General features: G+C 46.0%; 2 protein-coding genes across 2 annotated transcripts; both read left to right on the top strand.

Annotated features, from left to right (window-relative positions):
- The first annotated feature begins 13996 nt into the window (after positions 1-13996).
- On the top strand, positions 13997-40391 carry SEPHS1 (selenophosphate synthetase 1). The gene is made up of 9 exons (XM_082479685.1): positions 13997-14025; positions 17146-17408; positions 20568-20671; positions 26539-26646; positions 27510-27664; positions 28486-28576; positions 31846-31945; positions 33572-33784; positions 39142-40391. The coding sequence occupies exons 2-9, from the start codon at positions 17216-17218 to the stop codon at positions 39354-39356; spliced, it is 1179 nt and encodes a 392-aa protein (XP_082335811.1). The 5' UTR covers positions 13997-14025; positions 17146-17215; the 3' UTR covers positions 39357-40391.
- An 8737-nt stretch (positions 40392-49128) lies between these two features.
- PHYH (phytanoyl-CoA 2-hydroxylase) lies at positions 49129-63213 on the top strand. The gene is made up of 9 exons (XM_082490486.1): positions 49129-49365; positions 53232-53287; positions 53862-53972; positions 54091-54256; positions 54938-55019; positions 56760-56941; positions 57697-57846; positions 59220-59351; positions 61951-63213. The coding sequence occupies exons 1-9, from the start codon at positions 49273-49275 to the stop codon at positions 62002-62004; spliced, it is 1026 nt and encodes a 341-aa protein (XP_082346612.1). The 5' UTR covers positions 49129-49272; the 3' UTR covers positions 62005-63213.
- Positions 63214-70456: the final 7243 nt, after the last annotated feature.

The raw sequence follows: 70456 nt of genomic DNA, 5'->3' as shown, positions 1-70456 counted from the left end.
AAGAGCCATTACAGGTTGGAGGACCATGGTGGCCTGTGGCTCCTACTGTAGCCTGGCTGTGGGGCCATCTGGGAGTGGAAACCACCACCGTGGATGAGGATGTCCCACGGTCATGTTCATCACCAGCACAGCCGGAAGAAATGTCATCTTCAGGTGATGCCTGGACAGGTCAGAGTAGATGGAAAAGGCCAACCCACAAAGCTCTGCAATCCACTGATGCTCAGGTGGCTTCTAGGATCTTCCCTGGCCCGAGGTGGTTCAGCAAACCATCGTATGGACAGCACGTGCACACTGAGAGATGGTCCTGCACTCTGCCAAGTGAAATCAGTTCGGGAGACTTCCAAAAAAACTCATTGGCAGCAGTGCTCCCACCCCACAGCATCCCTGCTTTGCTTTTGCCCCATGGAGGCACCAGGCGAACGCGAGTGTGGGCTGGAGTGGGACAAGGGGGACATTTGCGTGTCAGGATGCTGTGAGCCCGTGCCAGCTCCCTGATGAGTCGCTGTGAAGTTAGCATGGAGGGATCTGGACTGGAACCAGCTTGTGGCTATTGCTGTTACCGCGGCTTAGAGAAAGCAAAGATTAATGTAATCATTTAATCCCGAGAGATTTCAGGATTCACTGACTGTATCTCATGTCTCCATTCATTGCGGCACAGGGGACGTGTGTAAACTGCTCTGCTCTTAGCTGGACCTCCACACCTTTATTTCCCTTCCCCTGAGCTCCCGCACGTGCACTCAGACCCTGTCTCTCCCCGCTGCCACACCTCTGCCTCCTGCCCCTGTGGCACAACAGTGGTAGATCCTGCCCACAGCATCCAACCCACTTTTTGGCTGGTGATACCATCCACCCTCGGTTTTCTTGACTTTTTATTTCTGGTGATGGCTTGGTCCCCAAAGCCCGCCATCCTCCAGCTCCCTGGAGCGCACGTTGCCTTGCCTGATGCTGGCAGCACCAGTGGGGTATCTGCCTCCTACCTCTTCACCCCCCTTGCCCTCACGAGGCTGATGTCATGGGGAGAGCCAAGGGCCAGACTGGACTGGATGCCCTGCAGGGAATGGGGTTTGCCTTGGGGTTAGAAACACCCTTTTCTTGCATAAAGTTTACCTGGACATCCAGGTGCTGCCGTTCCCCAGGAAGGGGAGCCTGGACACAGCAGTGGGTGTGCTGCATCCCATGGAGATGGCGTTTTGGGTGCTGCTGCAAGACCTCCTCCATTTCCTGGCTCCTCTGCCCATGAGGGCATCACCTTCCCGGCTTTATCACCTGGAGACCATTAAGTGTGCCAAACCCCAGGGCGTGAACATATGTTTTGCATTTAACATTGATCACAGCAATGAGCTCCCCCATGGTTCCTTCGCTGCCCTTCACTGAGCGTGATGGATCATCCCCCATCTCATTTAATGTCCCCTTGGGTAAGCCTTAGAGCTGCAGACTCCTGCCTCAGCCTCAGCCACAGGTCACCCACACGCAGGGTTCCGGCACCCATCCCAGTGGAGTGGCATCCCCTGGGGTCTCCATCCAGCCCCATGGCCATGGCCAGGCAGCAAGGACCACTTCCTTCCCCAGGCTGTCTCACCTCTCACTTGATTTTTATGTCCAACTCCTGCTCTGCGGCGACGTTCTCCCTTGCCCCGTCCCACGCCGCAACAGGAGGGGATGTCCATTTGGGGTGGGGGGGAAAAGCCCAGGCTGAAGCTGTGCCCGCAGGTGCAATGTACCTGCCGGAAGGATGATGGACACCTTCTGCTTACCCTGTCCATGACACCCCTGTCCTCTGGAGGAGCTGATGGTAGGAGCAGGAGGTGCTGCAGACCTGGGGAAGATACAGACACAGACCTCTTTCCAGGCTGATGGCTTTCTGTGCAAGCCAGCACTCACCTTAATGAATAGAGGTGGATGGTTTCTCCAGAAGAAAACCTCTTATAGCTGGAGGTTACTTTCAGAGAGTTTCTGGTAATTCCACTTGTTGCTGTTCAGGTGGGAAGCTCAGGTTCACAGCCAGGGTCCGAGTCAAACCATTGGACTTGTTTTCACTCCAGGTAGAAAATCAAAACGCTCAACTGGGGGAATGTGAGGGCTCGAGCTGGGGAGAGATTTCACTTTGAGGAGGATGTAGGAGAAGTCTCAGCCTGCAGCTTTGCTACTCAGCAGTGCCAAGTTACCTCCAGCCCTGGGGGAGATGGACCTGCTTGGGGAAGATGGAGACCTGCTCCCTCATTGACTGCAGGGGCACCGACCTCTCTCCTGTACACCCAATGCTGGGCTCAGCCTTACCATTCACAACTTTTCGCATGGTGGGCACATCTTTTTCGCGAGCAGAAATGCCATCAACTGCACTAGCACAGCCAGAGCCGGGGCATGGAACCACAGAAGGGTTTGGGTCGGAAGGGACCTTTCAAAGATCATCTGTTCCAACCTCCCTACCATGGGCAGGGACACCTCCCACTAGACCAGATTGCTCAAAGCCTCATCCAACCTAGCCTTGAACACTTCCAGGGATGAGGCAGACACAACGTCTCAGGGCAGCCTGTTCCTGTGTCTCACCATTTCTTCCTTATGTCCCAATCTAAACCTACCCTCTTTCAGTTTAATACTGTTGCCCCTTCTCCTGTCTCTACAGCCCCCATTTAAAAACCTCTCTACATCTTCCTTGTAAGACCACATTATATATTGAAATGCCTCAATAAGTTGCCCCCTGAAGCTTTCTCTTCTCCATGTTGAACAACCCCAACTCTCTCAGCCTACCCGCATAGCAGAGGTGCTCCAGCCCTCTGATCATCTTCATGGCTCTCCTCTGGACTCGCTCCAACAGGTCCATGTCTTTCCTGGGCTGAAGACTCCAGAGCTGGACACAGGACGCCAGGTGGGGTCTCACCAGAATGGAGTAGAGGGGCAGAATCACTTCTCTCATCCTGCTGGCCATGCTGCTTGTGATGCAGCCCAGGATACAATCGGTTTTCTGGGCTGCAAGTGCACATTGCCAGCTCATGTCCTACTTTTCATCCACCAGCATTCCCAAGTCCTTCTCGGCCAGCCTGCTTTCAGTCTCTTTGTCCCTCAGTCTGCATTGGTACTGGGGATTGCCCCAACCCAGGTGCAGGACCTTGCACTTGGCCTTGTTGAACCTCATGAGGTTGGCGTGGGCCCACTCCTCAAGCCTGTTAAGGTCCCTCTGGATGGCATCCCTCCCCTCCAGCAAATCAACTGCACCTCGCAGCTTGGTGTCATCTGCAAACTTGCTGAAGGTGTGCTAGAAAACACTGTCTATGTCACTGATGAAGATATTAAACAGTACTGGTCCCAGTATGAACCCTTAAGGGACTCCACTCATTACTGGTTTCCGCTTGGACATTGAAATGTTGACTGCAATTCTTTGGACGCTGCCATCCAGCCAAGTCCTTATCCATCTAACAGTCCCGATCCTCTCCGTGCCTCTCCAATTTAGAGGCGGGAGTGTTGGGGGGAACTGTATCAAAAGCCTTCTAGAAGTCATGAACCCCATCTCTGCAGTTTGTAGGTCATACAGGATCTAATACTGTTTGAAGAGCAATCATGTAGTGGCCTGTCTTGCCAAGGGTCTTAGCCCTGTCGCAGAGTCAAAGGTGCTCCTATCTCCTACAAAACCCTCCATGTTGGGTCTGGGGGTGCTGTTGGGCTGACCTCTTCTCCTGACCCCACAAATCAGGTGTTGGCAGAGGTGCATAGGTGGTCGGTGCAGCAATGCACCCAGCTGCCATCTGCCCAAGAGGCTCAGATCCAGGAAAACCCAACTTTGCACCCATAGCCAGGATTCAGAAGCTCCATCTCCGGGCATGCAAACCACCCATGTTTCATGCCATAAGTTTTGCTCCATGAAACCAGGAGGCAGGACACTGCCAGGCCGACCTTGAACAACTCTCACATCTTCTCTGTCCTCCTCCATCCCTGTCTCCGCAGGGGATGAAGATGAACCCATTCAGCCTGTGCGCAAACTACTTCGCGTTCGTCTGACTCAAACTTCTCTGCAAGTGCGAAGGTTAATGCGCCGGCAGCGTGGTGCCCTTCCAGAGGTGGTTTGCTGGCAAACCCCAGATCTTTTCCTCCAGAAACAAATTGCTCTTCAACTATTGCCATCTTGTGGCGTCTGTGACCCGTTACTTGTTCCTTTTATCTGCTAATGGTGTTGGTGAGAATCAGCAATGTACACAGGCAATTTTAAAATGAAATGTAAATGAATCAGAAATGCCTGCGGAGGAGCCATTAGCATAAATCCAATCAAAGGGCTTTGTTTAACTTGTTAAAAATGACTAAATATTTAGCGAGTGTGGGTGGGCGAGGTGATTCTTGCTCACACTTGGGAAGTTTTAGAAGCAAAACTAACGCTGATATCTTAAATGGCTGAGCTTAAAAGCTATTTTCTACCCCGAACTCTGCCTCGTCTGTCTATAACTCGCTGAAATATCATTGCCTGTTCAAGGAGATCACCTCTAAAATATTATTTTTGCTTCTAATAGCAGTCAACTCACTCAACAGGGATATTTAGAGTCCATGTTTTGCACATTGTGGGGGTCTCCTGGCAGTGGGGAGTCCCTTGGAGCAAACCCTGCCTGTCCCAGCCATGTCAATGGTCCCCCCAGGTGGGATGCTGGAGGTGCAATGCAAGTGGCACCACCAGCTGTGCAGGACCATCCCAACCTGCCTGTGCTATGTACCACCAAGATCACCTTGGGCATGATAGACTAGATATAAGGAAGATATTTTTTATGGTAAGGGTGGTGAAACACTGGAACAGGTTGCCCAAAGAGTTGGTAGATGCCCCATCACTGGAAACATTCAAGGTCAGGTTGGATGGGGCTTTGAGCAACCTGATCTAGTTGAAGATGTCACTGCCCATGGCAGCAGGGTTGGACTAGATGAGTTCTCTTCCAACCCAAACTATTCTATGATTCTATGAGCAAGAGTGCTTCCAGTGCCTGTGGTCTTTGTCCAAACTGGGAAGACTGGGTTGGGTTCATTGCTCTGTCCCTGGCGGTATCTACTGCATGTCAGGAGGTGCACTTGAGGCTGACGTTTGGTAGCAGTTTAAGTGACATAAGCAGACCTGCCAGCAGCCCATTGCATTTCTCTGCTCCAGTCCATCCACCCCATGTCCACCCCTCACCCTCTGATGTTCACATCAGCTTTTGCAGACCCACCAGGATTAAACCTACCAAAAAAAAAAAAAAAACCCCACCCATTTTTTGGAGCCCTCATCTATTCTCTGACCCATTAGTTACACCGCAGACATATGGATAGTGATAAGAATATTAGTCACAGCAAGGTTTGGCTCTACAGCTTGGATTAAATCAAATAACTGAGTTAAAAACAACACTCAGACTTGGCTCTACAGTGACTCCCTGGACTCTGCAGGCATCACTCGAGCAAGTGGCAGAGGGGGCTCAGGGCAACACTTTGCATTTGGGAAGAGCCGCTCTTCCCCGCTGGTTCGCTCTCTGGCACGGAGTTGCAACGGCGTGGGTGTTAATTGCATTTCTGGAAATCAAAGCAGACGTTGCTGGGGTTGATCGGTGGCTTTTGTTTCCCTGCTTTCCCCCAAACGCTGCCCATCCGCACCTGGAGCCCACCAGTACGTGGGCTTTGCTTTCCCATCTGCACAGGGAACATACTTCACCCGGAGGGACTTCTCTCCCCAAGGACCTCCAAGCTGCCCCAAGCATTCACCCCTTACCACAGGCTTATCCCACCACCCGAGTGTGATGGATTCTGCCATGGAGAGTTTACTTAATGTCAATCCTGGGCACAAATCCTGGGAAAATACACTCGGAATTGGGTGCAGCAGGGGAAGGGCAGTGGGATGCAGGGGATGGGAAAGAAATGGAGAAAAGGGAAGATTGAAAAGCATGATGATTGCTCTCCCTGTGTGCTTTGGTGGGTTTTTTCTTTTAAATGCTGGAAAAAAAGTGCTTTAGGAGGATGCATACCACCACGTTACAGCATTTCCCCCCACCGCCGGACATGCCTGGTGAGCACAGGGCTGCATTTGGGGGTGCAGAGGCTGCGGGGAGCCCCGACACCTCCATCCACCCCCACATCCCAGCACGGTGGGAGGTCCAGCCCCACCAGAGGGGTCTCACCTCCTGGCAGCTCCACCAACCGTCCCTGTGAAACAGCCTTTGTGTGTGTCTCTCTCTTTGCATGTAAATCAGGTGTTTTCCAGGAGCTTCTTGGGGCAGTCGCTCCCTGCAGGCTTGGCTCAGCTTCCCCTCAGCCAGATGGACTGGGTGCAGGAGAGATGTTTAGGTTCCTCCTCTGCTGTGAGACTGTTATGTCAACATGCTCACATCGAGCCCCTTGAGGAGAGCAAACCACCAAACCACTGCTTAGGGGTTTGGGTTTGGTTTATTTTCGCTTTGCCAAAGGGAAAAATACACCGTTGCACAGTGGCAATCCCTGCGGAGACGAGCGATTGCATCAAGCACACGTGGCCTCTTCCAGGGCTCCTTGTCCACAGCCCTGGGATCACTTTGCTGACGTTACACCTATTTCCCATTGGAGGAATTGGGTGTATGAACTGCTTTTCCCCATTTGCTCGAGTTTTGGCTGCCCGGTTGGCACGACCCCAGGCTGGGATTCAGCTCTGCTTCGTCAGCCAACAATCCAGGCGTGTTTAATGGATACCAATTAGATGCTAATCTAATGGATATCGCTGGGGCAGAAGAAGGAGCAGAGGGCTGTGTGTCACCCCACGGAGGGGAAGGAAAGCTGGGGACAGCGGCAGACACACCACCACCCTGGTTTCCAGCAGGCAAAGCAGGCAGTGTCCGTGCGGTTGTTCTGCCCCTTGCGGTTGTTCTGCCCCTTGCAACAGCCGCCTGTTTGCCTCGGGAGCTGCTCACTTCTTTGCTCATGCCTCCAACCAGCCTCAGTTCAGCATCAACGAGCGTCTGACGCCTCAAAAACAGGAGCACCCAAAGCAAGACGGAGTCCAAGCTGAGACCATTCAGCCTGTCGGTGGCAGAGGCGAGGAGAGCCTCCCACATCCATCTTGACGGGAATTATGCAAACTCCTCTACATGAGCCCCGGTCTCTCTGCATCAGTCCTGCTGGGAGGTTTAAGAGGTTTTTTACACTGAGAGTAGATTTAGATTGGACATAAGGAAGAAATTTTTCATGCTGAGAGTGGTGGGACACAGGAACAGGTTGCCCAGAGGAGCTGTGGATGCCCCATCACTGGAAGTGTTCAAGGTCAGGTTGAACAGGGCTTTGAGAAACCTGGTCTAGTGGAAGGTATCCCTGCACATGGCAGTGGGGTTGAACTAGATGAACTTTAAAGGTCCCTTCCAACCCAAACCAGTCTGTGATTCTATGATTATGTGGTTTAAACAGCACATCTGCCTTCTGCTGTTCTCCAGCATCAGGACAGCATTTCCCCCATGGGTTCACCTAAACTCCCACCCATCAGTACCACCCCACACCCCCAGCAACTGGGTAGGGCTGGCAGCAGTGGGAGGCAGAAAAATCCTGGATGGAGAGTAAGTAAGAAGACTCCTTGCCAAAGAAATTGTCTGAAGCAGGTCGTTCCAGCTCAGAGGAACTCAATTTGTATTCCCAAACGACGTGCTGGGAGCTGCTCACAGCTCTATAAACAAGCACGATGCAGGCAAGGCAGATGTTTTGGCAAGTGCCAGCAGCTGGAATAGGATCGCTGGCTCAGCTCGGCTGCACCCATCGCTCCAGACGGTAATTCGGGAAGTCAGTGTTCAAGGCTCATCCCAAGGGAGCACATATCGGGTGGCTGCAGGTCTGGCAGGATCACACAGCCCTTTCTGAAAGAAAGCGGGGTAGCAGCGCACGAAGCCGAGCGGCAGGCGAAGCTCCTGGATTATTTATAGGCTCAAGCCTTGGAAAGGACTTCAGTGCAGAAAAGCACATGGTGTACAGGCTGTGCAAGTGGCCGAAGCAGCCCTGTAATGGTGGTAACGGGGTCGTGCCGGTGCCATCCACATTGCAGGAGCGGCTGTCCCCAGGGAACGTCCGTCCTCAGGGAAAGTCCCTCGCAAAACTTTTTTGGTATGGGGGGAACAGCAAATTTTTGGGGATGCCTAGGCTCAGCGTGGTGAAATGTGGCTTTGGGAAATGAAGCCCTACAAAGGGTGAAGGACACAAGGAGCGGGCAATGCCAGGCACGAGGCTTGTCCACTGAAGCAGATGTCATCAGCACGGGTGAACTTTTGGGGGGGAAGTGGCCCATGCATAGGCTGGGCAGCAGCACTGCAGGGAGTGTGGCAGAGGCTGAGGCACCCCCCCAGCCCCGTGCGCTTGTTTTATTTTCCATGTGGCAACCAAATTGCCAGGAACGAGGAGCAGCTCTGCAGTGGCTTCTCCCCCAACCTGGCAGAAGTAGGGGTGGGGGCGATGAAATGTTTCCCAGGTGTGACAAGGCGAGGATGTCAAACGGGTCGAAACAGCAAAGGCAGGGGTGGGAATACCAAATCTAACACAATTTTAGAGATGTGGGTAAGGCCAAGGGGGATTTGGCAGAAGCCACCCCTAATGCTGCAAGCAGCTCTTGCAAGAGGTCATGGGCAAGCACACAGGTACACCTCAGCCGCAAAGCGCCACCTTCCCAAATTGCCCATAAGGCTTTCCAGAGCCAGACACATTTCCACCCAAATTGCAACTCAGTCTACCTGACCCGGGGAGAGCCCTCCCTGCCCCAGCCCAGGGCTGATGACCATTTGTAGGAGCTATGTAGATGCCCGGGCAAATGAATAGGTAGAAACTGGGAGGTGGTCTTTCCCTTGAGGCTTTTGGGGTGGCTGAGTGCAGGAGCAAGGTATAAAATGCTGCAAAAGTGGGGAGGGAGAGAAGGGCGTTGCAAGGGTGCCTCTTTATAGGAAGGGTTAGAGCAGCTTTAAAGCACAATGGCGTTTAACTGCTGGTGCAAAAGCAGCCAGCGGACCCTGGCACAAAGCAGGAGGTGAACGAGCACCGAAACACCATTAGCAACATTCATGTATGCGCCGCCCTCCCCATCTTGCACCAGCAACCGTTTGAAAATGGGGTCCAGGTGAGACTAGTCAGACCCCATTGATTGTTTGTAGGCAGCATCACCCTGTTTGACCGGTACACGGTGCAGGTTAGTTAGGGGCCGGTGCTGGAGCAGCACCCAGGTCTGCAGAGCCCTGGTTGGGTCCCTGCCCGTGGGTGCTCCCTCCAAGGTAGATGCTCTCCTGGGTGCAGGGGGACTCAGCGCAGCCTGAGCCCACCGGGGCTGGGGAGAGGGCAGAGGGGCAAAGGGAACACCGGATAAATACAGCCTGCAAAAATGCAGAGGAAACTGCACTTCCTTAAACTGCTGTAAAACACGATGGAAACATTTAATAAAAGCTGCTAGGCGGGTACCATTTATTTGGCTTTTGATAAAATCTCACGTCAGACACTATTAAAGCACCTTATCAAAGGTTAAAGGGGCAAAGTCCCCGTTTGGCGACAAAACAAAGAGAGAGAACATCTGCTCCTCGAAGCAGAGAGGAGCAAACACCGAGGCACAGCAGAGGCCACTACTGGCATCATTATTATTTAATACCACTTGTGTATTAATGAGACGCAGCAAGAAGAGAAAAACGAGGCAAGGAAAACCAACGATAGCACAAACTTACTTTGCTTTGTCAAAACAGAGAGGTGGGGGAAAAGCTATGCTGCGAGATGTGTTTTTACAACATGAGAAATTTAATTATCACACCAAAGTTAAAGTTTTCTTATCAAAAAACCACAACAATTGCATTTCCGACTAGGATATTGTCTAACACATAAGGTCCTAAGTCTGTAGATGTTAAGTAGATGCATACGTTTAAGCATATGACCAGCCCCACATGCCAGTAGAAGTAGTTTCAGTGCATTAAACCTAGTATTCAGCACAAGCGGGGCCGAACCAGCTGGTCCCATTTTACCAGACACTTCACTGTGAAGTCTGCAATGAGAAAAAAAAAAAAAAAAAATCACTTTCGCTGTCATTTCTTACCCTGGTTTTAATCAACAATATTTTCTCATGCTCTTGTGATGCCACAGTTTCTTGGTTACAAACATTGCAGGGGGAGGCTGCATTGTTTTATTTAAAAAAAAAAAAAGTTTCTGCTGACATTTAAGAAACAACAGAGAGAGTTCAAACGCTGATCATTTTGTAAACGCCAAAGATGCAGAACCAAGTCAGAAGCCTACACGGATCAGAAATATTGCTTAGATTTAGCCTGGATGTATAAGCAACAAAGCACTTTGGCCAAAGAAACTGAGCTGCTAATAATCCATGCCCTGAGTCATCCTGGGAAAAAAGACTGAGGAAACGCAGGCCCTGCACCTGCAAATGTTAAGGACATGTCACATCCTCGTGTCGGCACAGGAGGCAGCTGGCTTTGATGTGACTGAGCAATCGGGCAGCACCCAGGGGCCACAGCACGGCAGGCTCTGTCTTCTTTTCTTTTTCCTTTTTGCACTTCCTAAGGCGTGCAGAGCAGACTGTTCTCATGGCATTGAACCAAATTGCTCCAGATCATGGAATTTCTGCTGGAGATTTTGTACGCAGACAGCAAAAAAGCCTTTGGGGGAAAAAAAAAAAAAAGCCATTTGATCATTTTTAACTCTAGAAACCCATTATTTAACTCTATGAAAATGTTACATGAAGCAGGTGGTCCCAGCAGTGCAGGATCTCCTCAGGGCTGCTGGATTCATCACTGCTCTTTTAGGCTTTTGCTTACAATCATGCACCAAAAGGACATTCCGCTGGATGCATGGGATTCCCGTTCCGATACCACACGACCTCCAGCAGCTCTTTCAACCGTGGTGCCCCAGCAGAAGTATGGGGTATGTGTGTGCTGGGTGCAGCAACAGCGACCTGAAGCTGCAGCGGAGATGTAGCTTGCTGCTCCCTCTTGGCTTGTTTTGCTGGCAAAGCTGCTTTCCCACCCGCTGCTCGCCTGGGCAAAGACTCACCCCAGCACAGGCAGGAGGGACCCGCGCACATGTCCACTGGGACATGTGCAGATCCACTTGAGGATGCTCCACCATCGCCCATGCCAAAAAGCGTGCTTTTAATTAATCAGTGCAGACAATTATGCACAGTGCCTACCTCTGTACCTTGGTCCTGTTTAGTTTCAGCACTAGAGGGTCACATCTGCACTGGTACTAATGGGCTGCAGGGATACCTCTGCATGTGTTTCCCTTTCTGGAGACCCTTTCCCACATCTCTGTCTTCAGATGTGACCATTCCACCCCCAGAAACCAGGAAAAGGGGCAGGGGCAGCCCTGGCATAGCACCCGCCAGGCAGGTACTGTCCCTCCCAGTCCTGCACATAAGGCAGGGCTCAGGGCAGTGTCACCAGACGTCATCACCTTGGCAGGAATTTCCATCTATTCCGGTTTTGTTTTGGTCATGTTACCACTTAGAAATCTCAATTTATTTATATTTTTTTCCCTGCATTAAAGAAATAACTGTATAGCCCTCATGGGTGTGGGGAATAAAAGACAAAAATGCGATTCAGTTCCCTCACCCATCGAAAGAATTGGGAAAGGAAAAAGAACAAGTCAGGGCTTAAAAATGAGCAGTGATCATTTTTTCTTTTATCTCATAGTTCTCCTTGTTTCATGATTATTTTTTTTTTTAGATGAAGTGCGCGTAATAGAGGAGATGGCTAAAAGCTGGAGAAATTTTAGATCTGAGCACCTGATTATCACCTCTCAAGACACTTTTTTTTTTTTTTTAATTTTCAGATTGAAATCATCTATCAAGGAGCACACAGACATGATACAAAGCCAATGCTCAGCAAATCAGCTTGGATCAATGGCAATCAGAAGATCCTGAGATCTTCTGCACCCTCTCCCTCTGAGAGGAGGGAGGAAGATGAGTTCAAACTCCAGGTCAGACTGCAGACACAGCATCCTCGATTCATTTCTTCTGTCAAAACCATCGGTCAAAGGCGTCACGGCTGCTCACAGAGAAACAACTCTGTGTCAAGCTTGAAATGCTTTACGAGAGCAACATGGAGGAGCCTGAAAATCAGTTAATTATACAAATAATATTAGTGACTTCCTAAAGATGCTCGGGACCGGGAGCTCCTGTGCACCTCTGGTCCTCTGCACCACAGACCAGGGACACTACTTTTGCTCGGAGATAAAAAGAGCAATTAAAATCCAGCAAGAAAAGCAACATTCTAATTTATTCTCTTTCTGCTCGTTTTTAGGCATGACTTTTTCAGACGGTTGCACAAAAGGCAGTCTTTGAATTAACAGGCAATTACTTAATTAGGTACTTAATTGCAAATTACAAGAAATGAAGTGCCTTTTTTATCTTTTTGGCAATGTAAAACTGGGCCCTATGCTATCTGTAACACCTAAATCCCCTCCTTTCTGGGGAAAACTTGTCTTGCATGCAAAGCAAGACAAGTTGTAAGTGAGAAACATTTGACTTTCAGCTTTAATTGGCTGGGAAAAGGGGATTTAGAAGCACGCAAACCATTTTCAGGTAGAAAAGAAAACTGAGAAGATGCTGGAAATCAGACTTGTTAAAGATATGCCAGATTCCAGTGATTTATATATTAAATGTATAAGAAAAAATGGGATGCTTTGCAAATCAGTGATGGAAAAGGGTTGACTTGGGTAAATACTCTCAGAAAAGAGTATTTGTCTGGATGCTTACAGCCCAGAAAGCCAACTGCATCCTAGGCTGCATCACACACAGCACGGCCAGCAGGGTGAGGGAGGGGATTCTGCCCCTCTACTCTGGTGAGACCCCACCTGCAGTACTGTGTTCAATTCTGGGGCCCTCAACATAAGGACCTGTTGGAGCGGGTCCAGAAGGCCACAAAGATGACCAGAGGGCTGGAGCACCTCTGCTGTGAGGACAGGGTGAGAGAGTTGGGGTTGTTCAGCCTGGAGAAGGGTCCATGGAGATCTTACAGCCCCTTCCAGTACCTGAAGGGGCTCCAGGAAAGCTGGGGAGGAACTCTTTACCAGGGAGTGTAGTGACAGGATGAGGGGTAATGATTTTAAACTGAAAGAAGGTAGATTTAGATTAGGTATTAGGAAGAAATTCTTTACTCTGAGGGTGGTGAGGCACTGGCACGGGTTGCCCGGAGAAGCTGTTGCTGCCCCATCCCTGGAGGTGTTCAAGGCCAGGCTGGATGGGGGTTTGAGCAACCTGGTCTGGAGGTGTCTCTGCCCATGGCAGGGGGTGTTGGAACGAGATGGTCTTTAAGGTCTCTTCCAACTCTAACCATTCTATGATTCTAAGAAGGGATGTCCTGGCTGTATGGGTACTTAAACATGGCACAGCTTTCCACAGCTGTGCTGAACTCATCACCACCTGCTTCAAAACAAGACTACATCTTTTTTGAAGCGTGCTCTAACCCAGACTTTGGGTAAAAAAGGTCACCAGCTGACGCACCCAGCCAGGTTGTGGCACTCCTGCTGTGGTAACTGCTGCCCTCCATGGCCCGAACACGGACAGAGACCCTTGAGATGACACCTGAGGGCTCCTGAGCTCCACGGGGCCACGGGCTTGGCTCCGCATCCAGAAAAAAAAAATTAACGTCGGCCGAATTTTGTCCATTGTCAAGTCCAGTTTTGGACATCGTTAAGCCCACCGGGCCTCCTCGGTTTCTTTCGTGCCCACCTTTTGTGCGCAACACGGTTCAAACGTGACTTTTTTTGTCTAGTTTCTGGGCATAAATTCAGCCCGGCTGGAGGACCCGGAGCAGGGTCTCCTCAGTACCGGCTAGATTTACCTCACGAAACGCTCCCAAACACAGCATTTTTGGTTATTCAAGGACAATTACCTCACAAAAATGAATTTCACAGCGGCCGCCGAGGGGGAGGGGAGTCGCGGGAAAGGGGTGTGTGTGGTGGTGGGGGGGAGGTTTAACCCCCCCGTGCCCGGCGGCGGCATTTCTATTCAGGCGGCGCTGAGGGAGCCCGTCGCGCCCGGTGCATTGTGGGACTGGGCTGGGAGTCCCGTTCGCGGGAGGAGGCGGAGGGCGAGGAGGCGAGCCGGTAAGAGGGAGACCTGAGGAGGGAGGGAGGGAAGGAGGGGGGGGGGGGGGTGCAAGGCGGGGAGATTTAAAGGGGAATTCGCCTCCGCCGTTACGCCGGGCCGGGCGCGGGGGGCGGCGCGGTACCGCCGGGGCGAGGGCTGCCCGCCTGGCCCCTGGGCCCCGCCGCCCTCCCTCAGCCCGGCCCCGGGGGAAGGGCGGGGGAAGAAGGGAGGGAGGGGTGGTGGTGGCGGCGGCGGCGGTTGAGGTGGGGTGTGTGTGTGCGCGCCTCACCGCGCCGCCGCTTTAAAAAAACCCGGCGCCGGCAATGGACGGGTTAAATTTTTCGCCCGCCGACATTTCCCCCCCCGCCGCCGCGCCGCCGCCGCTCCGTGAGGGGAAGGCGAATGGGGGGGGGGGGGGGGGGGGGGGGAGCGGCGCGCGCCCAACGTTCCACCGCCCCCCCGGCGCGCGCGCGCGGGCGCCCTGCCCCCGCCAGCAAGGGGTTAACCCCGCCCCGGCTGACATCTTACCTGTGCGCGCACGTGCGCCGCGGACCCGCGTGGGTGTGGGGTGGGTTGGGGTGTGTGTAGGGGTGTCGCTTACCCGTGTCTAAGCCCACTCTCCCCCACCGTGGGGTTCGCCCCCCCCCCGCGGGGTGAGGAAAGGGGGCTGCTGCCGCCGCGGCCTCCCCGGCTCCTCTGCGCCCAGCCAGCCAGCCCGGGCTGCGCTTCCTTCTCCTCTCCCGCCGCCGCCTCCTCCTCCTCCTCCTCTCCGGCCGCACAAAGAGCGGTGGCGAAGGCCCTGGCTTGCCTTTAAAGGCAGCGGCTGGAAATTTAAGGTGTCCCAGAGCCATGTCTCTCCGCAGCGCTCCTCGCCGCTCTCCGTGGAGAAGTGGTCGCTGCCGTCCCTCGCCCCGTAGGTCCCGGGCGGTTGGGCGGCCGGTGGCCGCTCTCGGGTTTGTTTTGGGTAGGTACCGGGCTCTCCTCCTTCCTCGCTGTCCCCTTTGGCTCCTGTGCTCTCCTCTCTCTGCTCTTTAGGGAGGCAAGGGTTAAACTTGAGTTTTTAATATTTATTATGCCGTTCTTTTAAAGTAAGAAACATCTGGGTTACGAGGTGCTTTCTTCTGCTGGGGAGGGATGCTGACCGCGCGGGCTGCCAGCGGTCACAAGACACTCGGGTCTTGCGAGGAAGGTTGCGCCCGTGGCAGTCTGCGGAGTACAGGCTTGCATGCAGCTGTGTTGAGATCTTCACTAAAAAGTTATTGTGTTCTTGCGCTGCATGTTTTCCATTAAATAAAACGGTCTTGCTTGTTTCGGTATTTGTTTCCGAACCGGGAAACGTAATTTACTTTGTCTTTACAGTCCTCAGGGCTGCAAAAAGTTCCCGGTAGGCTGTGGCCTCTGAATCCTTTCCTATATAAGTAGGTAGGGGGTGCTAAGCATATTGCAATTACTAGTTAGATGAAGCATAACGTTTCCCTCGTGGGACAAGCTCCTTTTTATAAATATCTGGAATTAATTAGAACGAAGTGTTAAAAAAGAACGAAGAAAAAAAAAATTATCTCCCTCCTCGAAAAGCTTTTGTCTCCCCTTTCTGTTGACAGGTTGTTTTCCAGACGCTATCTCTTTTCTTTCTTCTTTTTTTTTTTCTTTTTTTTTTATTGCAAGTGCTTAGTGTCTTGCATTAGAAGACTACAGCTACGAACTGAATTCATTGCTCATCCAAGACACGTTCTTGTAACTAGAGTTTGGATTACTGCCCGAGCCTGGGCTTTGGAAGATTTGTTTTAAATAAGTGCCACGCCTCCCAGAGAAGGAGGGAAAGCACCGTAAAGGGGAGTTGGGCTCCACATCAGAAGTTCTCGGGGAGCTTAAAACTTCAATTCCTACAAAGTATAGTCAATAAATAAGTAGACTTAATGGTTTATGGAACAGACATGCTGTATAATAAGTGCTGTATAAGGGAAATCAGTTGCACAGTCTGTAGATTTCTGTCTTACATTTAGTGCTGTCGAACTTAGCGAGTACCAGTCACTTGCATTCGTTTTTTTGCTTTTCAGCCTAACCTCCTAACAACGTGACCATCAGAATCAGATTTTCTCAGCGATGCTGCTGAACTCTCTTCTTCCTGTTGTTAGACAGGATCCTTGATTTCTAAGAAACTACCGCAGACAGGTCTTTTTTAGTAATTCCTGAAAACTTCTCTGAGAAACATGAATTGCATTTTATCACAGCCGTTCCTGTTTAGAAGTCAGTGTCTCAGTTAGGCCTCTTATTAGTTTTGGAGTGTGGTGTATGTGAGTCAGAGTGGAAAAACGTTCTAAAATTAGACTTGCATTGTTAAGAATTTTATTAAATGAGTTGCATCAGTGTCTTTTTACATTACAATTTTAATGGGCAATTCTCTGTATTCTCAGTATCGTTAGTTGACTAAAAGGGCTCAAGAGGCAAGAAACTCTTCAACATTTTTATGTCTGCGAACATACTAAAAGGTAAACTGGAGTGTTTGTAGGTAAACCATTCTGATTAAATACAGCCTCTTTATTCTTCTGTTACCTGTACTAACAGAACACCGGGCTTCTGTTTTCCCCTAAGGAGAACAGGTGTATTATGGAGTTTCAGTTTCTTACATCAGAACTGAAGCAGAGCCATTATTTGAAAAGCATCTTATTTTTGAGATTAATATGTTAATGGCTAAAATTATGACTCCGCACTGAGCTGAGTATAAACAGATGTCTCTGCTGAGCATGTTGCAGGATCGGGGCCCAAGTTGCCTTTTGGAAATTGGCCTCAGTGCTCTGGGAACTATTATTTCTTTCACTACTTCTGTGTTAAATGAGGTCGGTAAGTGTGTTAGATTCTTTTTTTAATGAAAAACTTATGCTGCATATCTGGAAAAGAAAATTGTTCTCTGATTTGCCAGGCATAGTTATAGTTTTAAATGTTGGAAAGTAGGAAGAGAAGTCATTCCTTTGTAGTCTTAGAGAAATGAGTTGTGTGAGATATGCCCACCTGTCTTAACAAGTGAATGATGTTGAGTGCTTTTCTCTTTCTTTTTAACTTGCTCTGTGTGGAAAACCTGTTGTCTTGTAGGTCGTCGGTATTTCTAATATTCCCAATTATTATTTTTTTTTAATTAGACTGATTGGCAGAGATTCTTGATACCGTTGCTCTGGGGTGGGAAAGGCCAGCAGTCTGTGCGAGAGAACCATGTCTGTTCGGGAGTCGTTTAACCCAGAAAGTTATGAACTGGACGAGAGCTTCCGTTTGACTCGATTTGCTGAACTGAAAGGCACGGGCTGCAAAGTGCCTCAGGATGTCTTACAGAAACTGCTTGAATCTCTACAAGAAAACCATTTTCAGGAAGATGAACAATTCCTGGGGGCGGTTATGCCCAGGTTGGGTAAGTAGTTGCTCCTCTAGACAATGTGTGATCCTTCTGTTTGGTCTGCATGGTGACGCCATCTCATTTGTGGTCTGTTTAATTAGCTTGAAAATGGTATGTTGTATAATGCATGCACAGCATCCAGAAATCTGAAGTATGAATCTCGTTTTGTCATTTATTGTCATCTGGGATATCAGAATATTATTTTAATTATTTAACATCCTGCAGTGCACGCAACTACAAAGAAAAAACAGTCAGGAATAGCCATCGTGATAGGCACGTGCTTAGGTGTTAGTCTCTTTCTCCCTTCTACCATTAGGTGCTTTGTAAAGTGAAGTTGTATCAATTAATTTCTGGAGTTTTATACTAGTATATTGCTTTTTGCAATTAATGCAATGAATTTTATGCCATTAGATGATTCGCAGGTGCAGTTCCCCTCTCCTTCCCCTCTCCCCTGCTACTCGGTCAGAGACAGAGAGCAAGAGAAAACTTTCTCGCTTCAGCTGAGGCTGGGAGCCGATTTTTTCACAGTTGTCATTTTTTTTATTTCAGTCCTTTCGTTGTTCCCCACTTAACTTTTTTGCTCACCTGTAGAAGCTGCCTGGGAAAGGCTGTTTTTCCAAGACCTCTGTTTTTGCCAGCTTCACTTTTTCTTTGATATTTGCACAATGATGCAAGCAGTAAGGGAAAACAACCTGCACAAGCCACCTACATGGAGAACAGGGTGAACGTAGGTGTTTTGATACCAGCTACTGTACCTAATGTTCATATAGATAAATTAATGTAGATAATGTGTTTAATGACACTTTTAATTCTGTTTGTCTGTTTACTCAGCCCTGCATATTCAATCTCTACTTTGTAGTGCAGAATGATCATTTTTTTTCTCCTCAATTTAAGGAGTATCAATGTAGCATTTATTCTGAAGCTATTTAATTATCAATTTAGTGTCCAATAACCTTATTTAAAATTATTTTAACATTGTTAATTGTCTATTAGCAGACGAACAGGTTGCAACCCGTTATTCTGGAAGAGATTGAATTCAGTGAGAGATTAGTAAGGAGCCCGAGTTCTTGCTTAAACAATGGCGATCTTTGTACAAAATATCTAAGCAGCAATTGTGTATGGAGCTGGGGTGGCACTATAATTTAATATTCCCTAATGAAGGACACTTCCAGCTTCTTTTATCTCCAAATCGCTATTTGTGTGGGTTTTTTTCTAAATTAAGTTATTCACAACAGCATTTCAATGGGGCAAATTTCTAAAATCAGTAATAGTTTGTTTTAGATTTAATTATCTAGCTGTTGTTTTTTTTCTCTTACAAACTTACAGGCTCTAAACAGTAATGGAACTGCTAATAGATTTTTTTCTTCTCCAGCTATATGAAAAGGTAAAAAGTAGACTAATGCCATCAATATGTAGGTGTGATGTTGTGTAACAGGAAATCAGTTAGTAATAGAAGGTGGAGAGTTCAGGTCTCTTTAAAAATACACTTTTGTGGTGAGTATCCCTTTAACAAATGTGTCTTCGGGTAAGTTTGATGTTATTTGCTTCTGATCCCTTGTGCTTGAAAGGGGTAGACAGGTAAATTTACAGCCTGTGCATATGCACCATGCTTTTTGGGGTGCAGTCAAGAGGAAAATTGCTAATAGCAGATTCGACCTCGCTCCTTTTCCATCCTGCAAGTGGTGTTACCGAGAGCAATCTTAAATATGGCTGTGAGTAAGAAACTGCAAGTTTGGTATTAATTCTCAGAGTTGTTCTGGACTGTTTTCAGTCACCTCACTGAACAGATTCACTTATTTAGTCAGTTTTTTGGTGGAACAGAAAGGTAGCCTCAGAAGGACCATGGTGGCCCTTTGGCCTGTCTGTTAAGCAGCACTTCCGCTGAAGTTGTGGAAAACTCCACAAGTGAAATCAGTCTTGCAGGATTATGGCATGAATAGGTGAACTGAGGGCAGACAGGTTCTATACATGAGCCATTTCCCTATAACCGCTTATATACAGTTCCTTGGAGACACTGGACATCATGCTTGGTAGCTTCTGCGGAGGATGAGCAACCCTAAATTGCTGCTCATGAGCTTTTGTCAGTAAGACCTTCTCTTCTGAGGCAAGATCCTCTCCACCAATATACCTACTGCCTGGCAGACATGCTCTGTGTCCTCAGTAGGACCCCAGATGAGAGCAGCTCGCTCCACCCCTGTACAGGACACTGCCAAATACTGGCTTGTAGCTCTTGCTAGGTAGTGTGTTTCATTAATATATGGGGAAAAGTTACTGCGTGGCATCTGCTCCCTGAAAACTAGTTGTTTCAAGACTTCTGCCCTGTGAGTTATGCAGAGTAATTCTTGGCAGCTTGCTGCCAGCCCAGGAAAGAGGTGAGCTACCTGCCACTGCCACAAGGCCCAAGGATATCCACAGGGAGCGCAGCTCAGCTAGCATGTTGTGATTTGTCGCCTGCCGCTTTTGTGCAGGCTCTTGCATTGCAGCAAATGTCTGGAAGTTTTAATATCGCATACTCTGTTTGAAATACCCCAGTCAGAGAGCAGGCTGCACTTGGTGTTGTGGTTTTCTCAAAGGAGTTTCCCTGTCTAGCAGGTTGTCTTTCTGCCTTTCAGCCTCTCAGAAGTAAGGTGAGGTTAACACAGTTGCAGAAGCTCCAAGTGGGTGAATCATCTTTCACCAGGGGCCTAGGCTGTGACTTGTGGCATTCTTTTTGTTCCTCCTGAAGTGAGGAAATGCCCTTTATGAGAGGCTACGTCCTTTTAAAACTGTTATTATGTTTTTGTTGAGATGGGAGTGACAGGAAAACCTATTTGCTTTCGACAATATCAATTCACGTAGTTTCTCTTAACTTCAAATGTACATACGTACAAGCACAGATGTTCTTAAAAGCAATGCACTATTACTATGCTGCACCAAACTGTAGAACATTGTAGTTTAGTTCTTGCTTTCAGCTGTTTACGCTTCTGTTCTGTTCCAGTCAGGAGTTCTCATTCTTTGCTTGGTTTTCCTCTTATTTGTGCTACATGCTTTCTCTAAGGAAGGAATTTGCCGTGTCTGTTTAGGCAGTATTGTGAGTTGTATTTCACAGACGTGTTTTGTAAGTTCTCTTAAAAAGAGCAACAGATTATTAAGGGCAAAGTTACTCACATCACTGATGGATTTCTGTCTTTGCAGGAATTGGGATGGACACTTGTGTTATTCCATTAAGACATGGAGGTTTGTCGTTGGTCCAGACGACAGATTATATTTATCCTATTGTGGATGATCCTTATATGATGGTAAGTTGGCTAAACTTAATTGTTAGTTATGTTGCTGATTGGAATTGTGCTTCTCACTTACCATCCGATGGCATTTTGACTATTTCTTCTAGATGTCCAGTGCTAATTGTTTGATTAACTGCATTTAGAGTCTTTCCTAAATATACATGAAGAGGGAAAGGCATAGTTTCATTCTGTAATCTTTTCCATGTCGGCCAGGAATACTGCAGTGCTGCTTTCTATAGGTGAAAGTTGGGAGAACTGCCACCTTTTATTCAAATTTCCCTCCCTCTGTTGTTCTGTGGGATTTGGCTTGAAAAGCCCAAAAGGGGGGGAAAAAGAGCTGTCTGTGAAGCAGCAGATGGTAAACTCTGCTTATGAGCAGAACCATGTTGTAATTGGCCTTTTTGAGGTTCTGAAATAACCAGGTAACATGTTAGAACTGGAAATGCCTAAATGACAGTAGTTGGCAATAGCACCTGCCAACTTCAGAGTGCGTTGTGAACACCAGTTTTCCCGATGCCTGTAGATGAATAAGTTGAAATGACCTGTTGGAAATTTTGTGTGCTTTGACTTAGGTTCCTTCTTTGTCCTTATTTCATTTGGTCCTTCAAATGAACTTTAAAAAAGGACTTAATAAAGCTTTAAGGAATTCTGCTGGAGGTGTTAATTAAATGAAAGTTAAGAAATGTTAGAATTCATGTTTCCTGTGATTTGAATGTGACTCCTTCGCTTTAAGGCATGCTTTTACTGCTGTTTATATGATTGCATGCTGCTGTCATGATTTAACCTCAGCTGGCAGCTAGAACCACGCAGCTGCTTGCTCACTCCCCCCAGTTTGGGTGGGGGAGAGAATCAGAAGAGTAAAAGAAAAGTAGTTCATGGCTTGAGATAAAGACAGTTTAATAGGTAGAGCAAAAGCCACACACACAAGCAAAGCAAGAGACTTCTTTACTGCTTCCCATGGGCGGGCAGGTGTTCAGCCACCTCCAGGAAAGCAGGGCTCCATCACACGTAACAGTTACTTGGGAAGACAAACGCCATTACTCTGAATTTCCCCCCTTTCCTTCTTCTTCCCCCCGCTTTGTATACTGAGCGTGATGTCACATGATATGGAATATCCCTTTGGTCAGTTGGGGTCAGCTGTCCTGGCTGTGTCCCTTCCCAACTTCTTGTGCACCCCCAGCCTGCTCGCTGGTGGGGCGGTGTGAGGAGCAGAAAAGGCCTTGAGTGCCTCACAACAACCAAAAACACCAACGTTCTATCAAAAGTGTTTCTCGTTGCAAATCCAAAACATAGCGCTATATCAGCTGCTAGTAAAAAAAGTTCTTTATCCCAACTGAAACCACAGCAGTTGTTTGTTCTGCGAGACCTGTCGGGTAGGTTGTGGACACACAGTTTGAGATTGGGACCGACTCATTCTCTCTTAGCATGCTTGACCAGGTGTTGTGCATGTATGCAAGCATAGCTCCTTTAATTTCTGCTCCAGAAGAGCTCTCTTTCTGCAGGCTGAGCAGCCAAGATCTCAGGCTGGCCTCTGGAGTACAGAGTTGTTGAGCTCTCCTAAAAAATCTGTTTCAGGTGGCTTGCTTTAATGTCATGTGGGAACTCATCAAGGACAAGGATGTTTTTAAAAAAAAAAAAACAAAAAAAAAAAAACAAACAAACCCCCAAACATATATCTATGTTGGACAGCTGTGTTCAACTTCATCAGCTGAGAAACTTTTCTCACCTTGTAAGAAAAATGCATGAGGGACAGCGTGAGAAGGCTGTGGTGAAGGAGGAGGGTTGTTTTGTTTGGAGATACAAAGGGTTTGAGATGCTGCAGGAGTGGATAGATGAGCCTGTGCCCAGATGAGGTTTGAGATAGTGTGGTAGGAGTAGAATGTAAATTTGGCCTTAGTCCAACTTTAGTGGTTGCATCATAGTTACAGTCTATACTGTGATCCACATGCACCAGCAACTGTAACTTTGGTGTTTTGCAACCCTGAAGTCTTTCACTTTTCTTTCCTAATGAATGCCACTTCCTAATCTGTTTGCAGGTGTGTATTTCTTCTTAACAGCTAACTGAGAACAGGGTGTCTGTCAGAAGCCTTCTTGCTGATACCAGCAGCAGTGATCCAGCAGGGTTGGAGCTGCTGGATCTTCTACTTGGCCCTTACTCTCTTAGGGACTAGGGTACTTGGGGGCAATTGAGATTGCTGGTCCACACAAGAAAATGGCATCAGTTGGAGGACAGCCAAATACAGTTTGCCGGGGGGTTTATGGAGGGTTGGTAAGAACAGAGGAATGGTGAGACTCAGGAGTTTTGAATTGGTGTGCAGGCTGCACAAAGGGGTGTGCCCTGAACTCCTCTGTTCAAGACAGACTGCTGCTGCCCTGCTTCTCCATCTGCTTCTTTCCCTGTTTTTAGTCTAGATGCCCTGACCCATGTCTGTTTGTTACCACTCTCTGTTTTCATTATCACTCACATGCAGTCCACGCTCTGTGTCTTGCTCTTCTGTTCTTGTCTCCGTACCTAGTCAATTCTAGTCTGTTTTGGGGGGGGGTGTTCCCTAATTTAGAGTTTCTTCCTTTCTCTGTACAGTGTCTACCTGCACCTCCCTATTTCATCTTTCTTCCTAGCTGGGGGGAGAGGAAGCAAGGGAGGAAAGCCAGAAATGCAAAGGGACTCCAAGCTGGGTGCAGTGACAGAAGGGATTAGAAAATGGCTGAGGAAGGCAAAACTGCACATGGACTCAGCTGAACTTCAGATTTCTGCTTCAGAAAACATCTTTCACTCTGTCACTACCTAATTGAAAATGAAGTTTTGCGGTTATACACAGAAACCCTCTTCCTTCTTTTCCTTTTGCCCCTCCTCTTTGGCTTTGTTCTTGAAAACATTCAATCCGTGTTGTGTGAAGTATGCCTAGGATGTACACCTGTAAAATCTTTATCCAGCACAAGACTTTTCAGCTTAAACGGTTTGATATTGGAAAAGTTACAAGCAATTGAAAATAAGTTTCATAATAAGTATCAAGCCACTGGTAATAGGACTGGTACTGGCCTTCTTTGTGGCACTTTGGAGATGCCTTTTTGAGTACAGGAGCTGGAAACTGACTGGTTTGAGAATTGACTTCCTTCCCTCTCCATTCAAGGGACCTTTTTGGTGCTCTTTTAAGAAGAATCTTCACTCAAGACTGGGGATAGGTGTCTGATACTTCATCCCTTGCCCTTATAAATAGCTCCTAGTATTGCATATAGATTATTGTGTTTCAGTGAGACTAAGTAAATGGTCAGGTAGCATGCGGGACCCAGCTAGGCTGAACTCTGTGAATCCTGTTGTGTTTATCAGTGTCCACAAGTCATCTGTTCTTCCCTCTGCTACTTGAGGCTTGCACTCCCTGAATTTGTTTCCATAGTGGTTTTGCCAGTTGGCAAAAGCAGTGTTAGGCTGATCTCTGACTATTAGAATAGAGAGTTGTTGTCAGTGTGGTTTAAAAACTTATCCGTCATTCCTAAGAGAGCATAAACCAGCAGTTTGCTTGGTAAATACTGAAGATAGTAGAGAATGGTTTGATAATCCCCTTCCAGAAAAGGAAAATTGCAGACTTTAGTGTTCTTAAACACCTAGAAACTGAACAGCCAATATTCACCAAACCGTATAGTACACAACTCGCTCTTAATAATTTCAAGACTTAAATTTTTAAAACATATTCTGGTTCCAAATATAAGGGATTCCCCTGGTGCCACTGGAGGCTCTTGAATTTATGAAAAATGGGATTATATTTAACTGTGATTTGGAGGTGTTACTCTACTTGCCGATGACATGAAGTAACTGCCTGATAATATCATTTTTGCACAAATCGTGGATGTGTGATTGGACTGTAAGATTTTGGAAACAGTGGAAATGTGTCTAGATTTCTTCCGCTTTCCCCCTCCTCCCCACAATTTGTCTTCCAGCTAAAGCATCTTTCTGTAGTCCAAATTGTGCCAAATCACAGAATCACAGAATCACAGAATTATCAGAGTTGGAAGGGACCTCTAGAGATCATCTAGTCCAACTCTCGTGTTAAAGCAGGATTGCCTAGAGCACATTACTCAGGACTGCATCCAGGCGGGTCTTGAAAATCTCCAGGGAAGGGGACTCCACAACCTCCCTGGGCAGCCTGTTCCAGTGCTCTGTCACCCTCACCGTAAAGAACTGTTTCCGTGTATTTGAACGGAACTTCCTGTGTTCTAACTTGTGCCCATTGCCCCTCGTCCTGTCACTTGGAACCAATGAAAAGAGCCTGGCTCCATCCTCCTTCAACCCACCCTTTAGATACTTGTACGCCATAATAAGGTCTCCCCTCAGCCTTCTCTTCTCCAGGCTAAAGAGTCCCAGCTCTCTCAGCCTTTCCTCATAAGGGAGGTGCTCCAAGCCCTTAATCATCTTAGTTGCCCTTCGCTGGACTCGCTCCAGCAGTTCCCTGTCCCTCTTGAACTGGGGAGCCCAAAACTGGACACAGTATTCCAGTTGTGGCCTCACCAGTGCCGAGTAGAGGGGGAGAATGACCTCCCTCGACCTACTGGCCACAGCCAGTGGTGCTGGCTAAGCATGTTGTTGTTTTTATCATGGTGGCATTGCCTCTGAACTTCATAAAAAGCACAGATTTAAAATCATAATACCAGATGTTGGTTACAGTTCTGCAGCGGTAAACCTAAAACAATTTTAATAAAATGCGTGGAGTTTTCCAGAGTGACACAACAGAATTTGTCCTGTATTTTAACATTATCTTGTCATCCCTTAGGGCACATCCTGTATCAGAAAGTTCTGCATCTTCATCAGGGAGCTTGATGTCTTATCTGTGCTTGGGTCTACACCTCCACAAACCCTGACTTGGATGCATTAATTTAGTAAAATTAGAGTAGCTAAGCTCATGTAACGCAAGAGATCCCTTCTCAGTCCTGTCAGCTTCATGACTGCTCAGAGGAATGTTCAGCAGATGACCATGCCTCTTGGACAAATTTTTGTTAGTGGAGATGCTCACACACACAAAAGTCAAGAAAAATGCATGCTCTGTAGCAAAATTCAGCCTTATCTTGTCACTTGAATGAGTGGCAGAGTAGACACATCTCCCTCACTGTACAAATGGCAGGGGACAGACATCTCTCCTCAGTAGCTGTGTGCTCTCCTAAGCGGTGACAAGGCCAGCTTCTGGGAACCCTGAGTTCCTTAATCCCTGTCACGCGCTGTCTTCTGCAAACAGCTTCTTATTGATGTCCTGACAGAAGAAGCACCCCAGTGTGGCTCTGTGCTGGCAGCACAACTGTATTCTCTGGGAAGAAGAGTACTCTCTGAAAAACTTGGAGTGTAGATGCGGTCTCCAGGGTAGTGCAGAGGAACAAACAGCTTTTCAAGGTCCCTGTCTCCTACGTATTCTGATACAGAAGAGGTACAGCAATATGTGCTTTTTGATTAGCTTCCTTGCAGTTGTGAAGTAGATATCACAGTCATCTTCATCAGTGTGTATAGTTTTGTGCTGGAACGTATTGATTTAAGTAATCTGAGCTTGTTATCAAAGCTAGACTTTGAGCTGAACTTCAACCTCTGAAATTAGGCATCAAGTCTAAACTTAGTGTGGGATTTCTTTCTAATCAGTAAGAGAGTAGGTTGACCAAGACAGCTGGGATGAATTCTCACCTTACATGTGGCTGAATTCTTACCTTACCACTTCTAGATGGGCACATTGCATGAAGTGGATCATACCATATATTTGGATGGGCTTCTTAATGCAGGAGCCTGTGGAATAAGCAGCTCTCTCAGAGCACAAACTCATGCTGGAAGTTTTGTTCATGGCAGGTATTTGTCTGAACATTCGCAAACACTCCTGCAGATTATTTTTTTTTTTTTTTTTCTTTTTCAGGGACGGATAGCATGTGCCAATGTCCTAAGTGACCTTTATGCCATGGGGGTCACAGAATGCGACAACATGTTGATGCTCCTTGGAATCAGCAATAAAATGACAGATAGGGTAAGATTTTTGATACTTGCTTTTGAAGGAAGACCCGAACAGCTAAACGTACTTAGAATGTATTTACTTTCAGTGTATTTTCTTCTCAAAGTTTGAACCCTTTTGAAGAAGAAATGGTTTTATTGAATGTCGCAGTCCATAGTATGGGTCTTGCCTCATGAACATTCTGAGGTCACTTGCTAAAAGTTCGGTTTTCTGTGACATTGTAATCTTCTGCTCCTAATGCCTTCATCTCCACCAAAATGGGGTCCCTGCTTCTGTCGGTTCAGGACAATATTGCTCCAAGGCAGCATTTGATTACCAATTGATATACCAATCTGTATAGATACTTCTGGTTTGCGTATGCCAGCTTTGTAACTTTTCTCTGAAGCAGAAAAAAAATGCAATAGATTACTTTTCTTTTTCTTTTTCTTTTTTTTTTTTGGTGGAAGTGACCAGCATGTATGTTTGTTTTGCTCTAGCAAAATGGGATATTTATTCTTGAAGGAAGTAAGCTGAAATTTCGCAGATTAGTGGAGGCCAAATGCAGCTTGATTTTTAACTTTGCCTTATTGTGCTGCACTGCTGTGGCTGTACCCAATTACAACAACAGGATAACAGGATAGTTGTTCTGAGTTTCCAGAACTTTGATTTCTTTAATTTCATATGAGTGTCTCCTCACCTGTTTTGCATAGAGCTGTAAAACCGTAGCTCTATGGGCTAACGTGCACTTTTCAGGAGGCTAACCTCTTCCTAAGGCTGGCTTTTGTGTCATGAACTATTTGCCATGAGAGCGTTTGGCTTGAGTGATTAAAGCCCTGGACTAGTCTTGAAATGACTAGCACTGCTGTGTATGGAACTCTGACTTCTGTTTTGATCTCTAGGAAAGAGACAAAGTGATGCCTCTAATTATCCAGGGTTTCAAAGATGCAGCAGAAGAGGCAGGAACATCTGTTACTGGTGGCCAAACAGTGTTAAATCCCTGGATTGTTTTAGGAGGAGTGGCCACGACAGTCTGTCAGCCTAATGAATTTATAATGTAAGTTAAATTGCTAAACAATCAAAGGCACTGGTTTGAAGGGATATGGTAAAAATCCTTTAAATACCATGTTGTGATCTTGTGATTTGTCTCCTGATGAATAAAGCAGTACCTTCTCCTGCTTGTGTTTGTCCTTAGCACTCAACAGATGCCACATCCCTTTTGTACATATTTGCTTTTCTAAACAGGTTGTCCTTTTACTTCTCCCCATACTCCAGTATCTTTTCATCCTGTTCTCCTTTTGACAGGAGAGTTAAGCTTCTAACCTTTAAAGATATTGAAGACTGTTTTGGGACACAAATTATGTATAAGTATGACATACATTTTAAACCACCTTCCAGTTATCCTATTAATGGCTGTAGAGAACTACATAATTACTGTGTTTACAGCATTCTGTCCGGTTAACAGTAGCTGGTTTTGAATGTCCCACTGTGGCATGTTATACTATAGAAATGAATTTGTTCATGATCCTACTGATGGTTATCTTATGCCCTAGAGTAACAAGGTCAATTTTTTTCCCTATTCTATCTTACATCTCCAGTAAATTGAAAGAAAACGTAATTTTGTGTGCATCTGACTGCAAGCATTGTTACATTCAAGAAAGAAGGATTAGCACTTTTAAATAAGTTTGCAGCTTTTTGCTCAGTAATATCCCACAGCAGTGATTCCCAAAGGGTATTCTGCAATTAGTCGTTTTTTTAACTGTGCAACAAGATACATGGGTCTGTGAAAATTATCAATGCGTAATTATCAGCACTTATTCCTAATAATGTGTGTGTGAATCTTACTATGTAATTAATATGTGAATTCTTTGTTTTCAGGCCAGACAATGCAGTGCCAGGAGATGTGCTTGTATTAACTAAACCCTTGGGAACACAAGTGGCTGTAGCTGTCCACCAGTGGCTAGATATTGTGAGTACACTGAAAAAAAAAAAAAAAAAAATAGGGAAGAGAGGCGTGAGTTAAAGGTCACCTTCCTCATTCCCTCAAAACCTCAAAATGACAAAGTTCAGCAGTGTAATAAGTACACTGAGGGCTCAGTTGGGAATGATCTACCACCTCTCTCCTCCTTGGTGTGTCAGCCTTACCTGCATATGTGCAAAACTCTTGGAATGGAGACAGTTTACTGTTTTGTGCTTAGTGAGCCCATCTTAGCTGCATCTAATTCTTAGTTAGTTCTTGGGCGTTGCTGTAATAAACAAAATTGTTTACTAACAGAACAACAGACTAGCACCCTGGGTAAAATTATGCCCTACTCCACCTGCCAAAGTAGTTGGCAAAGCTTGTTGATGCCAGTTAGGCCAAGATTGCTGTCTGTGTTCTTGGGCTTTCTGCTTGTGTACATGGAAATATATCTACGTTTCACATGTATTACCCTGTGCATTCAATAAGTATTTCTAGCAGCATTATGTATGTAGACATACTTCCATCTGTTACTTCAGGCAAAAATGTAACTACTGAACTGAAAAGTGACTGCAAAATTGGCATCTGCTTATGTTGTCTGGCTCCCAGTACGTGTCTTCAGAATTATAACTGCTCAGTTTACACTTTTAAAAGATGCATCGTTTCTACTTTTGGGACCACTGAGCCAATAGACTGGCAGAGAAGTGAGCTGGAATCTACTTTGTCTTGGCTGTTGGCCACTACATTGTCAGATGAATTCTAATTACAAAGCTAATGATAGCAAAAGTGGGAGAGAACCAGCTTAAACCTTCATTGGAGTCTGAAGCATGAGCAACAAGAAAAAAATATTTTTCTCCTTCTTCGTAGGGTCTGGCCTAGCAATTTTGACCTCTGCAGAATCCTGCGTTTTCCAATCAGATATAAGGATCAGGGCCTCAGATAATTTTGATATGAAAATGAAGTGAAACAACAAGACATCAATTTTATAGTATGTTTTCTGGCCATAATCTTACTTCTTAATATATCTATTGTTGTACTGACAAACAGACTTGCAAATTAAGGATATTTTCACATATATCAAGTACTTCTAATTTCCTTGACTGTCAACCAGAAACACTTGCTGGTCTGAAAAATGAGGACAGCAAGGAAATCAATCCTCCTTTTACATGTAAACAGAATATATCTTTGCTTGTGGTAGGAAAATTTCTGAGTAGCTGTACTGCCTTTTCTTTAGCTTTGTTTTGTGAAAGAGTAGGGAAAGTGAAACTAGAACGACCCATCACAAATCTGCCTGTAAATCAAATTTTGGTAGGGAATTTGTATTAAAAAGTATGTGGAAGAAGGTACATAGTAGAGCAATTTTATGTAAAGGCAAGAAAGGAAAACAAGAGTAGAGAAATAGGGCTGCAAAATAAATTTAAAAAAAAAAAACAACAACCTAAAAGCTGAGGTATTTAAACAGAGCAGTAGCGAATGAGTTCCTGGTGACGAGTGAAAGGAAGATCCAAATGGAGACAAAATTTGTCCTCCTTGCTCGTTTGCTGCCAGCAATTGTTGCAGCAGAGCTCCAGCTGTGGTGCTGGCAGCAGTTGCCATAGGGTGCAAGGGAGGAGACTGCAAAGAGTCCGCAGGGAGCTGGGGCCCCGGGGGACCAGGTCAGGGATGTGCTAGGGGTGATAAAGCTGTTTGCTGTGGCTTTGGCTGCCAGGCTGATGATGTAGACTGATTAAGCTGGTCCATGGCTGGGAACTGGCATCTCTTGGCCTTTTAGTCGTTGTGGTATACTCCTTCAGAGGAGGTTTTCTAGCCCTTGCTGTTGTCTACTAGACTCTTCCCATTTGGAAATCTAAGCTTGGTTTTAAAGGTTGGGGATTTTTGTGAACTGTTCTGCCTTTGTTTTCTCTCTACAAACCCCAGTATCTGAGTGCTATAGCGGAGAGGAATTTGCATCTAATTTGTATCCTGCCTGTGTTTCAGCCTTGAGTTCTCCTTCCACCTCATCTGTGATTTCCATTCCCATCATGTGAGTGGTTTCCATCCCATGGTCAGCCTCAGAACCATGTTTTTGGAAACGAAGGCAGAATGAGTGTTCAGGTTTTTCAGTCATACCCACAGTAAGAATAATCACTATTCTGTCCCCTCAGTAATAGCCTCATTTATTTTTTTTACTTGCTCTCTCTCATACTTAATTGGTCAGACCCAGTTCAACCTAATTTCAGAAGCTCTGATCTTACTGTTATACTTACTTGCTCTTTAACAAATGATTTGTTTTGGCTGACCAGTCTCTTCCCCCTCTTGCCATTTCTGGGTTCTCCCCTGAAAGTCAGCACTCATTTGTTAAGGATAAGAGCCTCTTTGACAGATCCTTCCTCAGTGCAGCATCATATACCAGTTCTTAGTAGTTTTTGCACATTTGATTTAGTAATAAATTTGTTCTATACATTTATTCTGTGGAGTGGCAGTGGCTTAAAAAAAAAATCCTATTTTTGTTTACTTTCAGTTATTTGTAATTATATTTCCATTGCAAAAAAAAAAAAAAAAGAAAATTAAACCAGTTTGTAGTGTTGCTCTTAACAGCAAAATAGTTGCTTTGTTTCATTCTGGATCTGGAATTATTTCAGCTTCCAATGAAACAATTGCACTTTATAAAGGTACCATTTCCTAAATGTTCTGAGACCATTTTGGGATGAAAAGCATTGCTTAGCATGTGATGGAGGCATGAGTCCATACCAGATGCTGGAGGATGGGTGGAAGGAGACGCTGATAATAAACTGTAAAGGAACTATATGAAACTGCCTTAATCCTAACTCACTAGAGTGACTACATCCTGCCTCAGCATACATTCCTCGGACCTGGACTTGTGGGTATCAGTGGCCTTTCTTGATCAAAGTGCCCAGATGTGAAATCAAGACTTTCCTCTTTTAAAAAAAAAAAAAAAAAACAAAACAAACAAACAAAAAAAAACCCACAACAAACAAACACCAAGAAGCCAGAGATTACAAATCTCAGCATACAGCAACAAATTTCATTTGGCTGTGGAGTTCAAGCCAGAGAGTTGCCTTGATGGAGTTCTTTGCCCTAGGGTAGGTTATTCCACTCCACTCTGCTGCTGAAACCAAGATTTGAGGTGCTTAGTGCCTGATAGATCTTTAAATGAACTTTAAAAAAAAAAAAAGTACAAGTGCTTTTTGCATTAAGGATTTTTTTAAAGTGGTATGGGTGTGCTTTAAAATATACAGTTGAAAATCTAAAAGAATCATCTGTATTTCATCCATTAGCCAGAAAAGTGGAATAAAATCAAACTAGTGGTAACGCAAGAAGATGTAGAACTAGCATACCAGGAAGCAATGATGAATATGGCACGACTGAACAGAACAGGTAAGAAGAGATGTGTGTGTTGGAGGAGGTTGTGGGTTTTTCCAATTCCATACTTAATTTCATTTCACTGCTGTGGGGAAATGTGACACAGCCTCTTTATCCCTTCCTTCTGCCCCATCTTTCTGATGTTCAGTGTTTGTGAAGCAAGCAAATTAAAATCAAACGCCCTCTTTTAATTATACAGCAAAAACACAAATGCCGCTGGAGATGATTATGACTCATGTGAGTGCTGTGAGTAACATCCCAGTGAGTTAGAGGATGTTTTAAAGGGAAATATATTGGATTTATTCCTTGTCTTCTGTGCCTAGAGAACTCATGAGAGCCTGACTAACAAGATTTAAAAAAATTTAAATAGAATAAAAAAGGAAAAGCTCTTCATTTTTGTGTGCTTCAATTTAAATTTTTATTTTTTTAATTCTGCCATGTTACACGCTTCCCAAAGTGTGGAATATGTAGCACATTTTTTTTTCCTGTTGTTTTTTTTTTTTTTTCCCGTTTTTGTTGGTTGGGGTTTTTTTTTCCCGTTTTTGTTGGTTGGGGTTTTTTTTTCCCGTTTTTGTTGGTTGGGGTTTTTTTTTCCCGTTTTGGTAGGGGGGAGATTTGCTTTTACCCTAGAAATTTTAATCCAGGATTTCCCTTCTTTGTTCAAAGTGTCTTTGGAGGAGCAGACAACTGAATTAGGTGTTTCCTTACTTCTCAGTTGAAGGAACAGGGATAGTTAAATATCTCTTCCCCTATTTATTCAGTTTTCATTTGGTATTTGTTATGTCATCCCACTGGTTTTTCATTCTTTCACGAAGTCTTCCAGGAAAAATAAATGACCAGGATTGTCTTATGGAAAAGAACTTGGGTCCTACTCTTGTATTGGGAAGCACCAAAGAAGGGCAAAACATTCTTGGTTTTGTTTTTCTCCATTCACTCTTGTCAGGCACCTTTATATACACTTAAATGTTCTTAACTGGAGCTATTGTCCTGCATGCAGGGGTGCCCTTCTCCCACCCAGGGCTCTGTAGTTGCAAATGCCCAAGAATTTCATGAATGCATAGGTGGGGAGGCTGGGGCCCTTCCCCCACAACCTGCAGGCTTTGTTCTTAAGCCCTTAAACTTTAGGTGTCCAGAACTTAAGTTCTGATGTGATCGTTGCACTGAGTGGCAGGGAAAGAGATGTGAAAAGACTAACCTAGGATGAGTCTGGTCCTTGCCGTTAATGAAGAAAAGCTGAGCTCAGAACCTCTCTGGCCCTCAACTTTGGGAAGTTTGAATCTGGAGCAAACCTCTGTTTCTTAGAGTGCTAATATAAATTAGTAGCACATGTTTAATAGTGGCACATGCTAGTATTAGTAGCACATGCTTGTAAATATAAGTTCGGTGCTCTTTTTTCAGCATGATTTAATACCTTAAATACAAGTTGAATTTTTTAAGGGTTACATGCAGTATTGGTGAATTCCAGTTCCCTTGAAGCATGATTATTTTTTTTATTAATTTCAACAGTAAACCAATCTGATTCCAATTAAAGGTATTCAATTTCATTCAAACTGTGTGTAATATTGTTGAAGCACTGCTTTTCTTGATAATTTTTTTCCTGATTTCTTTTTTTTTTTTTTTCCCCCCCTCCCTCTCTTGCAGCTGCTGGACTCATGCACACTTTTAATGCACATGCAGCTACAGACATCACAGGATTTGGAATCCTGGGACATGCACAAAACCTTGCCAAGCAGCAGCGAAATGAGGTGTCCTTTGTTATTCATAACCTTCCTGTTCTTGCTAAGATGGCTGCTGTCAGTAAGGCTTGCGGCAATATGTTTGGCCTCATGCACGGGACTTGTCCAGAGACTTCAGGTAGGTGATGGTTGTATCACCTTCTTCCTTGCCTACACCTCCATGTTAGAATTTAATAACATTTCAAATGTACAAATCATGTGCTCTGCATTCAGAAATCACAGTTGGTTTGGCCTATAGCCAAGCTAATGAGTGTGAGCCACGCAACTGTTCACAATGAACTTCTTCAGCCTAACTTCCAAACCACCATCCTGTCCTGAATGCCTTCTACTTCCTTATGAAATGCTATTACAGAAACCCTTGCTGTGTCTAGAACATTTTGCATTGAGAAGTTAGTGATGCCTCTGAATTCTCTTGAAACCTATTTTTCTCTTAGCTGTTAACTCCGGAACAGTGAATATCTGAAAATCCCAGCACAGCTGACACAGTTTTCTCAAAGGTAAAAGCCACCTGCAGTAGGTTTGCCAGTCAAATGAGCGGTGCTTTATTTCTTATTGTGAATATGTGTGAATTTAGTGCTGAATGGGCCAGTCTTGGTGACTGAGGCCTTGTCTGTCCACAGCATACAGATATCCAAGCATATAGATTTTCTCTCTCACGTTTATGAAATCTGACTTAAAGGGACTGTGACTAGCAGGAAAAAAAAAAAAAAAAGAATTTGGTCTCCAACCCATTCATTACTCGAGTTCTCTATTTAATAAAGCTGCCACTTGCAGTGACAATGAATACAGCAGATGTGTACTGAGAATCAGGCTATGGACACCAAGTTCATTTCGGATGAGTATTTAAACAGTCATCAGGGGATAAGAACCTCTGATGTTTGAAAGTTGCCTTATTAAGTGTAGGCTGCTTTGCTGACTAGCATGATCATTGGAAGTCTCTATTTTATTTTCCTTTGAATCTTCTGTCCTATTCCATTTTGTTTTTCTTCTTTAATCTGACTTTTCTTTGGGAAGCAGAGAAGATGTAGGTACAAATCTGCCTTTTGTCTTATCTCATTTTCCCACCTTCTTCCTGCTCTCCAAAAGTATTATCCAAGTTCTCTGCAGCTCACAACAGAGCGGGCCCCTCGAAGCAAAACAGTCCAAAGATCTGGAAAGAAGCATCACAGCGAGAGCCATAAACTTTTCCCCTAGTGAATACACAACTTGCCATGATCTGCTGAATTGTTCCTTAGCCATCTGTGTTTAAGCAGACTGCTCTGTCCTACAGAGACCATGTTGCTCAGATGATGTGTAATAGGATATGGGATGTGAACCCTTTCAAGAGTTCAAACCCAGCGTCAGCCAGCAGAGACCAGAAATATCTGGTGGCAGTTTGGCAAGCTCTGTCAATTAGATTGGTAGCACCAGACAGATTCTTACTACCCAGGAGTCCACGTAACCAGCGTGCTGGTAGCATTTGTTATGAATTGTAAAGACTCAAAAAAATAGCGTGGACACAGAGCTGGAATTGCAGGATGCTCTTCCCAGTGAGTGGCTGTGGCAGAGGTTTGTATAGCAGTTGGCATGGGAATGGTTTAGCTGCACACCGAGCGCTTGAGTCTTCAGAGCTGCCCATCCTGCACCATGGGGATATCCAGTTCTGTCTTTTCCCTGAAGGAATGTAAACTGCTGCGGGTGTATGCGCTGCTGTGAGAGCACTTGGAAGTGGAAAACAGTTGACTTCAGAATCTCTTTGGGACTGAGCAAGAGGTGTCTTGGAAACGGCTTATGTTTCAACATACATAGATGATGATGGAAAAACCAACAAGACGTATCTGGTTATTTGTGAACTTTGGGTGCCTCAAAACATGTATATTTGATTTCATCACAGCATCACATTTCTTGCATTAGAGGTAGCTATAGGGATTTGTTACAAGGCAGCGTCTGCCAAATATTGGAAAGATCCATAGCCACGTGGACACAATAGCTCTGGTCTGAAAACTATATAACTGCAGTCCCGTAGGCTTTAGGCTTAGGCTGGATAGCCTGACACATTGCAGCAGCGTGTATTAGCTCGGGCATGGTGAGCTGGGATAGCTCGTTAGTGTTCAGACCCAGGCGGTTCACACACTGTGTCCCCTGGAGTTAATTTATATGATGGCAGGCGTCTACCTTGCTGCACCTCTAGGCACTTGTGAGGGTGCCTTTTGGGGGGCTGCTCGGGGCTGTTCGTGCTGTAATACAGATATGTTCTTTTTCTGTTGTCTTAAACTTCCAGAAATGCTGTCTATAGCTTCTTCATTTGTGAACAGAAGTTCTTCAGCAGAGTGGGCAGGCAATGAGAAACTTAGTGGAAAACTATTTGAATGGATTTTAAGACTTGTGTTTTTCCAGTGCGTATTTCCTGGGCACCTGTTGACAAAAGTCAGTGTTGGAAAGATCTATTATGTCATCTGTTCCATCCTCCAGGCACTCTTGCTTATGGTATATTTTCTTAAATTTTTACATGATTTTGCTCTCTCTTTTAGGTCTCTCTTTGGTAAAGGTTAAAGTTGCAACTGGGCAGCTAGTTTCAAAAAAACTTAATTCTGTTTTTAGAGGGACTGTTTGCAGAAGTAAGTTACAAAGTTACTCTACATGAGCTACTCATGCATGGGAGCATTTTTGTCAATCCTCTGCTAATAAACTTTTGACTGGTGTCAGCCAACATCTTTAGTGTAGCAGAGGTATGTCAACAACGCACAGTGTTTGTGCAAATTTTGTGGAAATAGGCAGATGGGTAGAAAAGAAGGGCTGTGTTAGTGCCTGACAAGAGGCAAGGCTAATGATCTCATCCTTTTGTTAGTCATTGTGGGAGAAAGCCATTAGCAGGAGCAAGGACACTTGGTTTGGATTCATGAGCTGTTTGTATCTCTGCTCTTAATTGCAATGCTTTGTCTAGTCTGCTTTTGAAGTCTTCTGTCCAGTTCCCTGCTTGCACTAGAACAGTTAAAACCAACAACGTTCAAAACCTCTTACCAAAAAAAAAAAAAAAAAAAAACCAAACCAAAAACCTTACATTTTTGAAAAGATAAGCCAGGACAGACACCAAGTATCTGCATCCTTTCAACCCCCAAAACAAGCGTGCAACAAACCCTCAAACCACCAGAGCTGTTTGTTCATTCAGTCTGTAGTTGGTTTGTAGTTGGTTTGCTTTGTCTTCAGCCGTGGCTGAAGCAGACCTCAGACTTGGTACACCATGAAAAGCTGCTTGCTTCAGCGCAGAGTGGCACTGCTGCTTCTTTTTCCACAGGCACGTTGCAACAACTTAAACTCTTGGTAGCCATGACCCTGTGCAGACGAAGGCTTCTTTTAGTTGTCCATAGGACAAAAAAAAAAACAGAGCAGTTGGGAAGGCCAGTAACATAAAATAGAATTGAATACATAGTGGAAGACCTTAAGGACTTACCCAAAGGGTTAAAGAGACTGGTCAATCTACAGAAGAAATATAGTCTCTGCAGATAGGAGTCCTACTACTGATCAGGAGTAGCCTGTAGCCTCTGTTAAGCTTTATTGATCAAACTGTGGGATGCAGCCAGCAAGTAGGAAGTGATTTTTGATTGGAAACTGAGATTTCGTACTTTTTTTTTTTTGTTCTTCCCAAAGAATGTTAGCAAGTGATACAAAATTGCAGAAAGTGAGTGTGTGGGGAAAAGATGATTGAGTGAAGATTATTCTTATGCTCTTATTTCCTTTTTCACCATACTTCTACTTCTCCCTTCTGGCTAGTTAGCACGTTCTCTGCATGACCACTTGTAAACCTCTTCCCTGACTCACTTGCACCATGACTTAAGTTTCTCTTCAGTTTGATTTAGAGCCTTCCATGGGAATGGCACATAATGCCTTTGCAATTGATATATCTGCTACATTTGGAGTAACTAAACACTGTCTTTCAAGCTTCTGGGTTTTTTTTTTTTGTTGTTTTGAAACATCTGAGAGTGATAGGCTTCATTCTGGATGGCACACTTATTTGCTTTGCATAGAACCTAAGAAATAACTTTCGCACTTCCACGTATCCTTATAAATAATTCCTTACGTTCAGTAGCTGCTTCTTCCTCATGGCTTTAAACTAAACGTCTTTAGTCAGTGCCAAGAGGACTGTTTGCTTGGAGAAGCAAACATAAAGGTGCCCAAGGTGCTAAGAAGCTGCCCGAGGGCTATGGAGGAATAGGTGGCACCGGGCCCAGGGTGGCCGGCTCAGCAGATGGCCCTTCATCCCAGGGTTGGCTCAGAGCTGGTGGCACGACTTGTGCTGCTGGCTGATGCCCTGTACCTGGACAAGAAGACTTTGGGTAAAATAACTCTCTTAAGAGAGTAAGCAAGCCTCAGCAGGTGCCCAAAATCCCATTTGTGTGAATATACTCTCTTGCCTGTCTTCTCCAAACATTTTCCAATGGGAGACGATATTTTAACCTCCCTTACAAGAGCCTGCTGTGTGACTGAATACAGCACAGACATGAGCTGCGCAAGCTGCATGTAGCGTACGATGCTTTGAGGTTTAATTAGGCATATGCAGATGAGCTTGCTGCTCTGTGTTGTAGTGCTTCACACGTTTGCAACATAGCACAAATGTAAAAATGGTAAGGGATATAGAAAAGCTGAATACTCTAGTAACAAAGGGTAGCACCAAAACATCTAATGATTTGCTCATAGGCCCCTGGAAATTTGTGCCAGAGATGATGGTGAAACTCATTCTAGTAATTAACTTGCCAAGCCACCTTTTTCAGTGCTTTGGGATTCTTAGAATGGCATTAGATTCTTAGGTTTAATAGCTGAACGGCAAGCTTGCTAGCTAGTTGCTGTGCTGCTTCCGAAAAGCATTCATTAGTAAATAAAATATCTTTCAGTTGTTTCTGAGAAAAAAATCTTATGGGAATGGCTAAAAAAGGTTAGAAAATTTCCTCTTTGTTAGGGGTCAGAAGGAGTGTCACAGGGAGCACTGGATCAAGCCTGCGTTTAATTTTCTGCCATTTGCGTTCTCTGCTAATAGTCCCTCCTTTGAATGAGTTCATTGCAGGCAATGGGATTACTTGCAGAATCAGCTGCCGCCAATATGTGGTTATAGGTACCTGAATATGACCTTTATCCAAAATGTTTCTGTGTAGAGGCACTTTGCAGTCCCCTGTTGGAGGTTTACAATGCTGGTGTTGTTTCAGCGTGTCATTTGTTGGCATCAGTACGATGTCCTTTTGCCAACATCTTTTGTGTGTATTTGGCTTCATTTACATGCCCACTAAACACTGAATTCAGGCACAAACTTCTTTCTGTAAAGTGAGAGCTCAGAATTCTGCTGTGTCTTCTCTTGGAGTCCTTCGAGTTCAACAGAATCCACTGAAGTCACCAAGTGCTTCCCTAAATAAGGATTTGGCAGGTCAAGGTTGAAATGCTTTGCAACTGGATGTTTTAATGCCCTGCTCTTTTTTTTTTTTTTTTTTTTATTATTTTTCTTTGCAGGAGGCCTTCTCATCTGTTTACCGCGAGAACAGGCAGCACGTTTTTGTGCCGAGATCAAATCTCCAAAATATGGCGAAGGTCACCAAGCGTGGATTATCGGCATTGTAGAGAAGGGCAACCGCACGGCCAGAATTATAGACAAACCACGAATCATTGAAGTCGCACCACAGGTGGCCACTCAGAATGTGAACCCAACGCCTGGTGCCACCTCTTAATGTAGATGAAATAGCTGTTTGTTTTTAAATAGATCTATTCCTTTATCATCCTACAATTTAAAAGAACTGTAAAAAGAAAAGAAAACTTGTTGTGTCTGCACATCTGGTGGCCTTAGGTCAGTTTATGAGTGGATACAATTAATAAAATAAAATCCATTGCCTTTTTTTCCTGTTACATTAACTGAAGATGCACCTAATCTTGAGGCAGCTTCTGAGTTGAGAATTATATTGTTATCCAATACTGTTGATTCATTTTGAATCTTTAGACACTTATCTCTTGCCGCATAGGCTCTTTTTAAAGGTGCTTTCACGTAGCACAGACATTACCAGTAGTAGTGTCAAATAGCAGTTTGTGTCCTTTCATTATATGTATATTTATCATAAGTCTAATTTTGATGCCTTGAGTGATATTCCAGAAAGGCAATAAATCGATAAGCGACACAGTGGGTATACCCAGTAGTAAGAGGGTTGCATGATTACATTCAATCTTTGATTTTTTTATTTTTTTTTAATTTTTTTTATAAGGTTTAGTCTTACCAAGAGCATCTACGACCCTGGACATTGCTTGGTAGTGCACTCTGTAAACGAGCAAGTGCTGACTTTGCATGGAAAGCGCTTCAGAGTCGAAGGAGTCATTTTTAATTTCATTATTTGTAGACCTGACGATATTTACTGTATTATCAATGATTGTTTTCTTTATTGATAGTAAGGAAAAATAATTCTTTTTTTTTTTGCAATGTGATTGGATGTGCTATAGTGCAACAAAGGTTTTGCAGACCAAAAGGAGGTTACTGTATAATATTCATTTACGATTCACTATATAAATAACTACACAAATAATTTTTAAATATAATCAAACTAAAATAAACCTCTGTTCTGTGGATGGTAGTGTTTAATACATTTTATATTTTGTATAGTGATTACAAGCCTTTTTTGTTTCCTTAAAATCAGCAGCTGTTTAGTATAATTCTTAGTATTATTTTGTTCTTTGCTCAAATACATTTTTGTGCACGCTTTTGTGATCTGTGTTTAAAATCTACATTGCCAACATTGCAGCTTGAACTGAAGCTTGTTATTCAAAATAAATATTTAATTTTTTTTATTGCTCTTGTATAAGTGCATGAACTTTTGATTCCTAGCTGAATGAATTACAAAATGGAAAGAGGAGAAATCCTCGGGTTTTTATTTTATTGCAAGTGTGATTATATTGATAGTTCTTATTACTCCTTTGATCAGTTCTGCAAGCTGTGATGTCCAGTGGTAATCTAGAATATCTCCACCTTCGTGCCCAAATTGGGTGCAAGTAGGTTATCTCCAAGAATATTATCCACTTATTTTGTTTATTTTACTTATCAGCATAAAGTGCGCAAAGGTTTTGAATTGTTTCCTCTGCAAGTCCTCCTGGCTGTGCCTGCTGTAAGCTGGACGGGGGTTCCTGAGCAGCCCTGTAAGTGGAACAGATGCTGAAACCCACGTTTTCCTGGAGGGCACGGTAAGATGCCCCCTTTGCAGCCGCTCACTGCTGACTCTGCCTAGCTCTGTTCTGCCGGGACACGCCGCGTGGTTCTTCTGCTGAACGGGACTGAGGGCGCTTCACTTGAACCGGCTCTTTTTAAGCTCTTCCCAGATTGTGGAATTCACCTCTTGATACTCAGACCAGGAAGATGAAAATCTTGGATAATCGTTACTGTTACCAGCACTAATTACAAGGGCTTCTGTCTATGGAAAATGAGTCACTAGAGATGAACCAGTCTTGTGCATCATACACGGTTTGAATTTCCAATCTTGCTCCTAGTGAAGACTCTGGCAAAACTTGGCTCATCTTTTTTCCACTCAGTAGTGTTCTTAACAGACACTTCTGCAAAGCTAGATATTTTTTTTTCTTCTTTTTTACCCCCCTTGTGAGTAGTGTAAAACACACAGGACCTCACGTTCCTTTGCCTTGAGAAGTCTGCGAGTTCCATGTTCACCACAAAACCTAAAGCAGTAACTGAGTTTTTGACTTTGCTTTGGAAAAAAGATAATAAATTGTTGGATTTTTCACAGCAGTTATGAAAATAAAGCATCAAAACCCAGTTGTCTGTGCAAAAAATACTGATTTAATTCCTCTTTTTCTGCCATTTTGTGAAGTTTTTTTCTGTATCCTGATACAAAACTGTGGAGCTGGCTTCTGTTCATTTTCTTTATCATCATGGATAAGACTGTTGCTACGTAGGTTATTTTACTAGATTGAAAAATCCCTAACTACACCAAATACTTGCAAAGCAGTTGAGCACTTCTGTGTGGAAGTATTTGTTATCTGTTGTTTTAAACTGGTGCTAGATGTGTGTAAGCTCACCCTGAGCAGAAAAACATACTAGCTGATAGATACTGGGTTTCGGGGTGTTTTTTTGTCACTTGTTAACGTTGATTAGTTCATCAGCCAGGTGTGAAACCAACAGTTCTCCCTCCCTAGATGTGCCTTGGATGGTAGAAGGTTCATCTTCAAGGGGCAGGGTTTGTGGAGGAAGGTTGCCTAGCCAGCCGGGTGAGTCAAAATCCACAACCAGCGAGCCAACTTCTCACGGCATGAGCCGTCTGGACTTTAAGAGGAAAACTTCCCTTTACAGCTGCTAAAGCCAGCTACAAGCAAAACCCCTCTCGGGTGAACTGATGGTCGAAGCCTCACCTGATGTTTCCTGATGACTGGAATTTACATCCCAAAGTGCTTCCTGGCTTGGGTGGCTGAAAGGTGCCGCTGAGTGGGTGATTATTGAGTTGGGAAATCCTCTGTTAGCATCACCTAATCAGTTAAGGAGTGCAATGAATTGTTTACGAAGTTTTATGGTTTGTTTTGCTAAATACCACATTGCAGATCAAGCGTAACTGTAGGAGGGTGTAATGTACTGGGCTAGCCCGGCCAAAGACATGCAGCTTTAAGTAAGACTTTCGAAGATTTGAAATGAACTTTTTTGAGATGCTGGCATCAAAAAAGCTATGAGAAAGCAACAGCGAACAGTTGCATTTAGTGGCTGTGTCCAGTAATTTATACAAATGTACTTTTGTTTGCGTACACAGGTACCTCTGCATGCACCGACCTCCACCCCCCAGTCTATGAGAAGGCTGCTGGTAAAACTCCATCGAAGTTGTGAGACGAGTGGAGACTAAGAAGGAAGAAGCTAATAATTGGAATGTTCCCTGGCCTGAGCAATATATTTGATAAGTAGTGTTCTTGTGTTCTTGGAAAACTAGGATCTGTTATCTCTCTTTAATATTAGTGTTGGTTTCCTCAGCCTTTTGCTTTTCCCCCTGCAGCAGGGAAAAATCAGCTCTGTGGCAGTATATAAAGTCAGAATAGTTTTGTACTTTTTTTTTTTAAGGTATTATTTTGATTTTATGTTTTGCTAGAAATTCAGGACTGACCCTTTTCTATTTAGGAGATCGGAAAATTAGCATGAATGCTGCAGTGAGAGCAGCAAACACGAGTGACTGTGGGGGGCGAGGAACAGATGGGCACGATGGCCAATACTTACTGTTTTACTGGTTTTTTTTAATTTTTTTTTTTCCATTAAACGTCTGGTAGACAGTTGGGAAGAGTCACTTGGGTGTACATTGCATTCTGACCACGATGTGGTTGTAACCTCTGTGGCCGGTGCTTGAAGACGGAGAAGGTAATAAAATATCCCCTTGTTTAGCCCATAGATAGGGATTTTTCCCAGGCTGGGTGGTCATGAGGGAGAAGGGGATCCCTTTGGGGAGCTGTAGGACCTCAATAGGAGCGACATCTCTGTGAAGGAGACTTCAGCTCACTAACTGCTGAGGTCAGCTGTCATGGCAAGGGCCAACCGTGAAGGAGGAGCTTGGGGGTTTTTTAAGTTCTTAGTGCTCAGAGCTGGCTATGATGGATCCAGCTGTCTCTGGTGCTTCTGGAGGCATCTGTGTCTTTAGGAGTGGGTGGGGACCCACAGCTCAGAAGTTAGGGACAGCTGTAGTCCTGAGACCCTGTTTGTCATGCTGGAGAGAGAAGCCAGGCTGCAATGCCTCAGGAGGTGGGTAGGGGTTGCCCAAAGCTTGAAATTTAGCAGAGGCCAGGAACTAGAGACAGGACTTAGCTTTTGTGGAAGGTAACGCTGTTCAGCTTGGTGGCAGCCTGTCTCTCAACAAACTAGAATTGCATTGTGTCCTCCACATGGAGGATTTCCTCCACGTGTGCCTGAACTAGCTTTAATCTGTCTTGCTCTGCTTCCAGTGGCAGCAGTTTAGACTTCAGCATTTCAGCACAGGCTTCGCTGCTCCAAACTCTGACTCCAGGTATGAACCTCATTGCTTGCCCCGTCTCCAGACCGTGATACTACATCTTTTCTTCTGTCACCCAAGACATGCTTAAGCTAATGCTGATATTCCAGCTAGTGCTGTTTTGTGCTTTTTCTTGCGATGTTGACAGATTTTCTGTTGTAATTTTTTAAGGCATGAAAAAGCTGTTGCCCCGCATCCCCAACCTTCAGAGATGGGAAATAGTAACAACAGAAAAATGGTCCTGATATTTCTAGGGTAAAAATAGATTTGTGTACAGATATGCATTCATTATTGTAGTAGATCAGTTGGGCGATGCTCCTACCGCCATACCTGAACTCAGAATATTCTGGTTTGGAACAGACATCTTGCAGTCTCCTGGTCCAAAGCAGGGACAAGCTTGAGGTCACATTAGGTTGCTCAGGCCTATAAGCAGCCAGGTTTTGAATATCTCCAAGGGCAGAAATTTTACAATCTCTCGGCACTCCTGTTCCAGTGTTTGGCCATCCCCATTCTGCAGAATTTTCTCTATATCTAACAAGGTTTGTTCTTGCTGTGGTTTGTGCCTATTGTCTCTTAATTTCTCTAACGTTTCAAGAAGAGTTTGGCTGTCTTCTCTGTCTCCCCCCATTAGGTACTTGCAGACAGCTGTAGGATCTCCCTGGAGCCTTCTCTTCTTCAGGCTGAGCTGTTTTCTCAGCCTTTCCTTGTGCCTCAGCCCCCTCACGTTGGTGGCTCTCCGCTGAGCCCACTCCAGGATGTCAGGGTGTGTGCTGGGGAGCCCAAAACTAGACACAGTGTCCAGATGTATTCTCACAAACTGCCTCCTAAGAGAGGAAGAACCACTTCCCTTGGCCTTCTGGCCACACTCTTGCCATGGCAGCCCAGCCACGCAGTCAGCCCCTTTCATTGCAGCGCACACTGCTCGCTCGTATTCAACTCGTGTGTAAAGTCCTTTCCCGTAAAGCTGCTTTGCAGGCAGGCAGGACCCGGCTTGTCCCACGGCAGGGGGTTACTCCATGCCAGGCACAGCACTCTGCCTTTGCTGAACTTCCAGGGGTTCCTGCCAACCTGCCTGCTGAGGTCCCTCTGCCTGGTGTCATCAGCCAGCCGCCTGAGGATTCGTTCTCCTCCAGGTCAGTAACACAGAGATAAACCAGCATGGGTTCTGCTACCGAATGCCGAGGGATGCCGCTAGTCACCAGCTGCACTTCGTACTGCTGATCGCAGCCCTTTGAGCCCGGCAGTTCAGCCCATTTTCCACCCACATTACAATCCGCCTGTCCCAAGAAGGCAAAAGCCTTCTTAAGGTCAAGGTGGCCGTTGCCCTACCCTAGTCCACAGAGCTATTCCGTCGCAGAGGGTGAGGAAGTTGGCCAGGTCCATTTTACCTTTGGTAAATCTGTGCTGGCTGTTCCAAATCATCTTGTCCTTGGCGTATGTGGACGCAACAAATCCAGGAGGGTTTACCCCATAATCTTTTCAGAGACAGAGGTCCCCAGATCCCTTTTCTTGCCATTTGTGAAGACAGGTACGACACTTGCCTTTTTCTATTCATCAGGAGCCTCTCCTGGCGCAGGAGAAGAGCAGCTTTGCAGCCACATTGGCTCCCACGTGGTCCCATGGACTGGAAAATGCTCAGTTTGCTTCAGTTGTCTCCAGCTCTGTCTTCTGCAGTGTGGGTGGTGCTCTGTGGCCCCAGACCCCGCTGCTCCACACAGGGAACCTGAGAACAGACCCTGCCAGCAAAGCTGAGGCAGAGAAGACATCGAGTCCCTTGACCTTTTCCGTGTCTTTTGTCACTAGGTCCCCCTATTTTGTTCTCCATTGGGTCCAAGTTTTCCTTTGCCTCCCTTTTGCTGCTAATGTATCTGTAGGAGCCCTCCTTGAATCTTCTGGTGATGAGAAATGAACCTGCTTGTCGGTGGTGGATTTCATTGTTGTTCTTGTTATCATCCCATCTACATCTGTTTTCCCTGGCATCTGAGTTAAAAAAGCTGATTTTGCTGAGTTAGAGCAGCTGCCACTTCCCACCACAGCAAATTAAGCTTCCAGAAGACCTCATCTTTGGAATTACAGTTCTGATCATAATGGGGATTTTAATAGTCAATTGACATGCTTATTAAATTATACCGCTGTGCATTAAGACTGTTTCTGTACTGCTGGAGAAATCCTGATCGTTTAGTTTTTATTAGTTGTGTGATTTAATGAACAGAAAACATTAAAACTAAAAGCCAAATGCAAAGCAGCTGTATAAAAATGTTCTATAATATTTGGGAATCTGACAGACATAGCTGTAAAAAATACTTTGCAATGACATAGCCCCTCTTAAATGCTATTAATTTTAATAAAAAGATGAATGCCACCATCAGTTTTCTTAACCAAAAAAAATCCCCCCCTCCCATTTCTTTCCCTAAGTTCATGAGATTCAGTCTGTACTTCAGTGAAGCTTATCAACAGATTTGAAAATTATTCACTCTGGAGCGTTTTGGGTTTGCTTTTTTTAAAAAAAAAAAAAAAAAATCAGAGTAAGATGTGAAGGACAGGGGTTTTCATATGTGTCCACACACTTCTGTTCTCAGGGAGCGTGGCTACGCTGCAACCAGCAGTTGTGCCATTGATGTCACTGGGGGGTTCTCAGCGCTGCAGCCCAGAGTGGTGCCAGCAACACCCAAGATCAATCTTTTGTTGTATTGAAGTTTGATCATGGACTGTGTTAGTGTGAGGGTACAAATTAAGGGTAGTCATCTCACCCACCCCTCTGTGCCCAGGTGGATGAGGTATCCTGAATCGTTTTGGGGTGTGATACAACAGGGTGGTCCAGTGACATGGGAGTTGCTGCACAGGCCAGTATGACTGGGGATTACCAGTAGTATTATCGAGATTACCAGAGAAGCAATAAGTAAAAAGGAATTATAGTAGTCAATGCACAGAGCAATTATTTTTTGAGGCTTTTCTTGTTTAAAAATGCATATATATATGTGTATGTAAGCATGTATTATGTATGTATAAAAGCATTTTAGTTCTCCTAAATCAGGACAGCAAAATCACTAACTACGTATTCTTTTTGTTGGTGTTTTTTTTTTTTTTTAGGTGGGAAAGACACCTTTGCATAAGATGCTGTCAAACACATACAGTGGAAGAAATATCTACGTTGCAAACAGGTCTGTGCCAGGTTGACATGTGTAGTATTGTTCCACGTTATCTTGTCGGTGGGACTCTTACCTGAATTTTGAAACAGATGAAGTTTTATTGGGGTTCCTGTTTCAGTTTGGATTGTGAAGGCAATTGCAGCATATAGCTGGGAATAATAAAACTGTTACTCTAGTTGCCTTTTTTCCTTCCCTTTCTTTCCCTTCCCCCTCACTGGAATTTGATTTGAGGAACTTTTATTAACTTTCTGTTTACCTATGACTAGAAGTTTTCCTATAGCTCAGGAGTCAAAGGTCTGATTTTGTTGGCAATGAAGGGCTGGGTGCTGTCACTGCTGCTGCTATTTGTCCCTTCATGGTGCCTGTACGTTTGCCTCTGACTACGCAAAAGAGTTTTGTCATATGAAGGTTTTTTTTTTGGATTCCTAATCTTGTTTGTCCTTTTTTTGTGAACAGCCTGTGTTTTGTTGTATCCCCGAAGGAGTGACTGACTACACTGAGCGTATGTAAAGCCACTGACCGCAAGAACCACAAACAGGAATGCACTCCAGTCCAGGCAGCAGCCACAAATGGAGTATGCAAACCTGCTCTGCTACATCTTCACTTAAATCATTGGGAGTTTTGCCACTGGGTTTTCAAGGGAATCACCTTTTAGGCTACAGGTTAAGTTTGGAAGCACTTCCTATCCGTGCCTGGGCCTCTGTTTATCTGTGGCATTAACATCTTAGCATATTGACAGCTGAGTTTTTGATCCATCTACATGTCATCTTGGATTCCAGCAAAACCTGTTGCAAAATGGAGTTAAGCTTCCTAAAGCAGCTGCGATGCAGAGCTTTGGTGCACACCCTGTCATCATGAAACCGCCTGGAGCGACAGGGGAATTACCCTTGGTGGGGCATCTTTGGGAGCGGGGCCTGGCCTGATTGCTCATGAGCAAAGGGTTTATGAACAAACTGGTAGGTGTGAAGATCTATTTGCACACGTTAGGTTGGCAAAATAATGCAAATTCATTGCATAATTTCCTTCCGGTCCTGATGTTGCTATCCAGCTTATTATTACAGAGTGTTTGTTACTGGGTTTGCTGCCCTCAGTTTACCACTCCTCTGTGCTCTCATGGCTCTCTCATCCAGACCCTCAACTTCTGTCTCCTGGGAGAGTGGGTGGGAGAGCAGACTGCAAGGCTGGACCAGGAGCAAGGTGGCACACTGCCTTCCTCCCACCTTCATCCTCCTCAGACCTCTTATTTCTGTCTCCACCTCCCTGTTCTGTCCTGGTCAGCGATGAGTTCCCCAAGGGAAAGATGGACAGCAAATTCCAGCAGGAGATACCCCACCTCCCAGCAGCATCTACTTCACAGTGTAGGGCTTGAAGGATGAACTGACTGTCACGCCAACGGCACGAGCGAGTCTGAACCGCGACACGGGGGGCCTGACGCCCGCTTTGCAGAAGCGGTGAGGTTCTACAGCGTGGTGGCAACAGGGACATGTGCAAAGATGATGAAAATAATTTTCTGAACTGTGCTGCAGGTCCTAGTTATGGGGCAGTTTTCAGTCCCTTAATATTCTTCTCAAATGTGTCAGTTGATGCACTCACGGTGTTAATTAAGGCAGATGAGAGTGTGCCTCAGTGTATATACACTCAGGACAGTGTATATTGAATATGTCACTTTTAAGTGTATCCCAGCTTCAGAGGAACACCAAGCCTCTACAGCTTATTCTCTGCAACCTCTATTTGCAACTGCCCATTTTTTACCCTTCTTCCCCTTCTCCCTACCCCACGTTTCCACATTTCCCCTCTGAGTATTTTTTTTTCCTCACTTCCCCAGGTGCTGCACTGCAATTCCTTTTGCTCCTTCCCCTCTTTTCATACTCAAAATCCCCAGACCTGTCCCAGAAGGCTGGACAGAAAGGCCACCCAGCAGGACACCCTGTCTGGGTGGGGATTCCATGCAGCCTGCAGACATCCCAGATCTCTGTTGGTCCAAATGAGGTACTTGGGAAACACTCCGCCACCATGCTGAGGTGATGGTGGGGCCATAAAAATCTCTCCAGACTGAGTCACAGAGGGATGAGGCAAGGTCTAACAGTCTCCTTAGAGACAGGAGATAACGAGAATATCCGTGCCGGCCTCAGCTGTGGTCTGTACTCGAGAGCGCCAAGCGTTGCTCCCTGCGCAGGGCTGATGAAATCCTTGCAGCTCAGTAACCGCTGGCAGAGAAGGGGAAAAAAATACGGGAGGGGGTGGAGGGAACGTGCAAAATCATGCGCTCGGCTTTCCCCACCAACGTCCCAGCCGCCGGCAGGCCCTCCCATCTGCAAACCCTGCCAGCCCTTGGCTCCCGGCAGCGTTTCTGCGGCCTCTCTGAGCATGCACGGCTGCTGGCGCATGTGCGGCCGAGGCAAAGGCTGCAGACGCCAACGGGGCCCTGCTCCTCCCCGGCCGTGTTTATCGGGTCAGGCTGAGGACCGAGCGCTCTGGCTTCCCCAGGCACGATGGAGCAGCTCGGGAAGCGGTCGGGGCCGGCGGCTCGGCTGGACACCATCCTCCGACACCTCTCCCCGCAGCTGGGAGCAGCCCCTGCTCCTGTATCCTTTCTGATGCGGGGTGGGAAGAGGGTGGGGGGAGAGGGACGTTGGCCCCGTTGGGGTCAGGGCTCTGCTTCCCTCGCCCCAACGAGCTTTGCCCATCGCTCCCCGCACCCTGCGTGCTTGTGTGTGTGTGGGCACCGAGGAGGGGTTTGGTGGTGGTTTGCCCTACAAGGATGCCCTGCCCGGGAAGGACCCGGGGACACTGTGTGTCCTGGTTATGGGGTGGTGACGTGCAGGGGGGGCCGTGCTCCACGCAGCCCCTCGGTGAGCGGGGATGCACCAGGACAGCGTTTCCCCTAGCAGCCCCCACTGATGTTTTGGGGTCAGCACCCGTCCCGCCCCAAAAGCCTGTTGCTGCCTGGTGCTTTCTCCCTGAGCTTCAGCCCTGCAACCTGGGATGTGCATCTGATGAGCCAGCTGCCCCCCGGCAGCCCCCCACGGCACATCTCCCCCAGCACTGGGCAAGGAGGGGGGGGGCTACCTGCCCTGAATTTTCCTCCTAGAGATTCGTGGGTTTGGGGGAGATGACCTCTGCGAGGTTTAGCGATTGCAGAGTGAGTCTCAGACTGTGTTGAGAGGCGCAGACTCGACTGATAGACCAGCAGCGGGAAAAACATCGAGGTTTGGGTTGTGCGAGGGAAACGAGGTGGCGATGCTGGAGGCTGCCAGCTTTATGCTAGATCAGAGAAAGGAAAGCAAAGCAGGAAGAAGTTTTTAACGTTGGTATGTCCCGTGTTTCCAAAAGTTAAATGAAGGCTGCTTGCTGACAGTATTTTTAAAGCTGCTACTGTAAATCTTACTTTAAAAAAAAGAAAAAAAGCGCAGATTTTTAAATGCTGCTGATTCTCAGTGAGAGCTAAGTGCTGACAAGTTACTTCTGAATGATAATAAATTGGGGGAGAGGATGTGATCAAACAGCATGTAGGAGCCTTCAAATTTATTAAAAATATGAAGATAGATGGATAGTAGTTGACTCAGACTGCCATAAGACAAAGGTGCAAGTAGGAACACAAAATTGGAAATAAATGCTGGGAACAGCACCCTGGTTATGCAGAGGGAGCAAGTAAGGACGGAGAGGCGCTGCACAAGCTGTTTTGCTTTTAAATCCAGCTCCAGTTGCCCTGATGTAAAAAGCTTTGCACAAAAATTATGACTAAATTGGGGTGGAATAAGAAAGGTGTGGGGATAAAATAAATGACAGAATCTAGTAAGAACAGACTTATTTGATATGTGTTACCTCAGTGCAGTGGCTTTGTTGTGATCTCTGGCTTGGTGAATTGGGTAGGACAGTCAATTTTCCTTCCAGAAAATGCCTCTCCTTTTATGAAGGGAGAAATGTCTTCATAGAAATGTCTTGATAGAGTCACGAAATGTCAAATCCACCCAAAGCCCACGGGGGTCTCTGCGCTGCCCTGCTGGGGTGCGGATGCGCGCATCCACCTCTCGCTGCTTCGTGAGCCCTGCAGCAGGGGTTGGCTGCCTTCTGCCGGCTCACCCCGGGCTCCGACCACCCCAGCCTGGAGAAGAAGGCAACCTGGTCCTCTCTGTTTTATTTAAAATCAAACCTGGATAATAGGGAGTTTAATACCACCTGGTACATACCTAAGTTCCCTCCTGTAGTTGCTTTGAGAGATCGGTATGTTAGAGATTGGTGTATGTTGGTTGTACTGGTTTATTGGGAGATGAGTTATTTCTACACAACAGCGGAAAAGCTCTGCCTTCACGGAGTCCTCCCACGTGGCCTCAGGAAGGAGAGGAACTAGCAAAAGGTGAAACGCGGCAGGTTTTTCTTAGGAGTTTGGTGTAGGAGCCAGAGGGGAGCGCTGCATTGGTAACACCAGCACTTACCTCCTTACAGGAAGGTAGCTGAGAAACAGCCACAGTCACAAGTGCCTGTAGAAGACCTCCACTCCTACAGCTGTGAATTCACCTTGGGTGCTGCCTGGTTTGGGACGCAGTGGGAAAAAAAAAAAAACAACAACATGCCAACTGCATAAGTGAAGGTTTCCTCAACATGCAGGCAAAGAGGGGAGATTCAGAAAGCAACTGCTCCACTCGAGTGATTTGGTGTTTGGCTGATTCTGGTCAAACCCCGATGGTGCCAGCAGAGCATTGGCTGTCAGGTCAGGACTGTCTCACCAGCTGTCTGTGAGATGGTTTCTAAGAGAACTGCGCAAGTTTATTGTGCTTGTCTTAGATTTGCAGGAGTTTGCACCATCCCTTGAGGTTCTGCAGGGAGATGCTTTGGGAAAGCTTCTGGGGATCTTGAACCTTGCTGTCCTTCAGTCTGTCCAAAAGCATTATATCGCCTGCTCGGTTGGCTAACGTGCCTGTGAATATGTTATTCCCTGAGTGTGAGGGGAAGAGAAATGTTTAAATAATCCATGTCTTCTCCAAAAGGAGCTGATGGAGGTGGCATCTCCTTTCCAGGCTGTGTGCCTCTTGTTTTCACTTGTCCAAGCAACCCAAACTTGTCCTTTGAGCGTTGCAAGGTAGCAAGAACAAAACCAGTGAGAGGAAGAGATGCTGCAAAGCCTGGGAGGAAGGTGTTCAAAAGGAGTCCAGCGCTTGGTGGACGTGTCTGCTGTCCCCCACTTTCTGGGAGGAGGAGGGCATCGCAGCTGGGGTTCAACCAGTGCCTGTGTCTCCATCAGCTACCTGTGGAGAATGGCCAGGAGTCCTATTTTCACTGAAATTCGACCTGAAATGTGGTATGTGGAGCAGCAGTGCCCTCAGTTGGGGAATCGCTTGCTCTGGGACCTGCTGTGGTAGTTTTCACCTGGTCTCCCCATGTTCTCTTCCTCCATCTCTCTTCCATCCAGTTCTCAATACCTTTTCCTCCCTCTGGCTCACATTTCTGCATGTGTCATGTTTCTTCTCCCACTGTATGTGACTCTTGACCAGCTAATGTTTAAGCTTCCTGGTGTAGGGACCATAGACACAACTCTTGTGACTAAATCTATTCCTCATTCCAGAAGCACGCTTGCTTTTATGGCACATTTAAAAGGTAGTGGTGAACAGTAGAAGAAAGTCTTTAGTTTACATAAAATCCCGAAGCACAGGCATCTCCAAACAGAGCCAGAGATCTGCATGAAAATATTCTCTTTTTTTTGTCCTTACCCCGGGTGACAATTCAGTTCTATGTACAAAGTTCTTGTGAGGCTTCATTAGCAAGTGGAATTTAATTGCTCTGTGGATGATAATACTTCTCTGCATAGGAGAACACCGTTGTGTTTATTTAAACCTGTTGAAATTAGTTGAGTGGAGGACAAGCCCATAGCTCTCCTCTCTTTGTGGTCTCCCTGTCAAGTTTGGGAGGGATCTAATCTCTGCGGTAACTGGAGAGAAGGTGAGGATTTGCACCACTGGATGGGAGTGTGAAGTCCCAGGTTCACCCCATATGACTTCTGGCTTTGAATTTGGCACAATGATGTTAGGAGGGGAGAGATGGAGAAGTACCTCTAGGAGGCAATGCAGGTTTTGGGTAGGTCTGGCTGCTCTCTGGAGCACAGAGAGGAAAATCGGGCAAGTAAACCTCCACTGAGCATCTTACTGAGTGTCTCGATGTTCTGGGAGATGAATCGAGGCCTGTGGACTACTCCAGAGTCTCAGGCATTTTGTACTGACTTTTCTATAAGCTTGGACAAGGCTGTACTCTGCTGTCATTTTATACTTCTCTGCCAGACGTCCTACTCTGAAGGTGGGAAAGAACTTTTTTAGAAGCAAAATAAACAAGAACGTGAATTGAATGTCCAGCGCAGCACTTGCCTTTAAGATGAGCAGCATTGTAGGATTCAGGACGCATGCGTATAGATGTTCTACTCTATTGTGCTTGAGTGTATATTCCTTAATCTCCATCCCAGACAAGCGTTCCTACTTCAGCCCTAGTTAGTGCGGTTCCTCAACCAGAGAGGTTTCGGTAAGCTGTATCTTCCTTTGTAGAGATAAAAGAAAATAACCCTCAGAACTCAATTCTTTTTTCCACCCCAGTGCACGCGTGGATCACCAGACGTTGTGTAGCCTTTCATTCTGCAAGGCTGTATTCTCCTTTGTTTAACTGTAGTTTAACAAAAAAGCTTAACGATGGATCTCGAAAATGTCTGAGGGGATAATCTGACTGCAGAGACTATTCCCATGTGCTTCAGTATCTCTGTTGGGAGTAAAGCTGCTGAGGACCGATCCCAGCTTTCCTGCTCGCTTCCCCACTTTGGGAGGGCACGAGGGGAATGCTTTGAATTCTGTCACAGAAGTAGTGGGTGGCTGTGGGCAGTGATGCTGCACAGCCACGGACACACCGTGCCGGCTCTGCTGGAGCATGGGTGACACTGCACGCCTGCGGAGCTGAGGTGGACATGCAAGTGGAGAGGGTTTCTCACCGATTCTCCCCAGCAGCTGCTGATCCCCTGCATGTCACCACCTTCCTACCAGGTCTTGCCGATGCTGCTCCCGTTGCTCTGCCAGCCCTACTAATGTGTTTCTCCTCTGTGTCTCAGCTACACCCTGGACAACGATGTCCTCACCACAGAGCAAAGGCAGTTCTACGAAGACAACGGGTATCTGCTCATTAAGAAGCTTGTTTCTGATGAAGACATTGAGCGCTTCAGGTATGGGGCGCTTGCCTAAGGTGCTGGGGGGTCCTGTGCACAGCAGCATCCCGAGGGAGCTCTGGGAAGCTGGGTGAAGCTGGGCTCTCTCAACACGGACATTCCTTCTGCTTTGCAGGAAGGAGTTTGTAAGGATCTGTAAAAAAGAGGTGAATCTACCGGGAGCTATGATTATGAAAGACGAGTCCCTGAGATCCCAGTATGGTCAGTCTGAAAAAGTGGTTAACAAAGTGCAGGACTTCCAGGAAGATAAAGAGTTGTTCAGATACTGTACTCTGCCAGAGGTAAAATAAAAATATAGCGGCAAAAAGGGAGATGGTGGTGGAAGAGCCTATATGAATGTATCTATGTTTTAATGCCTACGCAAAGAAGCTTTTTGGTTCTGCTAAAGCTATATCCTTTATGCCTTAGAGCCCCTGTATGTCACTCACATAGGTATATATGTGAGGAAGGAATATTAAGCCATCTTTTAAGAGTGTTGTGCATGAACATGAGACAGATGGTGGTCAGGGCAGAAGACTTAAAGCAGCAGTTCTCTGCTCCTGTGGTGCGGAGCCAGTCAGGAATGCGACTAGCCCAAACTGTGTCTGGCTAGTAGGACAGATCAGCAACATTTTCTGAATGTCTTTTATCTAGGCAAAGCATCTGCTCTCTGGGCAGGTCCAGCTTTGTAGCCAATATTCATGTTGTGGTGGAAAGCCGTAGCCTTGTGGAAGTGTGACCGTCCTCATCTTTCCAACTCCACCCAGCAGCCTGCTGCACCATCTTCTGTCTTGGCCTCCTACCACCATGCCCGTTTGTGTGCCATGCCAGATCCCTCCTCCTGTCCTGCATCCCTCCATCCTGACCTCCTCCTCCTGTATCCTAGTCCTCAGCCAAACGTCCAGGTCCCCAGTGCTTCCCCAGCAATCTTTGCTCATCTTTCACGTCTCTAATATTTTTTTCTACTGTTTTCTTCCCTGTAGGTCCTCAAATACGTTGAGTGCTTCACAGGGCCGAACATCATGGCAATGCACACCATGCTGATAAATAAACTTCCAGATTCTGGTAAGGAAAATTTGGATAAGAGAAAAATAGAGAAATTGTTCAGTGTATGCTGGCTATCTGGCCAAAATTGAACTTAGTGTTTTAGAAAAGCTGTTTGAATGAAGACAAATTAAAACCAAATAATTTTGAGAATTTGAGGCTGCTTTGGTAACAGTTTGGGTTTTAACTTTGGCTTACTAAGATAACATTTCTTGTCTTTCAATGTTCAGTGGATGTTTGTTTGCTAAAGATGGTGATTGTCTTGGCTGCACCACTCACATGTTCAAAGCGGGCAAGTGAGCTCCCGATCCAGCCAGCCACACTCGCCTAAAGTCCCTTAAGCCTGACTTTTCAAATGTGTTGAAAACAAGTGCTTCTGTGGACCTCGGTAAAAGGCAATAAATACAGAGATTATCCTTTGCTGGAGTTTATATGCTCCTGACCTCAGTGACAGTTGTTGCACGCTCAGCGGTTCGGTATGAAGGTCCTTGAATAGGTGCCAAAAAAAGGATTTTGAAGCTGGCTTTGGCTCCTGCTGCTGGAAATTGAGATAATAATTTATACAAGGGAGAGAGGAAGAGAACAGAATTAACCATATTACAGTTTTTCAAAGTAGCTTTGTCTCTGCATAAGCTGTTTCGGTTTAGCAAAGTTGCGACCTGAGCTATGTTTGTTATTGTCAGGTGTGTGGCTCCTGAGCAGATATGCAGTACGTTGAGTTATTAAAATCCTGAGTTTGTTCAAGTAATCTCCACTTGTCATCTTAAGTACTCCACAGAAAGCTGTGTCATTTTGGTTTGGAAATTCAACAGGAGACCATGTATTTTTAAAGTAAAACCAAAACAATAACGGACAAGAGATTGGAAGCTGCTCCATATTTGCACACTCTCCATTCAATATCTTTGAGGAGTGCTTTGGGAGATGTGCAGATCTCAGGATAGTTTTCAAGGATGCCCAAAGTCTAAATAATAAGGCAAATGACACAACTGGAAACATGCTAACTATATCTACTCGAGGAGCAAACTCAATGGCAAAATAAATATATGAATACTATATAAAGGGCTGTTTTGGCATGGATGATATGATTCCGTTTCCATAGCGGGAAAAGAAGTAACAAACAAAACTCCAGAAATATTTATTTTTGTTTAGGCTTCACGGAAAAAAGCCTCTAGGGTGAAGGCTAATAAGAATGCTCAGTAGGCTGTCTGTGGAGGCTGCATTCCATAAATTGAGATTATATTTTTTAAAAAAAGAAGGCTAAATAAACATGTGTTGAGTGCAGCACAGACAGGGTTGATTCTGCTTGCAACGCGGTGATAGATCAAGTGGCTACAGACAGCACGGCTGTTTGAAAGTTGTTGTACTGGGAAAGGTTTGTGCAACAGTGTGCTGGTTAAAGTTCACAAAACTGGAGTTTTTGCCCAAGTGAATGGTGAAAACTTGGCAGGGCGTTGCTGGTGGTGAAGGCCAGAAGAAGGAGTCTTCTGAGGGGTCGCACAGCCCAGCAGCCTCCCGGCATTCACTGTGTCCCGGTGCCATTGCTGACCCAAGGGCCACCACTGTGCCTCTTGGGATGGGGTGTAAACTAACCCGTTTTGGCTTCCAAGCCAGCGGTGGGCTGGAGCAGACACTGAGTACACGGAGTCTCTCCAGTGGCAAGCAGCAGCTCCTTAGGATGTGTTACAACAAGCGCGATGGTTTAATGGGAAGGAAAAGGCTGTCACGTTTGATGAGGTTGAAGGTTTTGAACCTGTGTTGCAGATAAACAGACTTTTCTCCACCCCATGCATCAGGACTTGCACTATTTCCCCTTCCGGCCTGCGGCCCGCATCGTCTGCTCCTGGACCGCCATGGAGAGGGCCGACCAGGACAACGGGTGCCTGGTGGTGCAGCCAGGGACGCACAAGGAGCCCCTGAAACCTCATGGCTATCCAAATTTGGAGGTAGAGCAGCACGGGGGGTTGGAAAGGGCATGCATGAGGGGACCACATTTTGGCTGGGGAGAGGGGACCACGGAGGGATGATATGCAGGTCAAAGCTGAGATTTTCAGGGATGTTTTTTCTGTTTATGCAAACACTGACTTGGTTTGCCTCACTCCCTGTAAGCTGGGTAGATTTGTCTCTATTTCCACCTTCACCTAGAAATTGTCCAGCACGTCGTGACATAACAGTGTAAACACATGCAACCATTTTCCACTGCCCTTGCCAAGTCTGAGGACTCTTTCTTCTCCTGAGAATTAGTTCCTGCCTGGTGAGCACATGTACTGTCCCGAGAAGGAGAAATTGGATAGTAAACAGCTGGATGCAATTAAACGGTACCTTCTTCTTAAGAACGGGTATTTCCTGACCTGGCCTGGTGTTGGTGATGGTTACACTGGGAGCAGGAGGCTAGACCCCAGCGGTGGCATCAGGCCACACTTGTGGGATTCCCTGGTGCTCTTGTCTGTTCTCTTCAGCTGAGAAATGTTCTTAATTGTCTGAATCTAGCTGCAGAAAATAGAAAAAGTATTATTTAGCTGCACCTCAGGCATGAAGTAGGAAGGCTTGTAGGCAAGCGGGCAGGCTCTTAGTCAGGCACACCGAATACACTGCCCAGAGGAAAGCAGACCAGTAACTGTCCCTGCTGTCCCCTCGCACTGAGAATCGGCACTTGCTCTAATTTTAACCAAGTGATTTCAACTCAGCCTTTTTTTTCTAGGGTAAAACCAACAAACTTTTCCATGGGCTGCTTGATGAGGATGAGAAGACTCCCAGGGTTCACCTTGTCATGGAGAAGGGAGACACTGTGTTCTTCCATCCCCTGCTCATTCATGGCTCTGGGATAAACAAGACATCAGGGTTCCGAAAGGTAGGAAACCATCTCTTGATATAGCTTATGATATTTTTGATATTTTAGAACTGATCAAACTATTCCCCCCGCCCCTTTCCAAGCTTGTGAATACGTGGATGAACTTTTTAATGAGTTTTTAGCTTCCTAATATACTTTTATACTCTCTTTTTTTATTTTTAAACTTCTCTGTCTTTTAGAGAAGAGCATGCTGTGGGGCTGCTTCAGAAAAACAAAGCAGGAGTAGAAATATGATGTTGAATCGCTGTTTGGAGCCTGGCTGGCTGTGCTTGCTTTTCTGATAGTTCCCTTTCAGGTGTCCCAAATATCAGGAGCTTTCTTCCCTCTGCCTTCTTGGTATCTCATCTCTGGATAGCCAGAGCCTCCATCATCCAATAAATAATATTTATTTATATGATAACATGACCCGTTTTTCTAGTAAAGATTTGATTACGCATCATCTATTTGTTTTGCATCACGATTATTTAGCTGAAACGGGCAACAGTGCCCTACTTCAGAGGCCTGATCCTTCCTCAGAAGCGGATCCACCCAGGCACATAAGGGAACCGTAGCCTCTGGTGTAACTACGAGTAGCAATGCAGATATTTCCCCTCATGCACTGCAACACAGGCTGCTCTATTTTTATTTTGTTTTGCCTGCATCAACTACTATACAGCCTGTCCTTTCAGCCCCAGTAGCAGTTTACTGGTGTGGAATTCCTTCCTCCTGTAATCCTGAAAGCGGAGGGGACATCAGGTACTGAGACTCTCATCTGCTGGCTGTGTCCTGGCTAGCGGAGCAGTAGTCTGGTTTAGTATCCCCCAGAAACACAAAAGCTTCCTCGTACTGTGCCAAATCCCAACATTTTGGGGTAAATAGGTGAGTATCCTGGAGCTCTCTGAGCCGCTTTATGGTCCAGCGCCCTTTGAGATCTGGCATGATCTCGCTTGCAGCCGGTGGGGCATTTCTATTTAATTTCCTCTAGACTCTGCTTAAGCAGGGACTGATTGCAGAACGAGCGGGTTGATGTGGCTGTCTGGGTGCAGAAAGTAAGAACCCTTACTGAACACACAGGTCTGCTCCCACCCTGGCTTTCCCTGTTCCCACTCTACTTGCTGGTATTCTGAGATCAAGTAGCACAGTTTGTGCTGGGGGAGTGTTTGGGGGAGGAGGGAAGGAAGAAGAGCATGTCAGCAAGCAAGAGTATTTCTCCAGCAAGGGAATTTCTCCAAGGGGACACTCGGGAGAAGAGCAGGACTGCTCGGAAGGGAGGAAGGAGTTTGGTCTGGAAGGGAGGGGTGGGGTGTGCACAAGCCGGGATGCACAAGATTTTTTTTTCCACCAGTCATTTGTGATCGCTGTGGTAGTGAGCGATGCCCGATTTCCTCACGCAGAGCATAAGCTGTCACTTCGCCAGCTCAGAGTGCTACTACATTGACGTCAAGAACACGACCCAAGAGCACCTGGAGAAAGAACTGGTAGAAATGGTTCATAAGAAATACAACGCGACTTCCGTGGAACTCAGGGTAAGACTTGGCTATAAGCCCTTTGTTACAATCCAGGTCAGTTCCCTTTCCTAAGTCTCTCCCGTGTGACAGATTTGTGCTTTTTGCTGTGCCCAGTTTGGCAGATCAGGCCGTGCCAAGCAGAGGTGCCTGGCAGAACGAAAGACCCGATGTTCAGAGGATGACCGGCAGGCTTTTTTGGGGCCTTTTTGCTCATAAGGCTGTTTCTTGCTGTGCTAGAGAAGTGGCCTTGCTCTCTGGGCAGCCCCTTCGCGTCCCTTGAGCTCTAGAAGTTCCTCCTCCAGCTCTGCTTGTCAAAATGGGTTTTGTGAGCACTCCCTGGTGTCCCTTCCAGTGTCGGCTGAGCTGGTGCAGATTAGGGCGGCACTTGGTTGTGTGGTTGCAATTGATGTTGTAGAATAAGTGAGGAGGAGCTGTGGACTCTGCTGTCGTGGCGGCTCGGCTCTGAGCCTGCTCGCGTCCACTTCTTGCGCCATTCGAGGGGATCTGGACTTCACCCCACTGGGTACCAGTGGGGAGGGCTAACGTGGCAAGGCAGGGATACGGTGAAGTCTAGGCAAGCTTTGCCCTTCACTGCATCTCCTGGTTCATGGTTTGTTGTGGGGAGTGTGTCCAAACCAGAGGTCTTTGCAGTTATATTTGGACGCCGTGATGTAAATAGGAAGATGTGGTCATCTTTTGTCCTGAATTCACAAGTATAAGAAAGTGCAGTAAATTCAGTGCCCGTCCACAGTTCTTACAGTTTCCCCTCCTAATGGCAGGTGGATTTTCCTTTTAAAACAAGTAGCCACATCTGACTGCAATAGTAGACTGATTTTTTTGGTTAAATGTAATCCCACATCAATTGTTTAGGCTTGAGGCTACAGCAGGTATGTCAGCAGCGATATACATCTGCCTCGAGGAGGAAAAAAAAAAAAGAAAAAGAAAGGGGTACTGGAGTCTTGCTCAATAACTGGAACCATTGTGTAAAATAGAAAGCAAATCTCAATTCTTCGGGGATTCAGCCACTTTGCTACTGGGGTGGAAATGTTCTGAATTTCTTAATCCGCAGCAGTTCCCAAACATCTGCACAGCCAGTATCAAGGCAGTAAAGTCTAGATGTAACAGGCAGCGATTTTCTTTTAAAATTTGCATACTGTGCAGGTATTACAATATCTAGGGCCATTCTGGAGGAGAGGACTTTCTTTTTCACCTTTGGGGGTTCTGGTTTGGTTTGGGTTTTTTTCCCCACTGTGTGCCTGGGTATGGTGGGGCATCCAGCTGTGTTTTGCAAGCCTGATCTTACATGTTGTCTGTAAAGTTACACCTTGCTGGACTCTTCCTGGAGGTGCACAGTGAAATCCGAAGTGATGCGTAGTAAGGCTCTCCTCATGAGTGGAGATGAATCATAAAGTCATAGAATTGTTTAGGTTGGAAAAGACCTTTATGATCATTGAGTCCAACCGTTAACCTAGCACTGCCAAAACCACCGCTAAACCGTGTCCCTCAGCACCGTGTCTACCTGTCTTTTAAATACCTCCAGGGATGGCGACTCAACCACTTCCCTGGGCAGCCTGTTCCAATGCTTGACAACCCTTTCTGTGAAGAAATTTTTCCTAATATCCAATCTAATCCTCCCCTGGTGCAACTTGAGGCTGTTTCCTCTTGTCCTATCTCCTGTTACTTGGGAGAAGAGACCGACCCCCACCTTGCTACAACCTCCTTTCAGGGAGTTGTAGAGAGATAAGGTCTCCCCTCAGCCTCCTTTTCTCCAGGCTAAACAACCCCAGTTCCCTCAGCTGCTCCTCATAAGACTTGTGCTCCAGACCCCTCACCAGCTTCGTTGCCCTTTTTCTGAGTGTATGAGCCACAAACGAGTCCGTGTGTTTTCGTATAACTTTAAGCTTTTTTTAACCAGAGTTGGAGCTTCCTCCCAGGGGAGTGCTCAGCTCTTATATTTCACTTTCACAAGACCAATGATAAGAACTAAGTAATCCTTACACAGGAAACTGAGGTGGGAGCTTGCCCAAGACTTACCTCCACGAAGCAAACAGCGGTGGTCTTCTCTGCTTTACAGTCCGCAGCAGTGCCTGCCCGGGACCTGATTTCTGGCTAAGGGCTTGTGTTCGTATCCGTTATTTCCTGCTGGTTTCTGCTGCCCAAGGAGTATCACTTGCTCATGGGCAGCAGTATGCGAGGGGTAGTCAGCTGGTGAGCTTTATTGATCACCCAAAGGCGTACAAGGGAGACATTGTGTGCACAAGCAGGCGAGGAAGGTGACTTCTGCAAGGGTGATGTTCTCTGGGCTGCTCCTGTTTCCTCTTCTGCTGCCTTCCAGAATTGAACTATGAGCATCTTGGCGTTCGTGAAACAACCTGCAAACAACCTGTCTCCTGGGGGCAGAGGTTGCACCTCTTCTTTAGTGTGGGCGGTATTTTTGTTCTTGATATTTAGGATTTGAAACGGTATTCAGAAAGTGGTTTTGGTATGTTTATGTGGGCAGTTAGCTAAGCCGAGAGTGCTGTGTGTATTTCCATCTCTGTAAACTGGAGTCCTGGTCACCGTTTTTGCTGGCCATTAAGGCTTTTTCTTTGTCTCTTTTTTTTTTTTTGTTTTGAAGGATATTTGGAACTTCCGAGCACGGCTTGTGCAAGGGGAAAGAATTAACCTGTAGAACAACCTCTGAAGAACAGGATGGAAAACACGTGCCTGAGAAAGTGCTTCTCTGACGGCAGAGTGCGGACCCTGCCTCGCCAGGCAGAATTATGTGCGCTTTGTTGACCTCTGAATTGGTAACTTAGCCAAATGCTGCATCTCAAAATCATTTTATGCTAATACAAAGTAATTGCACTGAGGTTGAGCAGCTGATGTACGTTAAAGAAAACCTAGCCTAGGAAAACGGATTTGCTGTGGTTATCTTAGACAATTGAAGAATGAAGGTCTTGAAAGAACACCTTGATTTTTCTTGATGTTTTCATTTTTGTTTTTTAAAAGTTTCTCACATGACATACCTTTGGAATGATGCTATACTAACAGAAGATTTTATGCAAGGGTATGTTTTTTAACATTTCCAACTTCCTTTTCTATGCAAAAGACATAAAATGAATCACAGTTTCACACAAGCCCTCAGAATGAGCTCACATGGAAAGTTATTAGTACAACTGATAAAGATGAGGGTATCGGTACCAGCAGAACCAACGGTGTAAACAACTGGGCAAAGGGGAAGCAGCAACCACTCACATAGAAAAATGGGATTGACGGGCTGGGATGTGATCGCTAGTAGAGTTCTTCAAACACGACCTGCTGTGGCATCATAGCTTATGAGCAGCGCGGGCACAAGTGAAGTATGTGGCTGACCGTGTTGGGAGCTACTGGGCCAGCAAACCAGCCTCTCGTTGGCACGACCGATTCAAGGCTGTGTGAAACAAGGGGGGAGTCCTTTGAGTCTGGCGGGTGTGGGAAAAGGTGCCAGGTCAGGGAGGTGGTTGGATGCTCCCCAGGATGCAGTGGTGGCGGGTTGGAGCGATGTGCACTGAAATTATCCTCTCACCTTTCACGATGTGTTTCCTCACTTTCTGAAAGATTCTTTTGCTTTCAGAATCTATTTTTTGAAATACAGATTTAATCAGAGCAAAACTGCGTTCGAGGCCTGTGTTGTATTATTTCTGCCGCTCAGAAATTCTGGTGGTGGGAGCGTCATTGAATACCCCAGGGCAAAACGTCAATCCTCAGCTCTTTTCCACTCCCTCCTTCCGCCTAAAGAAAGTGCCAAAACAGTGCCAAAGGCTGCACTGACGGCTCTCATGGCTCCTTCTGCTCTGTTATCCGGCAGCTCAGGAGGTCACAGGAGATCAGGTGCAGCCCTATTCTCGATCCACAAAGCTAAAAATCTTCTCCGCGGGCACTGCCTAAACAAGCTGCTGCAAGTCAAAGCTGTTGCAGCCATTTCAGACATGACAACAAAATGCAGAGGAGGCTTTTCCACTTCTTCCTCTTTCTGCAGCATCTGTAGGTTTTCTTGTTTGTTTGTATGCTTTTTAAACAAGGTGAGGTTTGAGCACAGTTATTGCATTGGTCTTAAACCCTTGGTGGTGGGATGTCTGGGCTGTGGTTCCTACTTGGAGACAGACATGTCCTCTCGGTAGTGTCTGGTTTGACCACAACACCAAGAAGTCTGATGAGGGGGAGACTAGGACAGACCCACATCCCTCCTCCATGGGTGATCTTGAGTTCCTGCATCTCTTCCCGTGCCCTCTATATAACCCTGGCACTGATCCTGCTCTTGGAGAGATGTGCCATGAATGCCTCTCCAGACTTGGACCTTCTCAGCCTGCCCTTTGCTTGCTGTATGGGTCCAAGTGAATGATTTCCAGTGAGTTAGAAGCTCCTCTATTGACTTTGCTGAGCTCTGGCTCACAGCACATCTGGTGCTTTCCTTGGGATTTTTGTGAGGATATAAAATACCCCGTCTGGTTCACAACACAGGATCCATGGAGAGACTCCCCTGTCTGGTGTTATTGGTGTGAGTTGACTGCAGAGGGAGCCGTGACCTAGAAGAGACCTGTAGAAGGGCTACAGGTGTCCCAGATTCCCAGAATTTCTAAGCTCTGAAGTTGTCTTACTACAGCTAGGAAAGAGAAGGAAAGGACGAACTCCAGCTTTGTTTTTAAAAATTTGCACATCTCTGCCTATGGATTTATGCTTAAATTTCCTCTTTCAGAAGAACAAACCCATCAAAGCCCTCACAGACCATCTAAACTCTGCAGCTGTCCCACCTGATGAGTGACTCATGTCCTCACTCCTTCCTACAACAACAGGTTGAGGATACCCCAGAGCCTGGCGAGGACTAAGCTTAGGCAAGGTCCCCTCGACTGTGTGCAAGGCCAGCTCAGCTGCGTCCAAGTCTGAGTCTGATCCCTGGGCAGAGACAGACCCAGCGAGGCTTCTAGGCTCCTTCTCAGCAAAACTACACGCTTTGGTGCTTGTACCGTTATCCTGGGAGAATAAGGATCTACAAGAACTTCCTTACAGGATATTTGAGCAAGGACTGGAGTCCAAAGGATGCTTCATCAGCTCATGTAAATGTGACCTTCTGTGTGAGGGATCTACCTGGGAGGTGCTTTCTTGTTCCTATTCCCACCCAGCCCAGCCAGCAGAGAGTCTGCAATCAAAGGTTTCCAAAGCATGAGCCCCACCAGTGGAGATTCACAGCTAGAAATTCATCTCGGTCTCCAGCATTTTGCTCTCTTGGTAAAAAACAAAAGCACAACCATGTATCTCTTAGGTTTCCTGGTGGTACAGTGCAGCTGACTGGGGCACGTCAGGTGGGTGACTGCAGAGGGAGCTGTGTCCTCAGGACAGCTGAAAGGTCTTATCAGCTTTCAGGACCAGACTCCCTCTTCTTTGAATTACCACCACGGCAGCAGGAAGGGGATGGGGAGAGGAAAAGCAATAATTAGCCAAGTCATCTGCTGCCCCAAGCTTAATTTTTTTTCCAGGGGGAAACCTGCCCAGCATGCCATGGCCCCATGAAGAGCAAGTCCGGGAACCCAAGTGCTGTTCTCAAACACACTGCCCATCCCTCAGTGATTTTTGCAATCCTAAATTATTGAGCTAGTTCCATCTGAAAGTTTTGGGGTTTTTTTTGCTATCCTGTGAAAAGCTCATGTGAAAAAAAAAAAAAAAAAAAAAAGGAAGAGCCCCGGCAAGAGAAGGACCATGTGGCCTCCACCTTTTCTGGAGCCAGAAGAGACTGAAGAAAAGCTGACCCCAGTTCATAATGAGGACATGCCGCATTCAACCCACTCCTGGTCCTTCCAGGAAGAGCTGTATGTCCACCTTCCCTCCCACAGCAAGTGTCTTGACCTGCGGGCTGTGAAGTTGGCCCAGGGAGAGGGGAAAGATGATGACAGGACAACAAATTTGAGCAGGACAAACCCCACCTTTCAGCAGTGTCTGTTTCACAGTGTAGAGCTTGAGGGAAAAGTGAGGATGAACCGACTGTCACACCGATGGCACAAACTAGTCTGAATCATGACATGGTGGGGCTGAAGTCCACTTTGCAGGAGCAGTGAGGCTGTATGGCACAGTGGCAACAGGGGACATGGGCAAAGATGTAAAAAATCATCTTCTGAACTGCTGCAGGTCTGTTATGGATTCATATTCAATCTCAGTGTTTATCCCCTCTCAGATATCACTCACGGAGTTAATGTAGGCAAAAGAGAGTACTAAGTGCACTGCCAAGGACAGCGCACGTTGAATATATCATTTTTAAGCATGTCACAACTTGAGAGGAGCACAAGGCTTTTGTAGCCTCTGTTTGCACCAGGTAGTGAGCGATGCCCGATTTCCTCACGCAGAGTATAAGCTGTCAGTTCGCCAGCTCAGAGTGCTGCTACATTGACGTCAAGAACATAATCCAAGAGCACCTGGAGAAAGAAGTGATTGACTTTGGACGTGCAAAATACAGAGTGACTTCTGCCTCAGACCTTGTGGTAATCTTAAATCATGACCTTACCTTGTAACTAGCAAAAATTTTTGACCTTTTAACTGGTAAGGCTTCTTCTTGCTGCCTGGCTGCCTCTGCTGGAGGTGTGCCCTTGCTGTCCAGGCAGCCCCTTCACATCTCTGGGAAGCAGCAGAGGAGCTCTGTAGGTTCCTCCTCCAGCTCTGCTCATTGCCATTCCCACCTCTGAGCTGCCAAAATTGACTTCATCCGTGCGCCTTGGTATCATTCAGTGCAGATCAGCCCAGCTAGGGAAAACTTAAGCCAGCAGCTCTTTAGGTGACCTTAACTGAATGTGCGAGAGTAGGAGGACCCAGTTTATTTAGTAGCCATCTGCGATGTCTCCTCTGCACACCACATCAGTCCAATGAAGCCTTTTGGCTTTTTGGTGTGGTTTTGTGCATTGGGATTTGTAATTGTAATTTTTTTTAGTGTTGTCTGTGCTTTTCTACCGGAGACTTTGAAGAGACAATAAATAAGTTAATGGGTATTTTTATGAATACGTGGCCAAACAGATAAGCTCATGCCAGGAATAAGCCGGAAACACTGTATCCGAAGGTGGTGGCTTCTAAGGAGGTTTTTGTTTGGTTGGGGTTTTTTTTGGTGTTTTTACTTGTTTGTTTGTTTTAATGAGGAGTGTTTGGAAGAAGCAAGCACAGGTCGTGCAAGGAAAAAGGATTAATCTTTAAAGTGGCCTCTGAAGACCAGCATGGAAAACGTGTGCCTGAGCATCAGTTTCTGAGTAGATTTATGTGCTTTTGGCCCTTTATGTAAGAAATTTATCCAAATACTGCATTACAAAATTGTTTTATACTAATACAAAATAGTTGCAGTGAGGCTGAACAGCTGATGTACTTCTAAGAAAACCTGACCTACAAAAACAGATGTGCTGCAGTTATTTTAGGGAATCAAAGAAACATGATGACGGGAGATGTGTTTCACTTCTTGATTATTTTTTTTCTAATCTGTCTTGATATACTTTGGGGCTGATGATCTATTAGTGTAAGAGTATTAATAATCTTAATAGAATTAGAATAATTATTATGCTTAGATAGAATTAATATTATTGATATAGAATTCTATGCATTATTATGTTTTTAAGGTTTCTAACATCCTTTTTCCATGCAAAGTAAACACAGTGAATCAGAGTTTCAGTATGAGCTCACACGGGAAGTCATTAGTACAGCTGATGGAGATGTGGAGTGGCTTTTTTTTTCTTTTTCAAAAATAAAGGTTACATTAGAGAAAAACTACGTTTGGTAGCTGAGTTGTATTATTTTGATGGTTCAGGAATTTTGGTGACGGGTGTGGCTGAATAACCAGATGCGATTGCCCAAAGAAGCGAACCCTGGGAAGGCAGTGTTTGGCCTGAGAAAAGCATCAGGACGCTGCAGCTGAGTCACCCAAAACACAGGTAACAACCGCCTGTGTCCTGCCTGTCTTCTGGGGAGCTTCAGGGAACCAAATTCCAGGCAGAGGACAGGGCAGCCGAGGGCAATCCCTGTGCTCACGCCGCTGAGCCCTCCCGGTGAGGTCTGCAGGTCTGGGGAGAAGTTTGGGGATGGCTTTTCTATATTACTTTCTCAAAAAATCCTCAGGACACGATAATGGTTCCCAGGGGCTGGTAGGTGCTTCCTTGGCACCATGTTTCAGTGCTCTTACGAGTCTTTTCGCTAACATTGAAGTCAATCTCCTTGTTGTGAGCTAAGGCCATTTTTTCTACTTTTAAATCATAGAATCATAGGGTTGGAAGGGACCTCTGGGGATCATCTAGTCCAACCCCCCTGCCGGAGCAGGGACACCTTAGAGCAGGTTGCACAGGAACGCGTCCAGGCGGGTTTGGAACGTCTCCGTAGATGGAGACTCCACCACCTTCCTGGGCAGCCTGTTCCAGTGCTCTGCCACCCTCAAGGTAAAGAAGTTCCTCCTCATGTTTAGGTGGAACTTCCTATACTCAAGTTTGTGCCCGTTACCTCTTGTCCTGTCACTGGGCACCACCGAAAAGAGCCTGGCCCCATCCTCCTGGCACCCACCCTTTAAGTATTCATAAGCATTGATCAGGTCCCCCCCTCAACTGTCTTTTTTCCAGACTAAAGAGACCCAATTCCCTCAGTCTTTCTTCATAAGAGGGGTGTTCCAGTCCCGTAATCATCTTGGTAGCCCTATGCTGCACCCTCTCCAGCAGTTCCCTGTCCTTCTTGAACTGGGGAGCCCAGAACTGGACACAGTACTCCAGAAGCAGCCTCACCAAGGCAGAGTAGAGGGGAAGGATGACCTCCCTCGACCTGCTGGCCACACTCTTCTTGATGCACCCCAGGATGCCATTGGCCTTCTTGGCCACCAGAACACATTGCTGGCTCTTGGTCATCCTGTTGTCCACCAGACTCCCAGGTCTCTTTCTACAGAGCTGCTCTCCAGCAGGTCAGAGGGTGCCCTCTATCCCCTCATCCTAGCAGATATTTCACGACTCTTTATTACAGCTTTTGCTTATAGATATGGCAATGCCAAAACCATTTTGGAGACAACTTTGGTCAAATTTACCAACAGTCACTCTTCACCTCCTTACTGCGTGACCATCCTGGTCCCAGCCATGTCCTGCCTTCCATGCCGTTATAGCTAAATATTCGGAAATTAGGGTCTCAGTGCAGCAGTAACTGAGTTACGCTGCGTCAGTGATTAAAAGCCAACTGTCCTAAAGAATCATTATGTGAAATATAAAACAAGCTGCATCCGAAGGCCTAAGAACAGCTTGTTGTGTAAGGAAAAGCAGCACACGCTGTTTATGGAAAGAGTTTATTTATAGGGAGTAGTGACAGGACAAGGGGTAACAGTTTTAAACTGAAAGAGGGGAGATTTAGATTAGATATTGGGAAGAAATCCTTTACTCTGAGGGTGGTGAGGCACTGGCACGGGTTGCCCAGAGAAGCTGTGGCTGCCCCATCCCTGGAGGAGTTCAAGGCCAGGCTGGATGGGGCTTTGAGCAACCTGGTCTGGTGGGAGGGGTCCCTGCCCACGGCAGGGGGGTTGGAACTAGATGATCTTTCAGGTGCCTTCCAACCTAAACCATTCTAATTTTTAATTTTTGTTGGGCAACAGGCATGAAGCAAGGTTTCATACAATCAGTTTACCTGCATACATGCAGAGCAGATGGCCAGCTTGTCCATGGGGTGTGAGGCAACCTCCGTTGGAACCAGAAGCTTTCAAGCCCATCATCTCCTTGCAAACAGGTCACCCACATCACCAGGCGAGGTGTGTGGTTTCAGGTCTGTGAGTGATGTTGCAAGACTTAACACATCCATGGTTTGGTGGCCTGGTCTTCCCCATGTTGCTTTGCCCCATTGTACCGTGGGAGGACGAGCAGGAAAAACCAGGACCTGAGCAGCAGGGACATGGGACAGAGACCTGGCCCCGATTTTATCATCGCTGCATCCTCCTGTTGGGTGTTAGGCCTCCTGATCATAGTTTGAAGCTGACAAATGAGGGGAACAAAGAGCTAAGGAAGATTTCATGGGGAGATGGTATTTTCTCTTCCAAGACAGTGGGTGGATCTGCTCTCTGTACACATGCCCAGGTCCCCTCCTCCTGGTGCTCAGGGTGCTGGTCTCTGCAGGACACAGGGCATATAAGTCTTTCCTGGCATGTGCTAACAAGTAACTGAGGCCTTAATTTGGGAAGGTAGTTAAGACCCCTTGTAATTATTTCTTCTGGCACATGCCATGCTGCTGGTGTACAGGATGGGCTCAGACACAGAAGCACCAGGTGCTGTGATTTGCCCATGGTGGGGTCTCATCCAGCTTCTGACCGCCTCTAAGCCACCCCATATTCTCCAGCTCTGCAAGGGAAGGAGGAACCTGCTAATTTTACACTCATTCATGCTCAGCAACATGTGTCCTTGCCTAAAATCAGCACAGCCAACATGTGCTGAGTTATCTGGGGTTACAACACAGGCGCTCACCTGGTGAGTACTCCCTTTTGGGAGCACCAGCACCAGCAGCATGCACCAGGGTCACTTATTTTCATGTTTGCACATATATCCCAACCCCTGTGCCTTTCCCAGCCCTGATCTGTGCCTGGATAACCAGCCTGGACGTGCCTGTTCTTGAGCCCTTAGCTGCTGTAGGGAGAAAGAGGGAACAATTACCTTTTCCTATGCAAAATGTCCCCCTCTCCTTGCTCTGATTACTCCCCAGCTCCTTGTCTGTGCAAACGGTGCGGGTACCCCGAAACCAGAGCTGCTCGGCTCTAAATCTATGAAGACAGAACAGAAAAATACAATATAAGCAGCTGTGCTGGAGAAGCAGCCACGTGACACGCGGATACACAAGTAGTCCGGCTGCCTGTGCTGAGAGCTGCCAGGCAGCCAAAAAAAGGCATAAGCAAACACCAGGCCAGGTAGGAAAGTCCAGAAGAAATCTAACAGCAACGTGCAAACTTAATAGTGAAAATACTTGTCCTGGAGAAGCCGGGTCCCCAGAGACGCTAAGGATTTCCCTTCCATCTGTATTTGCCTGTCAGTCTAAAAGTCAAGTTTTGATTTTTGTCTAAGGGACTGTGAAAAAAGGTAATTTTGCCATTTTTGAGTTGCTCTTAGTCATATAAATAGAAAAGCGCACTGATTGCC

This window comes from Vanellus vanellus, assembly GCF_965231255.1.
Source record: "Vanellus vanellus genome assembly, chromosome: 1".
NCBI lineage: Eukaryota > Metazoa > Chordata > Aves > Charadriiformes > Charadriidae > Vanellus > Vanellus vanellus.
The sequence above is the reverse complement of the archived record's forward strand: the minus strand, read 5'-3'. Positions and strand labels throughout refer to the sequence as shown.

Excerpts from the sequence above, each read along its gene's own strand:
- SEPHS1 (XM_082479685.1), top strand. The coding sequence starts at position 17,216 with ATGTCTGTTCGGGAGTCGTTTAACCCAGAAAGTTATGAACTGGACGAG. Across the intron at positions 20,672-26,538 it reads TGGATGATCCTTATATGATG|GGACGGATAGCATGTGCCAA; the intron begins GTAAGTTGGCTA and ends TTTCTTTTTCAG. Across the intron at positions 31,946-33,571 it reads GGCACGACTGAACAGAACAG|CTGCTGGACTCATGCACACT; the intron begins GTAAGAAGAGAT and ends CCTCTCTTGCAG.
- PHYH (XM_082490486.1), top strand. The coding sequence starts at position 49,273 with ATGGAGCAGCTCGGGAAGCGGTCGGGGCCGGCGGCTCGGCTGGACACC. Across the intron at positions 55,020-56,759 it reads AAATAAACTTCCAGATTCTG|ATAAACAGACTTTTCTCCAC; the intron begins GTAAGGAAAATT and ends CCTGTGTTGCAG. Across the intron at positions 56,942-57,696 it reads ATGGCTATCCAAATTTGGAG|GGTAAAACCAACAAACTTTT; the intron begins GTAGAGCAGCAC and ends TTTTTTTTCTAG.